At 37.0% G+C, this 72089-nt stretch overlaps 1 protein-coding gene and 1 pseudogene across 2 annotated transcripts; both read right to left on the bottom strand.

The window, feature by feature from the left end:
* Positions 1-4190: 4190 nt before the first annotated feature.
* Positions 4191-39031, bottom strand: LOC149813184 (rRNA-processing protein fcf2-like). The gene is made up of 6 exons (XM_089991255.1): positions 38909-39031; positions 35179-35399; positions 35034-35094; positions 4910-4981; positions 4671-4786; positions 4191-4567 (listed from the first exon to the last, which is right to left on the bottom strand). Exons 2-6 carry the CDS (start codon positions 35397-35399, stop codon positions 4465-4467), a joined length of 573 nt encoding a protein of 190 aa, XP_089847381.1. The 5' UTR covers positions 38909-39031; the 3' UTR covers positions 4191-4464.
* A 24054-nt stretch (positions 39032-63085) lies between these two features.
* On the bottom strand, positions 63086-64296 carry LOC149813185 (F-box protein At5g39250 pseudogene; annotated as a pseudogene). The gene has a single exon (XR_016428217.1). The product of XR_016428217.1 is annotated as an F-box protein At5g39250 pseudogene (transcript).
* Positions 64297-72089: the final 7793 nt, after the last annotated feature.

A 72089-nucleotide genomic window follows, 5' to 3' on the forward strand; every position in this document is an offset into this window, starting at 1 on the left:
ATAGAAATCACTGAAATTTGGTATGAACAAACTAGATTCAATTTAGAAAACAACCATTTTTACGGATCGGAAAGATCATCTCTGGTTAGGGAGAAATCACTTCCGCAAGTTGGTCCTGATTCTGCTAAAATCCTGACGGTGCAAAATAACAGGTTTTGAATCTTGATTTTTAAAGTGGGTCAAACAAATTCAGAATGATCTGATTTTTGGTGGAGAGCATGAAGACATATGCATGAAGTTGCAGTAAAAAATTCAAGTTAAAATGAGCTCTGGTTACATACAAATCGATAGATCTAAAATGCACAAGAATTCAAAGTATAATCTAGAAAGCAACTGAACATGATGAAAGCAAACTGCACATGCGTGGATGTTCAAAAATGAGATCTAATGCCTTAAAATATGAATGGATAAAAACTTTGAATCAGACTCCACAACTCTTCAAGTTGAATGATGCTACCCACGCTGGGAGGAGCCCCCAAACCCCCCTCCTGTAAGGGCAAAAACTCTAAATCAGGTTCCACAACTCATCAAGTTGAACGATGCTACAGTTAGTGTGCAGATCTGTCGGTGTTTGATGGAGAAATGTTGGATCGTTTGTTGGATGTGCACAGAAGTAGAGAGAGAAGGGAGAGAGAGTGAGATGAGGTTTTACCCCTCTCTTGTAAGGGTAAAAACTCTGAATCAGGATCTACAACTCATTTAGTTGAATGATGATACCCACGCTGGGAGGAGCCCCCAAACCCTCCTCCTGTAAGGGTAAAAACTCTGAATCAAGCTTCACAAGAGTCAATGTATAGGTCAGTCGGTGCTTGATGGAGCAATGTATGATCTTCTAATGGATGTGCACAAAAGCAGAAATAGAAGGGAGAGAGAGTGTGAGAGGGTTGATGTTCATGGCCTCCTCCAGGGGAGATTTCTTTCTCGGATAATTCTGCAGTGCAGAGACTGGGTCTTAAATAATCATCTTCGGGGCACTTAAGTCTTTACAACCACTCCTTTTCAAGAACCGTCATTTTTTTTTTGCACCAATGGAGGAGAGGGTACTTAAGTCTTTGCAATCTTATCAAACTCCAACGCTAATTAATGCTGACAAACATGGGGATACGAGAAGCACATGCTTACATACATGGTGCTTTTTGGGACCCCGATCATGAGATGTAGCTAACTGCCCTGTTCGGGGGGGAACATATAACCTGCTTTGATATAAAATATATCTGTAAGTCTCAAATTAAGAAAGCATCGCTCTTATGCTTGTGCAAGATGATTTAGGAGCCACCTGTTAAGAGAGAGAGAAAGAGAGAGAGAGAGAGAGAGAGACCTTTGAATTTTCATTTTATTCATCAACAATAATGCTAAGACAGCATTTTGTTTTCATCATCTTCTGAATGATAAAAACGCTGTCCGCTCTTATTTATGTGCACCCTTCATCATACAGCTACTGCCTATGGGGAGAGGCCCCGAAGTTTACGGTTGCTGCCGTTGCCTGTGCATGGCAAGCATTGTGGAATCCAACAGAGGTCGTAAAGCACAGGTTTGTGCTTTTGCAACACCAACGATCAGGGCCTAGATGAAGGCAGTCTGAAACTCTTGGTGGTTGGTAATCTTCGTAGGTGCCTTCAGGTGCTGAGTCAATTGATCCTTGTGCTGGAAGCCGACATGATCCATCTTGAAAAAGTAAAATCTTAGATCAAGTCAATTTAGTTGTTCATAGCAAGTGTATAGTGCAACTTCATGCAAAACATGAACAAATTGAAGAACTAGATAAATAATTCCAGTTCAATACGTATAGGCGGATTCGGTTAGAAAAACTGGATCCGAGTCAGATTCCAACTCAGATTTGGTTGTAGCTTTCTCACATCCAGAGTCCAAATGCAGATCCAAGTCTGACTTAAAGTTCAACAAAATCGGGCCCGATTATATGTATACTTCAGACCTTTAGGGTATATAATCAGATCAAGGATTGGTGCAGTCTCTACGCATCTGAGCCCCATCTGACTCTAAATCTGATTATCTAACATCCGATAAGATCCAACCCATGCTCGACCGATTTACATCCCTTTTTATGTGATCTAATACAATTGGGTCATGTGGTATCTCATATGGTACGCTCTATTATTTATGTGGAGAGACCAATTTTGTCTATAATTCTATAATGGGTCGAATTGAAGACAAACTCTTAGTTGGATAAATATTAGGTTATGGTTATTGAAACCTTATATAATGGCCATTTCTTTGAGGCTCTTCATAACCATCAAGAGATTAAGTCACTCTTATATGACCACATATACAGGTTTCAGAAGATTATACCCATCAAGGATCTACCGAAGCACCTTATGAATTCAAGTATGCTTCCGCATTAAGTTTTAGTTTTGATTTCAATGATTTAGCAAAAGCATGTTTGGTTGTCCTTTTAGTTTTTGATGAATTTTACAAATCCAACATTTCAAACTGACGAAGCTCAAGATTTTCAACCAACTTTCATTATGAATGAAATTTTGATTAACTTTCTTTTAAAAAAAACTAACGGCAATTGCCACAGGTGTCTATGAGCATGATGAACTAGCCACAACAAGAAACTTTCTTTGTCAAAGGTCAAAAGAAAGGCATTAAAGTTTACAGACTTGCCAATAGATGGCCACTACTGTGTAACATAGTGATGAATTTGGCTGGAATTTCCACATGTTTCAGATATCCACTTTCTCTGGCTAGGTCTAAAGAAGTTGATCATTAACGTGATAAAAGCAAATGCAGATTTGTAGGTGTCAGATTTGAAGCTATTTGGTGGTACATTTTGGCTTGAAAAGATTTCTAGGTGTCATTAAGATATGAACATATCAAAACAATGCACCAATGCTCTCTCAGAAAATGCAATAAGGATGCTTAAGGCTATTGCTCATGTTTGGCTAAACAATGATTTCATAGATAATCATAAATAGATATGGAAGACCAACATTGATAGTAGTTTTATCAGTGTTTATAGACTTCAAGCTAGGCAGAAAATGATTCAATCATAATGTGATGATCCAAGAAGGTAACAGGGAGCAAGTCCCACTAACAACAAAAAAACCGAGGAATGAGAACAGCAGGATGGTGGTTTTCAGCCAATAAGACTGGACTTGGCAGACGTGATTCATGATGTTCATGAACTTAAGATAGAAAACCATGTTTATTTCCATCTTGCCAAATACCAAGGACTCCCCTTACTCGGCCCAGTAAACATGTCCCAGCTGGAAAATTGCCTTCTTCCATTCCATATGAGAATGAAAGAAACTAGCTTCCAATTTTCTTTTGATTGATATACAGATTCTAGAAAATATGAATTTGTATTAGGATAACTCGACAGCACTGTCTTAGCAAGAGTGACTCAGGTTGCTACGGAGACACATCAAGTTCTACAAGCAGTGAAATTTCCCATCAAAAGCTTCCATTGGTGGCTCTAGCATACTCTACAAGTAATGAAAAACCAACAGCCGCCCCATGTGGCAGAGGGATTCGATCCTGGGCCTTCAACTTGACACAGGTCCCCGCTTACCACATGGGATACCACTATTGGTTCTAATGTAAATCCGAATGTAGAAAAATCTAATCATACAATCTGACCCAAATAAGTATTCGGCCTTGTTTTAAGACTGGCGAAGAATAACGTAATCACATTCGTGTCATAACTTCAACCAAATTCGTGTCATAACTTCAACCAAATCCGATCAATTTGCACCACTATTTTAAATGCAGTAGAAATTAGGATCAAAAAGTTTGTCTGAGCATGTCATCACCACCTTTTGGTTAATTCCTTGTCCGCCAGGCTAAATCAAAGTCATTTGTTGCAAATTCAGATCTGGTTCTTGGGAAGGGAAAAAAAATCTCGCAATGAAGTAAAAATTGTGTTTTTCTTGACCAAATATCAGAAAAAACATGTAGACCTTGATAAAAAGTACTAAAAACTGTAAAAAAAAAAAAAAAGAATAACGATACAATCAAAATAATATACGTAGAAAATAAGAGAAATTGTTGTCATTCTTGCAAATACTATCAAGATTTTTTATGGCACGTGAATATCTCCTTTACGATATTCTTATGGTTTTGACACCACAGGCTTCTTGAATCTCCGGGCAGGGAAAGAGCAACAGATACCATGTGTTCATCAGGTAAGTTTAACGAAAGAACTTATGAGACTAGCAACAAATACCATGTCACCTAAAAGCAATCAAATTGTCATTCAAAATTTTTTGATAGCTCTAGAGAGTTTATCAGGTTCATCAATGAGAGCATCTCACCCACTACACACGCACACTTTAGTAGAAGCATGATGGGGAAGAAATTCATTGCATGAGAACATCTTGTTGATGCAAATGCAGGATTTCAAGTGATGCGCACAAATAACACCCAAAAGAAAGATAATAAATAATTGGCCTTTTGTTGGATCATGTGACACTGAACATCATCTTCATCTACCAACTTCATTAATCATTCTTTAGATTTGTGAGATTTGTGCCTCTTCTTCTCCCTCCACTTCGATACCCCACTGGCAGAACGTCGCTCATCCTCAATCTCTGAGACCTTACGTTTTCTGTCAACCAAAGGGATGATGTTTTACAACAGGAGCCTTGTAATAACCTAATATCATTCTGTTGTAGCAATAAAGAAACACGGTTCATGGACAAGGTTGTTACCTATATTGGTGAAGTTTTGGGTTAGATAGTAGCTCATCAGCAAGAGTTGCTCTCCTTTGCCTCCGAGTAAGGCGGCTTGAGAAAAATTCTGATGCGGGCTCGACCACTGTACCCACCTGATCATCAACCAAACTTTTCTTTCAGAAAGATGATACGAGAAAAGGAACATTCGAGTTTGCTATAGAGGGAAAAAATGTGTTGAGGGCAGGGGAAAAGCACTAAGATGGACGATCACTTGCCTGGAAATACTTGGGAAGTGTTTTAGAGTCGCTCTTCTTGTAGTGTCTCTTTGGATCAATAATGCTTCTCAACTGCAAAAAAGATCAAACGATCAGCAGAAAACACCCACAGAAGTTTGATTTGGAAACTTTAAAATAATAACAGATGATAGCCATAACTCCAGATTTAAATATAGCAGTTACAAGCAAATTTTAAACTTTTTTTTCTTTTCTTTTTTTCGACAGAGAAAGCTGGGGTTAGGCAGACCCCTACCAGTTATACAACCATATACCATTGGAGTTCGAACTTGCAACGTCCCAACACAAGGGGACGTGCACTAACTGCTACTGCCAGACAAGCGGAGCCCCCGTTGGTAGCAAATTTTAAACTTGTGCTGCAACCCAACTAGGAAATATTTGCGTAGTTCTTGTTAATACATATCAACCAAACATGCATTGTTCAGCCTTTAATAATATAACAAAAAAAACTATGACATCATAGTACCCTGATTGAATAACCTTTGTTCTAGATTGAAATAAGCATCATAATTCATAAAGCAATAAAAGTTTATCGGTAAATTCCAACACCAACATTTTGACTAAACATATAAGAGTTAATTAAAAATGCTAAGCAACTATGTAACATACATGCTTCTATACCCTCAAAGCACCCGAGTCAATATGGGTGCAGATGCAGGTGCGGCACTTGACATGGCAGAGTGCAGGTCAACAAATGTTGGTTACGGTCAAACCACACCCATTATTTTTGTCCAATTTTCGATTTGGTAAACTTTGACCCAGTCAAAACTTGTCGCGTTAAAAATTCTTAAAAACCATAAAAACTTAAAATAATATAATTGTAAACGCATTATATATATATATATATAGAGAGAGAGAGGGCACTTTTTATAGAACATCGCTGCAGGCCGAGCTTGCAGCTTCACTGTCACCACCCAACTCGTTGCCTTATCAAGACGGTGGAGGTCACAGGAGGCCCGGCAGCTTTTAACCATAAACCAGATTAACAGATAAACAAATTAAAAAGGGGAAATAAGAAAGCTCTCTCTCTCTCTCTCTCTCTCTCTCTCTCTCTCTCTCTCTCTCTCTCTCTCTCTCTCTCTCTCTTTCTCGTGGCAGAACAGCTGGGGAATCATCTTACATCGTTTGGTGGGTTTTGGCAAGCAAGAGAGCCATCCTTGTGAGTGCTGATGATCACATACATGGCAGATTGCTTACTCCCAATCTATTCAAGACCCTGTCCCTGTTTCAAAGATTGAAAAGGTCTTCCCTCAATATGGAGATTAAAGAACACCTCTATTTTGTGCTGTTTATGACTTCTGCCCCACCCTATCACTTGGAGACCTTGGACCACAAAGTCGTCCTCATTTAGAGGACTGAAATCAGTCGGTTAGTTGTATCTAAAACTTGAATACAGATGCCAACAGTTGGATAGTCGACCTGTTTGAGACTTTAACAAAATACAATCAAACAATGCGCAGTTGGGCTTGGATCCAGTTTCAGGTTTATGTTGGGTTAGATATCTATTTAGAAAACAGATACCAGTCAAACAATGTGCAGTTGGGCTTGATCCAGTTTCAGGTTTAAGTTGGGTGAGATATCCATGTAGAAAACAGATCTTAAACCTTTGTTAGAACATTTGCACAAACCTTTTTTAAGAAAATATCATATTCATTCAGATCAAGGAGGAAAGGAAACAAAGAACAGGAAGGGTAACAAGTCATCACACAATAACGAAAAAAAAACATAGCAGAAAGAGTAGGTGAATCCTCAACAAAAAATTGGGGCAAAGCAAGTAAAAGAAAAAGAAAAAAGAGGAAAAAATATGTATACAAGGCCAAAGGGACATCATAGGAATGGAGTCTCAGCTAACCTGGAAAAATGATGTCTTTTGAAAGAGGAAAACCTTGTTAAAAGAAATTCTTCATATGCTGATTAATACGGTGAAGGGGCTGCTGTTAGAATATCAGAAAAAACTGCACCACACCTCCGTAAAATTTTACATATGCATAAACTGATTCCCTTCAATCGATATTGCCAGAGCGTTTTACTCTTTGCAGGAGAAAAAAGAACGTTGTCAGAGAGCCTCATGCCTAAGTGCAAGCACATTTTTCACATTAGGTGCATTGACTAATGTCTTAAGAGTAGTCACATGTATCTTTAAAGGTAATTTCTTGGCGAGGGTATTTCTCAGAGAGATTTTCAGAAGTTGATAAATCTCAAGAATATCTCGGCATTCGGCAATATATAAAAAATAAACAATATTTTAAAAAACAAGTAAAAATACAGAAAATAAAAAAAATAAAAGAAAACTAAGATAAAGACCTTAAAATAGACAAGATAAATTGACAAATGAGCAACTAAGTTAGGTAGTCACCTATATTGTTGCAGGTATTATCTCGGCGAGGATATTTCTCGGAGAGATTTTCAAACGTTGAAAAATCTCGGCAGTTTAAAAATTTGAAAAAATATAAATAACAACAAAAAAGATAAGAAAATAATAAGTTTGCTATTATTTTTCTTCCAAAAATATAATGAATAATGTTTTAAAGGTTTTAAAATATAAAAGAAACAAATAAATAGGAAATGCACACTTAAAAAAAAGTTTTTCCAAAAATATCGAGATATTATAGTGATAATATCGCAATATTTCGTCTTCAGGCGATATTTTGAAAATATTGCAAGATATTCCCTTTAATATCGGCTCCCTTAAAATATCGGTATTTCTCGTGATATTTTCAAAATATCGCCAATATTGGTGACAGTGCTTTAGAGCCACTCAAGTAGAGAAGCCAGAAGGTTAAGCTCAGGGACCATTTCTTGCACTCATCATGGATCTCCTGGACCCCTCCCATCTCACGAATGGCGCCTGGATTGAGTTGTTTGACTGGCAAAAGGATGTAGAGTGCAATAGATTGTCATCACCATCATTGAGGCTTGGAAGCTTCTAGCGGCAAAAAGAGAAACGTCCCAAAGAGAGAGAGAGAGAGAGGCAAGCGACGCTTTTTTATTGGTTACCAGAAAAATCTTCCAAGCCTCCCTGTTCACCTCTGCTTATCTCAAGACGGCATCAGATGGATGGCAATGCCCTATATATATACGCACACACTACGTAACATAAACACGGCAAACGACCCACCATACCTGTGTCGACACGCTTGGGTATAGGTACGTTGTAGGACAGTTTGGGTCAGGTCCAATTATCTTTCTTTAAAAAAAAATCATCCACACCCCAATCTTCCCAAAATATCATCCACACCCCCAACCTCCCCAATATATATATATATATATATATATATATATATATATATATATATATATATACACAAAATGGATCGGGTTCAACCCGATCCAAAGTCCAAACAAATGATATATATAGCTAGTTGTGTCCCCGCACCCTCAATTCTTAAAATCGCAGAGACGTCTTAGTTGTCAAAGGCGCTAGGCGAAAACTAGGCAGTGAGCCCCTAAAAAGACTAGGAGGGAACTAGGCGGTACCCTAAATAAAAGAAATAAAAAAAAAACACAAAATATATAAACAGACATGTATACAACAGAAAATCAATCAACAATAAGCAATAGACAAAACATAACATGCCGCCGAACACTATAAAGCAATTATATTAAATAAATAGACCATACAACTAACAATGTAAATGAACAATATATAAAAAATAAAATCATGTATGCAAACAAATTAACAACAATAGACACAAAATAAGCAGTAGACAAATAAGAAGAAAAAATGAACAATTGAAAAAATAAACCATGCAAGTGATAACCTCCTAAAAAAAAAGAATAAATGAGAAATTGAATAACCAAACCATGCAACTAACAATGTGAATAAACACTATACAAAAAATAAAATCATGTATACAAAAAAATTAACAACAATAGACATAATATAAGCAATAGACAAATAAGAAGAAGAAATGAACAATTGAATAAATAAACCATGCAACTGATAACATACTCAATATAAATAAAGATAAGTAGGCAAGTACATAATTTAAACACAATTAAAGCCTTAACAATATTAAGTTCGCATCCAAGTCATAAAGAACCCCAATAAGTTTATAATAAGTTTACAATAACAACAAAAATTTAATCCTTAGATGATGAATTTCAACGTCCATCATCATCTGAATTATCTTCATCGATATATTGCCCTTCTTCTTTTGTTTCTGCAAAGCTAGCTTCTTCCTATTCTTCTTTCACCCTTGCCACCTTTTTTTTTGTAAGACCTTTTTTTTTCTTAGGTCTTTAGTAGCACGCGTTATTGCCTCCGCCTTGTGCCTCGATGCGTTATTGCCTTGTGCCTCGACACTCCAGATGCCTTATCAACACGATCTCATGTAAATGACATATCATCTTCGAAGACCGCTTCATCTTCACTTGGCCACAAATCCTTGTCATCGATTTCTCTTAAGATGATGGGGTCAGGATCTCCTTTGTTCATTCGCTCATCATACCTTCGCTTCAATCTTCGATTATATTGCACAAAAACCAAATTATTCAACTTCTTGTACAAAAATTTGTTTCTTTTCCTGGTATGAATCTAAAAATATATACATAAAGTTAAAATATATACAAACTAACAAATATTATTTAGTAATTAGTAGTAAGTAATAATTTACCGCTTCAAAAGTAATTTAATTACGTTCGCAATTGGATGCACTGCATGTGAGGTCTAAGATTCGAACAACAAAAGTTTGGAGCTGGGGACAACCAATGGCAAAAGAAATCCACTAAAAAAATCAAATTAGATCTAATTAAAGTAGATAAGTTATAAAAATAATGTAAAGCGAGTTATATGAAATTTAATCATCTTACCTGGCGTTTGCACTTTTCTCTTCTTCTTTGTTAACTCCATCCCGAAAGGCTCACTAGCAGTTTAATTGTGTTGTTTTTCAAAAAATATCTTCAACTCTTTCAATTCTCCTATATCTTCCAACATCAAATATATACAATGTGCAACACAAAGAGTCCCAAATAAATGTTTTCTCTTATCCATCAACAATTTACCCACTTTGACATAGTTGGAGGCATTATCAATAACAACTTGAACCACATTCTCCTCCCCAACTTTTTCAACAATATTATTCAACAATGCAAAAGGCAAATTTGCATCTTTTACTTCATCAGATGCATCAACTGATTTCAAAAACATTGTTCTTAAAGGGTAATTAACCAAAAAATTAATGAGTGTACGTCCTTTCGTATCAGTCAAGCCATATAACATTATACTGCATCCATATTTGGACCAATTTACTTTGTATTGGACCATGAACTCCTTCGTTTTCTCCATTTCAATCTTCAAAAGTGATTTTCGCAGCTTGTGATATGATGGAGGCTTCATTCATGGCCCAAATTGGCCTATAGCTTCAATCATACTGTCAAATGAAGGCAACTTCACTATATTAAAAGGTATTCTAGCATTATAAAACCACCTACTAATGTACTAACACACTATTCCCCTTCCTTTTTGAAGTGATTCTTTAACGTGGTGTGTTTGTTTACTTGCCTTCCTTTCACTGGATCACTTCAAAAGTACAAACCCATAGGCCCTTTTACCTGTGGTGGTCTCAAGCCGAATGTACTACTCGGTTGCCCCTCCATCTGTGAATCTGCAACAGGTCCAACAAAATCAGAAGCTGGGAACGTGTATTCAGATCTTTCATATATATTAATTGTCCATTTATTATTTCTTTCATCTTTCTTCTTCTTCGATTCATCCATGTACTTAGAAAGTACTTGATTTTTGCATTTATTTTATCACAAGCCTTCGTGTTGCTTTCAATCCCAAGAAGATGCTGTTTTATTCTGTATATGCTTCCTTTATAAGTTGATCCATATTTATCGCATGTCACAAAATTCAAATCTTTTTATCCTTACAATAGACCCAATTCCATGCTGGATCATTAGATTTCCATTTCAATTCCCCTTCTAATTCTCGAAATGTCGTACTTGGAGTGGACCTACGAGCACTTGAGGAAGAAGTCCCTTCCATTATTGTTCTAAAGAATCTAAACAGAATAACATGAACATTTGTTAGATTAAAAGGAGTAAGCAACAAATAACATAAGCTCATATATTAATATATATGCTGAAATACAGTAATAGTATATATAATATTATATATATGCTGCAGCAGCACATAATATGCTGAAATACATATATATTCAATTACCCAAAATGTATCATTATAATCAGCAAAATATGAATTCAGCCCTTCACATAAACACACGTTGACACATATATATAAATATATAATATATTACATAATAAGTAATAGTCTAAACATGCTTTGGGCCTTTATAGAAAAATTCACAGAAACAAACAAAAATTCAGACAGTAATAACTATACATATATCAACAAAATTAACATGCTTTCGGGCTGTAAATACAGAAAGAAAATTAACAAAATTAACTATGCATGCTTTCACAGAAAAATAAAAATTCAACTACATATATATTCAATTACTCATTATGTATCAGTATAATCAACAAAATATGAATTCACAGAAACAAATATAATACTAATTCAGCATTTCACAAAAAATATAATACTAAATCAGTATATACATAAAAAATCAGCATTTCACAGAAAAAATCACAGAAGCACAGTAACACACACACACATATATGTAGATAACTGTAAGTGTGCATGTGTATTTGGGTGAGAGCTCATTTATGGATAATTTTCAAATCAAACATGCACAGAAACCAACAACCAACAACAAAAAAGGAAAGAAATCTGGAATCCCACTGATTGTCGCACAAGAATTTACGAAATGAGAGACAGAGAAAGACAGTGAGAGAAAGACAGTGAGACTCATAGAGAGAGCAGAGAAAGAACGAGAGAGAAAGAGAGAGATAAAGAAAGAAAGAGAGGAGGACGTACCTTGGTTGGGTAGCCCTCTTCTTGCAAAAAACAAAAACTGGTATAAAAAATGAGTGAGAGAACGAGAACGAGAGAGAGAGAGAGGGTATACCCTGGTTGGATTGTCCTTTTCTTCTTCTTCTTGCAAAAACCGAGAAAGGAGAGAGGGAGAGAGCGTGAAAAGGGTGCAACTGAGAGAGAAGAGAGGGAGAGTTTGCGAAAAGGGAGAAAAGGGGGCAATTAGGGCCCCCTTTTTTCCTTTTATATGACCCATATGGGTCAATAAAAAAAGGACTGATTTAGGCTTGTGCCTAGTCGGTCCCAGCCTAGGCGGCGTTTAAGCGCAATATTAGCGCCCCATTGTTAAGATAGTGTGTGTATATATACACTATTTATGCCATGTAATTTTCTTTTCAAGTTAGAGGTATTTTGGACTGTTTTCCCTTGTAATAAAATAATATTTAGGGAATGCATGTAGCCCCCTTTTTTGGTCAAAGACCAAAGAGCTGTTGGGAGCTGCCCAACGGTCTTATTTATGAGCTCTCAACAGTTCTTGTGAGCTCCCATGTGGTCTCCCCTAAAAAGGGCATTTTGTGTATAAATAATAGGGGGTCGACTCCTGTTAAAATATATATATATATATATACTTATATATATATACATCCGTATATATATAAGTATATATATACATATATGTATATATATACTATTTCTCATTTAGATTAATACCCGATAGGGGTATTCTTGTAAAACCACATATGTATCTTTTTCTTTTTTTATTTTTCTTTTTTCCCCTTTTTCCTTTTTCTTTATTTTTCCTTTTTTTGTAATGACCACAAGGGGGCCCCACACTTGTAGTCGTTGGGGCTCCAACGGTCAGATTTCTGACCGTTGGGGCTCCAACGGTCAGATTTCTGACCGTTGGGGCTCCCAACGACTACAAGGGAGCCCCCCTTGTGGTTCCTTTTAGTGTTTCCCTCCTCTATAAATAGAGGAGGTCTTCCCCTCTTGTATGTATGGGTTTTTACACCCTTCTCTTCTTTTCTTCAATAAATCCAACTTATGACTTTTAGTCATTTTCTATATTTGAGAGTTTTGTGTGTGCACATTCGGTGTTTGTGTTCTTGGCTCTAGTAGTCACTCTTAAAGAGTGACCCTTTTTGCTCTATTGGTGCTTCCGCCTCTTTTCATTACATGGTATCAGAGCTCGGTTGGTGATTGGGCTATTCTTTTGTCATCTTGAAAAGCGTACCTCTCAAAGTTTTGAAGAAAAGAAGAATATTTGGTGCCGATGGAACGTGACTCTAAAGTGGAGCTTTCTTTCAAGCTAAATGGGTCCAATTATCTCATGTGGGCCTCCGCTATGGAAAATCATCTAAGAGGTAAGAAACTTTGGGGCTTTGTTATGGGAACTACTCCTGAACCCTCTCTTGTTCTTACCAAAATTGAAAATGAAGTTGAAAAGGCTTTAGATGGCGATGAGCGCATCAAAGCCATTAATGAACATCAATCCAAAATCGAGGATTGGGAAAGTAACCATGCCAAAATTTTGGCATGGTTTATGAACAATGTAGATCTCAAAAATTGTGCTAATATTGCCAAGTTTAGAAGGGCCAATGAGGCTTGGTTTTTTCTTAAGGGTATGTATACCCAAAAGGATCTTGCTCGGCAATTCTTTTGTCAAGAAAAAATTTGTTCCACTAAACAAATGGATATGAGTGTTCGAGACTATTTTAGCTCTCTAACCCCTCTTTGGAATGAGCTTGCCCTTCTTGAGCCCAAATGGGTTGCTTCACAAGATATTGAACTAAGAAGGGAACAAATTGAAAAGGAGCACTTTTTTCAATTCCTTCATGGAGTTCGCCCGGAATTTGAACAAGTTAGGGCATCTCTTCTCCATAGAAGCAAAGCCCTACCTATTGAAGATGCTCTTGCCGAAGTATGTCAAGAAGAAACTCGACTTGGCTTGAGCATTAGGAATGATGAGGTTTTGGCCGTTAATAGGCCCGGATCAAATGTTAAAGCATATAGACCTCCCCACTTTAACAAAAATATCAATGGACCTAGAAGGGGAATAATATGCCATTATTGTAATGAACCGGGTCACATTAGACCGGCTTGTCCAAAACTCAAAGGAAAAGTTGCCGTGGTTGGGGAAACTTCTCCAAAGAAGGAAGAAAGTACCAAAGAAGGAGATATCAAAGAAACTCTAAATCACATCTCCGAAGTTCTCCAACATCTTCTCAAGACTTCTCCTTCAACATCCGCCATTGCCTACTCTTCATCTCCTCCAGGTATGTGGATACTAGACTCCGGTGCTTCTTTTCATATGACATCTCATAAAAATTCTCTTTCAAATATTTTTTCCGAACCTATATCTTCTTGTGTTTCAACGGCCGATGGTACATCACTAAAAATTGAAAGCATTGGATCTCCTGATTTCAAAAACTTCTTTGTTCCTAAAGTAAGAATCGTTCCTAAAATAAATTTAAATCTTTTTTCCGTATCTCAAATCACCGATCATGGATGCCAAGTCTCTTTCTCACCTAAGGATTGCACCGTGCAGGATCTCCAGTCAGGGAAGCTGATTGGGCAAGGCCATAGAAGGGGTGACCTCTACTTTATGGATTTTTTTACTCTCCCATCTAAGGCATCATGCAATCTTGTAAAAGACAAAAGTATTGGAATATGGCATGAGAGACTTGGCCATCCAAATTTTGTAAAAATGTCTTTTTTTCCGTTTTTGAACAATACTTGTAAAGACAATCACATGACTTGTAAAGATTGCATTTTTGGGAAATCTAAAGCTATTCCATTTCCACAAAGAAGTTACTTTACCACTCGGCCATTTGAACTTAATCATTCCGATGTGTGGGGACCTTCCCCTATTTTGTCTAAAGGAGGTTTTTCGTATTATGTGGTATTTATTGATGATTTTACTCGATTCACGTGGATTTACTTCCTAAGTCGCAAATCCGAAGTTTTCTCCTTCTTTAAAGAATTTCATGCAATGGTCAAAAACCAATTTTTGGGAAATTTATCTATTCTTAGATCCGATTCGGGAGGCGAATATATGTCCAATGATTTTCAAAACTATTTGAAAGAAAATGGAATTTTCCACCAACGTTCTTGTCCCAACACTCCGCAACAAAATGGACTTGCGGAAAGAAAGCATAGGCACATAATAGAGACTACAAGAACGTTATTAATCTCAAGAAACATTCCAAAATCCTTTTGGGCCGAAGCGGTTCTAACCTCTACATATTTTATCAATAGAACCCCTTCGTCCTCTTTGAAAAATCTTTCTCCATTTGAAAAACTTTATAATATGTCTCCCGATTACAAAAGACTAAGAATTTTTTGATGTAAATGTTTTGTTTTAACTCACAAGAATGATAAACTTTCCCCTAGGGCTATTGAATGTATTTTTTTGGGATATGGCGAAAAACAAAAAGGGTATCGATGTTTTGACATACTTAAAAACAAGCTTTATATCTCTAAAGATGTCACATTCCTTGAAGAGGAAAGTGGTTTTTCGCACCAACCGAATGAAAATATTGATTATTCATTCTTATTTGACTTATTGCCTAAAGAAAACATCATAGATGATCATATTGATCCTAATGAATCTCTTTGTGAAGACCTTGTTGAACATCCAAACGATGATCAAAACTTAGAAGAAAATGTTTCAAGACAAATTCAAGTCTACTCTAGAAGAAATGAAAGGAATCCTCCTTGTGCCCTTGAAAAATTTTCCCAAAATGAGTTCACCGAAGAGACTTCTCAAAGAAGATCAAATCGGATTTCCAAAATACCAAATAGATTTGTTTCTTATGATTCTTTTTCGCCTAACTTTCGAGCATGCCTACTTGCTCTTCACTCTTTTCATGAACCATCTCATTACAATGATGCTAAGCAATATGCTCATTGGAATGAAGCTATGCAACTTGAACTTAATGCTCTTAAAAAGGCACAAACTTGGGAAATCATTGATCCTCCCAATGGCAAGAAACCCATCGGATGTAGATGGGTTTTTAAAGTAAAAACTAAGAGTGATGGTTCATTGGAAAGGTATAAGGCTAGGTTGGTAGCCAAAGGATATGCCCAAGAGTATGGGGTAGATTATGATGAAACCTTTGCCCCCGTTGCTCGAATGACTAGTGTTCGAGCTCTTATTGCTATAGCCGCAGTTAAAAAATGGCCAATCTTTCAACTTGATGTCAAAAATGCCTTTTTGAATGGTAATTTAAATGAGGAAGTGTATATGGAACCACCTCCAGGTATGGATTTAAATGGAAAAATTTTGAAATTAAAAAAGGCTTTATATGGTCTTAAGCAAGCACCTAAAGCTTGGTATGATAGGTTTAGTAACGTATTAATAAATTTAGGATTTTCTTCTTGTTATACTGACACTGCTCTTTTTGTGAAAAGAACAGGTGACTCCATTATCATGCTTCTGTTGTATGTTGATGATATGATCATCACTGGGAATGACAAAAAGGGAGTAAATGATGTTAAGTCTATGCTAAAAGATACCTTTGATATGTCTGACCTTGGTTATTTGCGATATTTTTTAGGAATTGAAGTGGCTTATTCCGAACGTTGATACATCTTATCTCAGATGAAGTTAGCTGCTGAAATTTGTACCAAATCAGGAATATCTGATGAAAAGAAAGTTGAGACTCCTGAAGTTATCAATGCGAAACTTAGACTTGAAGATGGTGTTCTTCTTGAAGATCCAACTCCCTACCGTCAATTAATTGGATCCCTCACTTATCTATCCATCACCCGTCCTGACATAGCCCATGCGGTTCATGCAGCGAGCCAGTTCCAGCACGCACCTACCACGGTTCATATGGCGGCCGTAATGAGAATTGTGCGATATATCAAAAATATCATCTCAAAGGGACTCTTCTTATCCTCTTCCTCATCTCTTGAATTGACTGCTTTTACTGATGCTGACTGGGGAGGCAATCCCAATGATCGTATCTCAATTACGGGTCTTTGTATTTTTTTAGGTGAATTTCTCATCTCGTGGAGATGCAAGAAGCAGCAGAAGGTCTCTTTATCATCTACTGAAGCTGGGTATCGGGCTATGGCGATGACAACTATGGAAATCGTATGGCTCAGAAGTCTCCTTGCTGACATGGGCGTCCTCATTTCCACTCCTACCAAGCTCTACTGTGATAACAAAAGTGCGATATACATTGTCAGCAATCACACCTTTCATGAACGGACAAAGCATATCGAGATGGATTGCCATTATGTTCGAGACGAATATCTCAGAGGGACTATCTCATTACCATATGTTACTTCAGAATATCAGCTAGCTGACTTCTTCACCAAAGCGCTTCCAACTCCACGATTTATGTTCCTCCTTAGCAAACTTTCGGTCTTCTCCCCGTAAAGTTTGAGGGGGCGTGTTAAAATATATATATAAGTATATATATACATATATGTATATATATACTATTTCTCATTTAGATTAATACCTGATAGGGGTATTCTTGTAAAACCACATATGTATCTTTTTTCTTTTTTTCTTTTTTTCTTTTTTTCTTTTTCTTTTTTCCCCTTTTTCCTTTTTCTTTTTTCTTTATTTTTCCTTTTTTGTAATGACCACAAGGGGGGCCCACACTTGTAGTCGTTGGGGCTCCAACGGTCAAATTTCTGACCGTTGGGGCTCCCAACGACTACAAGGGAGCCCCCCTTGTGGTTCCTTTTAGTGCTTCCCTCCTCTATAAATAGAGGAGGTCTTCCCCTCTTGTATGTATAGGTTTTTACACCCTTCTCTTCTTTTCTTCAATAAATCCAACTTATGACTTTTAGTCACTTTCTATATTTGAGAGTTTTGTGTGTGCACATTCGGTGTTTGTGTTCTTGGCTCTAGTAGTCACTCTTAAAGAGTGACCCTTTTTGCTCTATTGGTGCTTCCGCCTCTTTTCATTACACTCTTATTTTAATTAGGCTTGGCAATAAAGGCTTACACTTACATTCTTGTGTTTTTCTTTTTGCCTTATTGATCTTTGTATTGTCCCATAGTGGACTTGTGCATGTGCATTTGTATGATTATGATCTTGTAAGCCCTTAGTGGCTAGTGTTTTTCGTGCTTTCGCATATTTCATTACATGGTATCAGAGCCATAGTATTCTTGGACTTGTGAAAGGTTGCCATCAAGTGATTGTGTTCGTCACAGTCTCCTAAGGGATCGTGCTCTCCTCTTCTCATTTTCACTTTCCTCCTTTCTTGCTCACGCAATGGAGACCAAGATTGATTTATCTTCTATAGTATTCTTAGACTTGTGGAAGGTTGCCATCAAGTGATTGTGATCGTCACAGTCTCCTAAGGGATCGTGCTCTCCTCTTCTCATTTTCACTTTCTTCCTTTCTTGCTCACGCAATGGAGACCAAGATTGATTTCTCCTTCAAGCTCAATGAAAAAAATTACATGATGTAGGCTTCCGCCATGGAAAACAATCTAAAAGGAAAAAAACTTTAGGATTATGTGATGGGCACCATCCCCGAAGTTCAACTCAAGCTCACAAAACTAGAAAGAGGTCAGGAGAAAGCCATAGAGGGAGATGTTTGTACCAAGGCTATTGAAGATCATCATAAACAACTGAAAACTTGGGAGAACAACCATGCAAAAATTCTTTTATGAACAACGTCGAACTTAAGGTATGTGCAAACATTACAAAATTTCGAAAAGCTAATGAGGTTTGGTTTTTTATGAAGGGTATCTATACTCAAAAGTATCTTGCAAGAGCATATTTTTTGCAATAAAAAGTTAGGACCACCAAGAAAGATGAAATGAGTATCCAAGACTATTATAGTGCTTTGAATCCCCTATGGGATGAACTAGCACTTTTAGAGCCTAAGTGGGTTGCTATTGAAGACGTGAAACTTAGGCAAAAACAAATAGAATAAGAGAGATTTTTTCAATTCTTATATGGGCTTCATCCAGAATTTGAACAAGTTAGATCTTCTCTCCTACATAGATCTACTCCTCTACCTCTAGAAGATGCTATTGCCGAAATCATCTAAGAAGAAACTCGTTCTAGTATGAGTAAAAGTTGTGAAGAAGTCTTGGCCGTATCTAAACTAGGCAACCATGTCAAGACCTATAAGTCTTCACACTTTAGGAGGCAAAATAACTATAGTAATAATAATAACTATAGTGGTGGAAGAAAAATGTTTATTTGTCATCATTGTAATTAGCCGAGTCACATTAAACTCGTTTGTCCTAAGTTGAATGAAATATTTAACTATATGGTTGCTTCTGTTGAAGAATCTATTTTTCTTCCACCACTATAACTATAGTGGTGGAAGAAAAATGTTTATTTGTCATCATTGTAATTATCTGTGGCAAAAGTGCACCAGATCTTAAAGACACTCTTGGTCAAATATCTGTGGCACTTCAACAAATTATTAACACATCTTTTACATCGGGTGCTACCATCGCCTCCTCATCTTCACCCGGTACATACTCTTGGATTCTAGATTCGAGAGCATCTTTTCATATGATTTCTCATGAGAATGCCTTATCCAATATATGCACCAATTCAAATTTATCTTGTGTTTCTTCGGCTTATGAAACCATTTTGAAAATTATGAGTATAGGAACATTAGATTCTAAAAAAATTTAAACCTTTCTTGTTCTAAAAGTTTGAGTTGTTACCAAACTAAATTTAAATCTTTTTCGGTTTCTCAAATTGCTGACACATCTTTTTCATCTAAGGGTTGCTTTGTGCAAGATCTCCGGTCAGAAAAGTGGAATGGGAAGGCCATAGTAAGGAAGATATTTACTTTATTGACTCTTTGTCTCTTCCATTAAAATCATTTTGTTCTTATGTCCAAGATAAACTTGGCATAAAAGACTTGGACATCCAAGCTATTCTAAAATGTATCTTTTTCCTTTGGGGGACAAATTTCGTAATGAAAAAGATATGACTTGTAAAGATTGTATTCTTAGAAAAATGAAATTTATCCCATTTCCAAATAGAACATTTGTATCTGCAAGACCTTTTGAATTGGTGCACTCGGATGTACGGGGTCCTTCTCCGGTCATATCTAAAGGTGATTACTCGTATTATGTAACTTTTAATGATGATTTTACTAGACATGTATGGGTTACATAATATTAAGTCAAAAGTTTTTTCCTTTAAAGAGTTTCACATAAAAGTTAAGAATCAATTTCAAAGCAATATATCTATTCTTAGATAGGATTCGGGTGGGGAATATCTATCCAATGAATTTCAAAACTATCTAAAACAAAATGGGGTTTGCCATCAAACATCTTGCCCTGAGGCACCACAACAAAATGGGCTAGCGGAAAGAAAACATAGGCATATAATAGAAATTGCTAGAACTTTCCTTATTTCTAAAAATATTCCCATAAAACCTTTTAGGCCAAAGTCGTTTTAACTTCCACTTATTTGATAAATTGAATGTCATAATCCACTTTAAAAAATGTTTTCCCTTATGAAAAACTTCTAAAACTAACATCAGATTTCAATCGTTTACAAATTTTTTGTTGTAAAAAAGTATATAGCCATTGCGTCAGAAAAATATACTACTATTTTGTGGAACCTCTAAATGAGGCTCTTATTTGATAAATTGAATGTCATAATCCAATTTAAAAAATGTTTTTCCTTATGAAAAACTTCTAAAAATAACACCCGATTTCAATCGTTTACAAATTTTTTGTTGTAAATGTTTTCTGCTTTTGCACAAAAGAGACAAGTTATCACCAAAAGCAATTGAATGTGTTTTCATTGGATATAGTGAAATATAAAAAATGGATATAGATGTTTAATTTTAAAAAGAACAAACTTTATGTTTTCAATGATGTAACATTCTTAGAAGATGAAAATGGTTTTGAAGAGTATGATAAAAGGAAATAGACTATGTTTTTATATGATTTCTTAACAAAAGAAGATATACATGCTAGTCATGACTCTTTAAATTATCATAAAATTATAGATGATATCAATCATGAACACTCTAATATTGGGACATCACCGAGTAGTGATGACATCATTAATAGATCTCCAAAAAATATTCAAGTTTATACCCGACGTAAACAAAATAATACTACTAGCCTTAGAAAAAAATTCTCAATATGGTGAACCTATAGAAGAAACTCCTCTTAAAAGATTTGGTAAAAAATCTATTCCACCAAATAGGTTTGTCTCTTATAAGTCATTATCTCTCAATTATAAGACTTGCCTAATAGCTTTACATTCATAGCATGAGCCTTTACATTATAATGAAGCTAAAAATATTCCTCATTAGATTGAAGTCATGAACATAGAACTAGATGCCCTTAGGAAAGCAGAAACTTAGGAAGTAGTTGAGTTACCTTCAAACAAGAAACCCATTGGATGCAGAAGGGTCTTTAAAGTTAAAACCAAGAGTAATAGAACTTTAGAGAGATATAAAGCAAGGTTAGTCGCTAAAGGGTACTCTCAAGAATATGTAATTGACTATGAGGAGACTTTTGCACCCATAGATAGAATGATTAGTGTTAGGACTCTAGTAGTCATTGCATCAACTAAAAAAATACCCTATATACCAATTGGATGTTAAAAATGTTTTTCTTAATGGAGAACTCAACGAAGAAGTTTATATGGATCCTCCGCCGTGATTTGATATTGAAAAAGAAAAATTTCTTAAACTCTGAAAAGCTTCGTATGGTCTTAAACAGGCCCCCAAGGCCTGGTATGATAGATTCAGTAATGTTATGATTAATTTAGGTTTTCATTCATGTTATACTGACACTGCTCGATTTGTAAAAAGTATAGGTACTCGCATAGTTATCCTTCTACTTTATGTAGATGATATGATTATAACAGGGAACGACAAAAAGGAAGTTAGTAATATTAAAAATGATTTAAAAGATAATTTTGATATGTAAGACTTAAGATTCTTAAGATATTTTTTAGAAATTAAAGTTGCATACTCTCCCAGAGGGTACATACTTTCTCAAATAAAACTTCCAGTAGATATAAGTGCTAAATCTGGTATTTCAGATGATAAGAAAGTGAAAATTCCTGAAGTGGTGAATGCTAAATTAAGACTTGAATATGAGACTCTTATTGAAGACCCCACACCTTACAGACAGCTAATTGGATTTCTCACTTATCTGTCTATCACCAGACCAAATATAGCTCATGCAGTTCACTCTGCTAGTCAGTTTCAACCAGAGTTACCAATCGAGGAAGCGGGAGCGAAAAGCGATACGGGAAGTAGGAGCAGGAAGCGAGGCACTTTCAAAAATTTACGAAGCGGGGAAACGTGGGACCACTTAGAAGAAAATTACGAACCGTCTCGGAAGCGACCTAGGAAGCGAACTGGAAGCGACCTAGGAAGCGAACCGAAAGCGAGGGGGAAGCGAAAAAAATGAAAAAAAAATGGGGAAGCGCACTTCCCAAAAAAGGGGGACGCTTCCCCTCATGCTTTGGAAGCGCGACGTTTCGCGCTAAGGGGAAGCGCGCTTCCCCTTTTACCTAGGCGCTTCCGGTAACTCTGGTTTCAACATGCTTCCACAACGATTCACATGAGTGTTGTATTAAGGATCGTCAGATATATCAAGAATACCATATAACTAAAGGGCTCTTTCTATCTTCATCCTCGTCTTTAGATTTCCTTGCTTATACTGATGCTAATTGAAGAGAAAATCTCAATGATAGAATATTGGTTTTTGTGTCTTTTTAGGAGATTCTTTGATTGCCTGGATATGCAAGAAGCTACAGAATGTCTCATTATCCTCTACTGAAGCAGAATACAGAGATATGGCAACTACAGCTATGGAACTTGTATGGTTAATAAATCTCCTCAGAGATATGGGTGTTGACGTCTCCAAACCTTCGAAGATGAGTTGTGATAATAAAAGAGCAATTTACGTTGCCAGCAACTACACCTTCCATGAGTGCACCAAGCACATTGAGATGGACTGCCATTATGTTCGTGATGAATTCTTGAGAGGAACTATTGAGTTGCCTTTTGTCACTTCAGAATTCCAACTTGCGGACTTCTTTACTAAAGCTCTTGTTGCTCGACGTTTCATGTTCCTTCTCAACAAACTTTCGATGTTTACATTATAAGTTTGAGGAGGGGTGTCATGATAGTGTTAAAATGTATCTCTCTTTATGTAAATATTTACATATATATATAAAGAGAGATACATATACATATATACATCACGTATATATGTATATGTATCTATCTATATATATATGTAAATATATATGTTTTCTTTTTTCTATAAAACCCGAAAGGGTATTTTAGTCATTTCTCTCCATTTTGCGCATATTCATAATTATGAATATGCTGTAATTCTTTTTCCTTTTTTACTTTTCTTCTTTACTTTTTTCTTTTCCCTTTTTTGTCTTTTTCTTCTTTATTTCTTTGTTGACTCAAAGTCAACCTTGGAGGGCTCACCACTAGCTGTTGAGCCTCTCCAACGGTTAGAATTCTAACCGTTGGAGGGGCTCCAACAGCTAGTGGAGCCCCTCCAAGGCTCCTTTTCCCTCTTATAAATAGGGGAGTTCCCCCTTTGTAAACTTCACTTCTTGGAGCTTTTGTTCTTCAATCCTCTCAATAAAATTCTTTATATTTTGTATGCCTTTGTGCATTTGAGTTTCTTTATTGTACCTTTGTGTACATTTGTTCTAAGTGTTCTTGTGCTTTTGTGCACATTGGTGGTGTTGTGCTCATCGCACACTTTATCTCATTTTTTGAGATATTTTCACATGGTATCAGAGCTAGGCTTAAAGGAAAAGAAGATCGTGCTCTTATTTCTCTTCGTTGGAATACCTCGTAAAGCGTGCCATTGAGTTGTGGTGTGGAAGTGAAGACTCGGCTCTTCATTCTATATTTTGCAAGCTTCCTACATCAAGAAGGGACTCACTTCGCATTGTGGTACGCATTTATTCCTCTTTGTATCCTCTCTAATGGGCGAAAAGGATTCGCACTTCTCTCTTGGCTTCAAATTGAATGGAACGAATTATCATGTATGGGCCGGGAATATGGAGGCCCATATAAAAGGAAAGGGACTTTGGGGATATGTTCAAGGAACTATTCCCGAACCCGTACCAAAAATTACTACCCTTGACAAAGGGGAGATCAAGGTTCTTGAGGGTAAAGAAAGAGAAAAGGCTTTTGAAGATTACAATAAGAAGCATGAAGAATGGGAAATGAAAAACTACAAAATTCTCTCATGGTTCTTCTCTTCGGTTGAGACCAAAATTAATGCCAATATTCTAAAGTTCAAAAAGGCATGTCAAGTATGGGAATATCTTGAAAGAATGTATACTTCAAGAGATTTGTCCCATAAGTACTATCTCCAAAAGAAGGCCTTAACCCTTCAACAAGGAGAAATGTCCGTTAGAGAGTATTTTGCCGAGTTATCCACTATTTGGGATGAGCTTGCCCTCCAAGAACCTAAATGGAGCGGTGAGGCTATTGAATTGAGGGCCAAACAACTAGAAGAGGATCATTTCTTTAACTTTTTAAATGGGCTTAGACCCGAGTTTGAACAAACTAGATCATCTCTCTTATCTTCTTTCTCTTCCCCTCCTTTGGAAGATGTGCTTACCAAATTAAGTGGAGAAGAAACTAGATTGGGAATGAATAAAACCAATCTAAGTGTGTTGGCCGTTCCCTCTAAAGATGAGGATGAGGGTGCTTATGCCGTCTCAAGACCGGGGAATAATGTTAAAACCTATAAACCCCCTCATTTTAACAAAAATCAAGGAGGAAGAGAAAATGGTGGGCATTATGGAAGGAGAGATTATAGTAAGATCATATGCCATTTTTGCAAAGAACCGGGTCACATTAAACCGGTATGCCCTAAATGGAAGAAGATGGTGGCAATGTCTACTACTTTCCAATCAACCAAGGAGGAAGGTCCTTCTACTTCCAATCATGCTACTTTGGCTCTCAATCAAATCATGGAAGCTCTTCAACCACTCCTCAAGGGATCCGTTTCCGGAGCCGCCATGACCACCTTCTCTCCTCCCGGTAAGACTCTTTGGCTCTTAGACTCGGGTGCATCCTTTCATATGACTCCAAATGTTTTGTCACTTTCTAAATACTCAAAAAATTTGTCACCCTCTTTTGTCTCCACCGCGGATGGGGCTTCTCTTGAAATAAAAGGAATTGGTGATTTTGAAAGACAAGGTTTTTTTATTCCAAAAGTTAGATTTATACCAAAACTAAATTTAAATTTGCTTTCCGTCTCTCAACTATCGGATCATGGGTGTAATATCAAATTCTCATCAAATAAATGTTGGATACAGGATCGCCGGTCCGGGAAGTTGATTGGGGAAGGCTCTAGGAAGGGAGATCTTTATCTCATGGAATTTCTTCAAATTCCAAAAACCTCTTTTTGTAATGTTGCCCAACATAAGAATATAAATGTTTGGCATAAACGCCTTGGGCATCCAAATATTGTTAAGCTTTCATATTTACATTTTGCTAAAACCTTATGTAAAGACAATTTCAATTGTAATGATTGCATTCTTGGTAAAATGAGAAGCTTACCTTTTGGACAAAGAACTATGTTTTCAACCAAACCTTTCGAAATTGTGCATTCTGATGTATGGGGACCGGCACCCGTTGTGTCTAAGGGAGGTTTTTCATATTATGTTATTTATGTGGATGATTTTTCAAGGTATAGTTGGATATACTTCCTCAAACATAAACATGAGGTTTTCTCTACTTTCAAGATCTTTCACATGTTAATACAAAATCAATTCAATAGTAAATTACAAATTTTTAGAACAGACTCCGAGGGAGAATCTCTCAAATGATTTCAAAAGTTATATTGAAAATAATGGGATTGTTCATCAAAGGTCTTGTCCCAAAACTCCCCAACAAAATGGGTTGGCCGAACGAAAACATAGACACATAATTGAAACTACAAGAACTTTGTTAATTTCTCAAAAAATTCCAAAAAGATTTTGGGCCAAAGCGGCTCTTGCATCGGTTTATCTCATCAACCGACTTCCATCCAAAAACTTGAACCAAATATCTCCATATGAAATCTTGTATAAAAAAGAACCCGACTACAATAGGTTAAGAATTTTTGGTTGTAGATGTTTTGTTCTCACCGATAAGAATGATAAATTATCTCCCAAAGCTATTCCTTGTGCTTTTTTAGGATATTCGGAAACCCAAAAAGGTTTTAGGTGTTATGATATTAAAAATGATAAACTATATGTTTCAAGAAATGTAACCTTTTTAGAAAACATAAGTGGTTTTGAAGAACACAAAACTCATGAAGATAATGCCGATTATTCTTTTTTGTTTGAACTATTATCTAGAAATGAAGATTTTAGCGATGATGAATTAAAAGAGAATGAGGATATAAGTGAATGTATTCCTCAAACCATTCATGATGAAGAAGAAATGATAAATGAACCAATTACCTATACTCATAGAGATAAAAGCACTTTTAGAAGTGCAATAGAGAAATATAGTGATCTTAGTGAATCTTCCAACAACTCTCGAAGAACTGAAAGATCTAGGAAAAATCCTTCTAGATTTATATCCTATGAGTCTTTTTCTCCAAAACATAGGGCATGTCTTAGTGTCATTCACTCATACCAAGAACCTAGAAATTTTAAAGAAGCTACGGAAATGATTGAATGGAGGGATGCCATGGACAACGAACTTAGAGCCCTCAACAAAGCCAAAACGTGGGTTTTTCAATGTCTTCCAGAAGGAAAGAAAACAATAGGATGTAGATGGGTTTTTAAAGTCAAAACCAAGAGTGATGGCACTCTTGAAAGATATAAAGCCCGTCTTGTCGCAAAAGGATATAGTCAAGAATACGGCATCGATTACGAAGAAACCTTTGCTCCTGTTGCACGAATGGTTACTGTAAGGTGTTTGATCACCATTGCATCTATTAAAAAATGGAATATTTACCAAATGGATGTTAAAAATGCATTTCTAAATGGGGACCTTAATGAAGAAGTCTACATGGATGCTCCTCCTGGTATGAACATACCAAAGGGGAAAGTCCTTCGTTTGCAAAAAGCGCTTTATGGTTTAAAACAAGCCCCTAAGGCTTGGTATGATCGATTTAATGACGTAATGGTTCAAAATGGTTTTTCCTCATGCTACACTGACACTGCTCTGTTTGTCAAAAAGTCTGATGCAGGAATTGTGATTTTACTGTTATATGTTGATGATATGTTGATAACAGGTAGTGACATAAAAGGCATCAGAAACATTAAAACCACTTTAAAAGAAAGGTTTAAAATGTCAGACCTGGGGTATCTGACTTACTTTCTTGGTATTGAGGTAGCCTACTCTCATAGAGGCTATTTTTTGTCTCAAACTAAACTTGCCTGTGAGATTCTTGACAGATCAGGTATTACTGATGATAAAATCTGTGAGACCCTTGAAATTGTGGGATCAAAAATGAAGATCGATGATGGGAAACCTTTGGAGGATCCTACCCCCTACCGGCAACTTGTGGGATCTCTAATGTATCTTAGCATCACAAGGCCGGACATCTCTCATGCTGTGCATACTGCAAGCCAATTTCAGCATGCTCCTACATCCGTTCATATGAGTGTCGTTCTCCGAGTTGTCAGATACTTAAAGGGAACTTTAAACAAGGGAGTTTTTCTTTCCTCTTCTTCTGAGTTGAATTTAATTGCATATACTGACTCTGATTGGGGAGGTGACCCAAATAACCGTCACTCCACTACAGGCTTTTGCATTTTTTTAGGTGAATCCCTGATCTCATGGAGATGTAAGAATCAACAGAAGGTGTCTCTATCATCCACCGAAGCAGAATATCGAGCCATAGCATCTACAACTATGGAGATTGTCTGGATTCATCAGTTGCTGCAAGACATGAGGATTTCAATTCAAGAACCCACAAAGTTATGTTGTGATAATAAGAGTGCAATCTATATTGCCAAGAACCACACGTTTCATGAGCGGACAAAGCATATTGAGATGGACTGTCATTATGTCCGTGAGGCATATCTACAAAAAGTCATCGATCTTCCTTATGTGACGTCAGAATATCAGTTGGCAGATTTCTTCACCAAGGCGCTTTGCTCCCCAAGATTCAACTTTCTCCTTAGCAAACTTTCGGTCATTGTGCCCTAAGTTTGAGGGAGGGTGTTAAAATGTATCTCTCTTTATGTAAATATTTACATATATATATAAAGAGAGATACATATACATATATACATCACGTATATATGTATATGTATCTATCTCTATATATATATATATATATATGTAAATATATATGTTTTTTTTTCTATAAAACCCGAAAGGGTATTTTAGTCATTTCTCTCCATTTTGCGCATATTCATAATTATGAATATGCTGTAATTCTTTTTCCTTTTTTACTTTTCTTCTTTACTTTTTTCTTTTCCCTTTTTTGTCTTTTTCTTCTTTATTTCTTTGTTGACTCAAAGTCAACCTTGGAGGGCTCAACACTAGCTGTTGAGCCTCTCCAACGGTTAGAATTCTAACCGTTGGAGGGGCTCCAACAGCTAGTGGAGCCCCTCCAAGGCTCCTTTTCCCTCTTATAAATAGGGGAGTTCCCCCTTTGTAAACTTCACTTCTTGGAGCTTTTTTTCTCCAATCCTCTCAATAAAATTCTTTATATTTTGTATGCCTTTGTGCATTTGAGTTTCTTTATTGTACCTTTGTGTACATTTGTTCTAAGTGTTCTTGTGCTTTTGTGCACATTGGTGGTGTTGTGCTCATCGCACACTTTATCTCATTTTTTGAGATATTTTCACAGATAGTGTGTATATATACACTATTTATGCCATGTAATTTGCTTTTCGAATCAAGGGTATTTTGGTCTTTATTTTGTAATAAAATAATATTTACAGACTGCATGTAGCCCTTTTTCCTTTTCTTATTTTTTATTTTTCTTTTTTTGTCCTTGACTAAAAAGGCCTAGGCTCTTTGGTCTTTGACCAAAGAGCTCTTGGGAGCTGCTCAACGGTCATATTTATGAGCTCCCAACAGCTCTTTGGAGCTCCCATGTGGTCTCCCCTAAAAAGGGCCTTTTGTGTATAAATAGGGTCGACCCCCTCTTATTTTTCTTAGGCTTGTACTAAGCATTTGATCAATAAAGGCTTATATTTTACATTCTTGTGTATTTTTCTTTTTGCCTTATTGATCTTTGTATTGTCCCATAGTGGACCTGCGCATGTGCACTTATGATTATGATCTTGGAAGTCCTTAGTGGCTAGTGTTTTTCGTGCTTCCGCATATTTCATTACACCAATCACCCAAGCCTAGTGGCTCAGGCGGTGGTGGGGCTTCGCCTAGGTGCCTCTTTTAACAACTAAGCATGTTGTACATGTACTTGTACCCATACCCATGTGACATAGTATATATATTGACTACACTTGTGGGTAAGGAACCCCTAGTTTGAAATGGAAAATGAAAAATCCTTTATTTTTCAATGTTGTTTGCATATTTGACCCTCCAAATGTGATCTAGATGGTTGGGTTAGTAGAAATCGATTCTTCAATCATGTTATTCCACCGTGTATGTAAGATTTTGCAAGGGTTGAAAAATCAACAGCCTATAACGTACCAAATTTTCAACCCTCATAAAATTGAGGTGAAAGAGAGAGAGAGAGGCGTCAGAGAGAGAGAGGTTCATGAATTTGGAAAGGGGAATGGAAGGAAGGAATCTCCTTTGGAAACCCAAGAGAGCCAAACTCTTCCAATCAAGGACGGTTCAAGAGAAGTTGAGGCCCTACGCATATTTCATTGGAGGGTCATATTTCTCTATATTTTTTTTATTGGAGGCCCTCAGCATGAGGCACATGCATGTGCCATGTTTCATAGGAGGCCCACAGCATGTGAAATATAAGCGTTATATTTTTTTTCATTTGAAGCCCTAGGTTGTGGCCTCAAATATCAAAGAGGTCAGATAGCCCTGCTTCAAAAAAAGAAGAGTCAATCCTATTATAATATTTAGTAGGCCAATTTGAGAAATTCTCAATTGAAATTGAATTCAGAATGGCATCTTATACATTGCCTTACATAGGTATTTATAGACTTCCCATCCTCCTGAATGTTCCATCTTGGGAGGAACCCTGAGAGAGATTGTCTCCTCAGACACAATGACAACAATGCCCCTAGGGGACGAGCCAAGTAAAATGACCACATTGCCCATGGTAGGACGTCGAGTCTGAAGGAAGAACTTCCTTGTCCCTCACACTTTAAATAATGCCCACGCCGCCCTTATTGACCCTAAAAGACTATTATATCCCTCCTAGTAACCCCTAATCAAGGTTGTATATATCATATAGTAATCTGTGTCGTTCGGGCCCAAAATAAGATATGTAATGTATCATAAAAATTGTAAATTTTGAAAAAAAAAACTTAAAAATTCTAAAAAAATTGTAAAAAGTTAAAAAAATAGCAAAAATTCTAAAAAATCATAACACACAAAACAATGATGAAATGCACAAAATGCAACCATAAAAACACATGTGAAGCATTTGTGTCTCTATGAGCTACATAACACATCATCAATCATCAAATCTTACAAGAACAATGCAAAATAGTAATATCTTCAATTAAGAACATGTCCCAAGATTTATCAAAAAACAAAAAAAACAAATTTATGAATACTTAACAGTTACAAATTAGAATAATAACCAAGTTTTTAAAAGTATACCATCAATAATCATTATCTTCTTCTTGTTCTTCATCTTCATCTTCTTCTACTCCTTGACCCAACCAAGAGTTGTCAGTCAGAGAAGCAAGAGCAGAAAGTGATTCGGGAAGCGGAAGCAAGAACCGAAGCACTTCCAAAATTTTAGGAAGTCGGGAAGTGTGGGACGACCTAGAAAGCGAACCGAAAGCGACCTAAGAAGCGAGGGGGAAGCGAAAAAAGAGAAAAAAAATAAAAATAAATAAAAATAAAAACACAAAAAAAATGAAAAAAGAAGGGGAAGCGAGGGGGAAGCACGCTTCCCAAATCTTTTTGGTGCTTCCCAGCACGTTTCGAAAGCGCCATGTTTCGCACTTCCAAAATGCGCTTCAGGAAAACGTGTTTTCGCATGTCCTATGGCGCTTCAAGTAACCCAGACCCAACCACACATTTCCCCTTTCGCTGCAGAACTTCCTACTTTTGATGCTACGCTAGGGGTTGTAGGATCAGAAGTAGGGAATTCATCTTCGTCCTTCCAGGGCTCCACCTACCCCATTTTTGCCTCACTCATCTCTTTTGCTTGTCTTTTTTCTCTCAAACCATTAAGTAATTGTTAACATTGTCATTTCACGGTATCCAATAATTTTCTTGATGTGAAGGCCACAACATTAAGATGTGTCAGCTAAATGATGCTTCAACCAAGAGATACCACTCGAAATAATAGTACGGCAATAGTTGCAAGCGATTTTCAACCAGTTTTCACTCATTATTCGAGGGCCCCATTGCCATGCCGAATCATTTGATGCCATCTTCCCCAAGAAAAGTTCAATAAAAAGCAAAGAATAGAGTTTGTTTACCTTAACCCACTCCCTTGCACATGGATCGGCCCTCAAATAGCTCTCACGAGTCCTAGGGTGTGTGGATACCTCTCTAATGGCCTTTACACAAATGAGGGAGTCGGCCTTCAAGAGGTCTTTGAAACCCAAAAAAGAAAAAAATAGTATTCGGTCTTTTTAAGTGCGTTGAGCCTGTATCGTACGGTACACCCTATATCATACGATACGCATTCATATCGCGATATGAATGAATATCGTAACATTTTTCTATATAATAATGATACGTAACGGACAACCTTGCCCCTAATACCCCATACACCCACTTGGATCATCATATTCATAAGTTCTTAATGAAAGAGATATCCAAACCTGCCCTAAACAGAAAATACAACAATAAAAGAAAATCACGACGTGGCACCAAGCTGCTATCAATCCCACCCACTTCAAATCAGACTAGCCCTCAAGAATGGAGGGTTGGCCTGAGAGTTTTGTTTTCAGCATTCCAGGGCGGTTGTCCATGATGACATCAAGGTATTTAGTTGATGCAGTATCAGTTGTTGTGCCTTTGATTCTTCTATTGAATCAATTGTTATCACCTTGTTTTGAATTGCTCTCATCTTTAGTTCATAACAATTTTCGGGTTTTCCATGTACACAAGGTGTTGTTTCTAAAAAATCAGTAAGTTGTCATGGTGCTTTTTGCAGTTGCATAATTTGTGCATGTTGTCTGCACACAAGCAAACTTCAAAGGTTGAGCTTCATGATAACTTTAGAAGTTGCCTTAAACGAGTAACGCAAACTGAAATATGAAGGTCTAGGAGTCTATTTCTACTATTTGGACCATGTTGAACACATCCATAGGGTTAGATTTAGACCAGTGTTATCAAAAACGCACCTTGAGGTGCAAAAGGTGCATCTCGCCTTGAGGCACGGCCCTCTGTCCTGAGGCGTGAGGCGCAAAATAAATAAATAAATAAGATTTCTAAGACATAATCAACAAGATTTTTGTAGGTTAATCTCATATATTTTCTTGTTATTTCAGTTATGTAATCAGTTTCTTAGTATATTTTAACTTTTGTTGGTTAATCTCATATTTTTCAGTTATGTAATCAGTTTTTATATGTTACTTAAAGTAACATATAAAAGTAACTTACTTTTATATGTTAATCTCATATTTTTTAGAATATTCTCATATATTTTAACTTTTGTAGGTTAATCTCATATGTTTTTCAGTTATTTCAGTTATGTAATCAGTTTCTTAGTATATTTTAACTTTTATTGGTTAATCTCATATATTTTCCAATTATGTAATCAGTTTTTAGTTACTTTTATATGTTAATGTCATGTTTTTTTAGTACTTATTTGAGATTTTCTATTTCTTATTGGTTGTTATTTCACCAATAAAGCATTTCTTTATTTATTTGTATTTTTAGATATTTTTTCATATTTTTTTTTAAGTTTTCAAAAAAAAATTGAGGCTTACGCTTTACGCCTCGCCTCGATTTTTGGTGGAGTGCCTTTCTACGCCTCAACGCTTTTCACAACACTGAATTGGGCAAAACAACTTGCTACTATGAGTTACAGCTGGGGGTTCCTTAACATGAGTGTAACCAATACATACATACATGTTTTTGAAATTGTGGTGTCGCACTCAAGGTTGCCAGACTAGGAAGCGGAAGCGGGAAACGATACGGGAAGCAGAAGCGAGAAGCGATGCATTTTAAAATGTATAGGAAGCGAGAATCGAGGAATAAAAAAAAGAAATATAAGAATTGAATGGGAATCAAAATGAAACACAAATAAAAACTAATATAAAAGTGACTAATATTAAATTTCATGAATTTTTAGTGTAAAAAATACATTTTTAGAAAAATCTAAAAATGATGACTACTACCAATTTAGAGAAAGCACATGGAAGTGAGTGAGAAGAGTTTGAGAAAACACATAAAAAACATGAAAAGTTGAGTAAGAGAACATATAAGAAGAATAGATGAAGTGTGTGAAAAGCATAGGAGAAGCGTGGGGGAATCGAGGTTCTCATCAAGTTTCGGAAGCGACGAGTATCACGCTTTCGAAGCGAGTTTCCGGGAAGCGAGCTTCCCACCTATCGAAGAAGCTTCCGGTAACTCCGGTCGCACTGCACCTATATAACATAGACATGCAACATTTTCTATCTTTTTATTCCGAAAAATGAAGCATTAAGAAGAGAAATAAAAGAGCAAAAGCAAGTAGTAACCCTGGGATGTAATAACACACACAAGAAAACCACTATGAAAACTATACCCATACATAAATACATCAATAAGATCTTCCTAAAACATCAAGTACTTTCCTAAGATGCTTAGTAAGACATTGGGCAGGCATCTTTAAAGCTTTAAGTATTTGATTGTGTAATGTCCCATAGTACATCAATGTTGATTGGAACATGACAGAAAGAGATTACCACCTTTTGAGATGCAGTTTATTCCATAATCAATGGTAACTTTTGCAAATTTTGTAATATTTAGGTTGATTTTTACTTGATCCCAACAGCCAGAAGCATTTTGTGTTAATCTTGTTTAATTTTGTAAAAAACAACTCTTTTCTCATTAAAGATGGATCCCTCCCCATCAATTTCTGCACTAAGCAGCCTAATCGGACTTTTTCCATGGTTGGGAAATAACTAATGCCTTCTAACTTCTTTGTATGGAAGGGGATAATGGTCCCTTGCATCAGATACCTCAAACTTGATAGTCATATTAACGGAACATCGGCTCCACTAAAATATATACATAAAGAAGAAACGTCAAATACAGTGTTGGTTGCAATTAAACTTAAAAAGGTCATGTGATGCACTCTTAAAGTAGATGCATAATGTTGATGTGTCACTTTGACAGTGTACCTGTTTCCAAAATCAGAACATGTTTGGTTAAATTATGCCCAGATCAAGACAAGTATATGCAAGCTGCACATCTCGTCTAAAGCAAGACTAGATGGCAGAGCCAGCACAATCATGACGCATGTAGGTTCATTACGAGGAACCAATTAAAGTTAAACTTTTAATAGGTTAATTAGCTAAACAAAAGGCCCTAATGATTGCCATATAGCATGCTACAACTTGAGAAAGTAGGACTTGAATGAACAAAAACTCTTGCCTACATGTTGCAGAGAAAGACTTAACTGAACTCCTGAAAGATGACCCAGAATGAGAAAATCCACACTCCACAGTAATGTGTCTCAAGAACTAAATAATATTTGAAGTGAAAGGCACTTGGTGGCAATTTCATCATTCTACAAGTCAGCTTACAAAATTCCATCATCGACAAAGTCAAGAACACATTTATCTCCCAAAATGCAAAATAAAAACCAATCCAACAAAAAGAAAATTCCTAATAGACAATATAGAAAAGGAATAAATATCAGATTACATACAGTTATATGAAACTATGAAAAGGTACCACACTACTCAACTAGCAACTTAAAATCCTCCAAAAAACATAAGCTAAACAACTTAAAACCATTGTTATCCTACTTCAGGTTAGTTACAACAGAAACTGAAATTAATGATACAAATTTGAGACAAGTGTTCAAGAAACCAAAAATTTTCCACTGGATTTTCTTCATAAAAGAATGGAGGGCAAAATTTTTTAGAATTCCCTTTACTATTGACTCAACAAACAGAAATCCACAAACATAAGGACAAGAAAGTAGAAGATAAAAAATAATTGAATAGAAGAAAATAAATAAATGAGAACTGAAAGAACAAACCTTAAGTATTTCAAGATCCTTCTTTAATTCGGGAGTGATGGTTGGGGCAGCTATGTCAAACCTATACAGAAAGGATGCAATTGAATCCAGTATGCCATTGTTGTAAATCATAAAAAAAAATAAAACTAGGGTTAAGACTACATACCACTTCTTACCGGCAGTATCCTTTAGTTGCTTCCTCTGCAATTTATTCATCTTTTTGGGGTCTCTAGGAGGAACAAAGAGTCCATCTAAAAGCATCTTATCAGGCATCCAAAGGGATGATGTATGGCCTACATTGTGATTTTTCTCTTTCGATGTAGAAGATGAGAAATCAGGCAATCTAGGGTTCCACAAAAGGTCAATTTTTTCCATATCTTGAGACATCTAATGATCCAAGAGCAGCATAAATGTGGAAAAAAATCCATTAGGAAATATGTAAAGAATTTCCAAACAAGAAAATGGATATGAATGGATATACAATCATTTTATACTGGAGAAAGGCATATGTTGTTTTAACTGACATGGCCTACAATTTTTAAAAGTATTTTCTGGTCAGTTTAACAGTATCTAGTATCTACATTCAATCAAGTAATGTTGAGTACATGTACAAGATAGTTATTGTCATCCCACTGTGCATATTAGTACAGTATACATTATACAACGCATAGATTCAGAATATTTCTAATTTCACATGGAACTTGGAAAACAGACCAGACCCCAATAGCCTAGGCAAAATCTAATCCAACTTCTGCACCAAAAAAACAAGAGCCATTCACTTGATTTGCTATATGAAAATGATAAAGCTGACCTAGTTTTTGCATCAATTCAAGTGAAAACATGGTGGAAACCTATGTCACATGAACACTCCATTTTGCCCTCCATACCCGTGTCGACACGCGTGTCCCCGTGTCGACACCTGGACACCATTTTACCCTCTGTACATACAAGTTTGTATTCAATTTATAATTATATTTTCAATATATAGCATATACATTTAGATTATATTCAGTTTATTTTGTATTTATGTGATATTTAATATATATATATATAGCTGTGTCCCCGTACCCACATTGTTTGGAATTGTCATGTCGTACCCTCTGTATCCGTACCCACACCCGTACCCAGGTGACATAGGTGGGAACTAAGACGAAGTGACCTCCTAATGAATTACAATGCTTTAATCTAAAACCTTAGTTGTCGCACAACCATTAATGTCATGTTCACCATCTCCCTTTTAGTTTTTATCATGTCACCCTCACATATTGGTGGTAGTGCAAGTTTTAAACATGCCAAAACCTTCTTGAACAGCAGTCTTTTCTAAGCCAGCTCAATACACTTAATCATGACCCCATCCTTATTTGTTGTTTTAGAAATCCACCTTAACATACACATTTGATTGCAGAAACTCATTAATACCTTAGAGTTTGCACCTCCGACATTGTAATTCCTAAGATGGTCTTGCGCATATGTACCTTTAGCTAGATAATTAGCAATAAATCTCTCATTAGACCACTATATGTCTTACTTTTCTTAATCCATCTGTGATCATGTCAGTCATTTCTTTGTCCAAATACACCATTTAGCCACACAATAGAGCCTAATCACCCCATATTATTGCACCTTTGACACCATAATGTGTTCTGTCTTAATTATAGCCTCTTGTCATAGCTCTTCCTTTAAAATTTCACTACACAACACACACATAGTTATATAGTCTTTGCTTCTGAGTGGGCCAGTGCATGAGTCCAGCCAAATAGAACCTAGACTAGCCAATTTGATGTTGACCCAACAAGCATGTATCAAGTTTTAATGTTGATGTTGATGTTCAAGCTCAGCTCATTAAAAGCATGAACTCCAGCTCAGCATGAATCCATGCTTGGGGTTCAAGCCCAAGTATATTGCATGGATTATACATCATGTTGAGTATACATGACATTTCAACAGACAGTTGTTATAGTGGAAACCATGGTTCATCCATGACAACAAAATACAATAACTACAAAAAGATCACATACATGTGAATCACAAGATACAATATTATGCAATAAAGATCCTCCAGAAAAGATGCATATTTGCAGTAATTGATCGGAAATAGCAACTCATTTCAAGCCAAGTCACCATCCTCGCTTGCCTTGGAAAATGCCTGCCACCTAAATGATGGTCCCCTTCATTAGGAAACATTGATACTCTACTTCCACGGAGCAGATCAGATTACTTCTGCATCTAGAAATATCTATGTTGACCCAGTAATATTGCACAACTTGGGTTGCCAAAGGTCCAAAAAGGCACCAGTTCAACTCCTCTAGGATGCCATTATGCAATAACTATAAAGTTTCCTTACACCTCCCTCACCAATTGACAGTAGTTTGAACCACAAACAACCTTCAGATGTCATGTAGCAACAACTTTATCCTCCAAAGGCCTTAAGAGAAGAGCCAACTTAAAAGATCCTTGCAAGCAATCCTCCTTTCTTTCATGCTCAGATTATTTCTTGATAAATCCAACTTCAGCCACTCCTAAACAACATGCATTATGCTAATTGAAAGGCTTCAATAGCTTTAGATTACCCTCACTTGAAAGTATTTCTCATGGACGTTTCCAAAGAGCTTTCATATAGTTTAGGAGAGGAGCAAAGGGGATTTAATTTCCAAGTTAAATATTTCCTCACATAATATATATTGTTAAAGGAAAGTCTTCCAGGAGCTTTCACTATACTTCAGCAGAGGAGCAAAAGGGACTTAATTTCCAAGTAAAATATCCCCTCACATAATACATATTGTTAAAGGAAGTTGAAAGCCAGGCCCATGCACAAGGTTGAAATCCTAGCATAAACATGGGCCTCCATCTAATTGCAAGCCATACACAAACATATATTACAACTTTTGAATGTTTGACAATTTTAAGTTGTTCAAAAATAATCTATATGAGTTCCCACCCAATTGAATCACCTCGGTGAATGACCTATAAAACAAACATAACCAATCATATCGTAAAACATCCGCACAACAAACATTCTTCAACTAAACCACACTACTAGCAAATAATTTTCATTTCATTCCAACCCCTCAAATTCTTCGAAAAACTGCATCAGAACCCCACAAAATATGGAACCGAACATCAACCTATAGGCATCTAATTAGGAATTTGCATATCAATTGAATATGCAGGTAAATGTCAACTTGAATTTCAACTTAATATAAATCCAACTAGATTCTCATTTATACATGTTTCCGGGATTTTTCCCGCAACAGATTACGCATAACAGAAATTTCAAATATATGAGAATATTCACTACGCACGCACACGGATCATAAAGCCTCAACCAGGTATGTACATTCAGAGACATCAATTGTTTCAATCCATTTCCAAATAAATTTAACGATCCCACAAAATAAGCATGGTGACTCCTAATCCCTACACATGCTGTTATGAACCTATAGATTTCATTTATTAAAGATCACTGATATCACATACAGGGCTAATCAAACTAAATTTCATAATCATATGATGAAACAACAACATAGATTAACATTGATGACAAGAAACAAACAACTTTCTGTTCAGTCCCATCAGCGCAAACAGTGATAACATTTGATTGCCAAGTAGATTTTCCATTGATCGATAATCTAACTTATTTACATACTATGAATCACATTCAGTCACTTAGAGAAAACAAATACAGATGATTACGATGTTCAGTCATCAAGAGAAAACAAGTAAAGATGATTCAAATATAGATGTTCATGAAAAAACTAAGGAGCAATTTGTTCGATTCTCATGAACGAATCAAGCCTGAGAAACTCACTACCTATTGATTTGGGGTTTTTCGGACAACCCACACTATAGTCTCAACCCATGACATACCCAACAAGGAGAACACAGAAAATTCCTACCTCTTCCGGCGCTTTTCCGACGATCGGAGACTGCTGTCGCGAGAAGAGGGTCGGCCAATGACGAATGCTCCACTGCCGAGCTCGGGTCGAGAGGGACAGAGAGACCGAGGGAAGAAACAAAGCGATAGGGCATGGGCGACGGAGCGAGAGAGACAACAGGGAAACGGGAGGGAGTTGAGGAAGACCGAGAGAGAGAGAGGGAGAGGAGAGGAGAGTGGGAGGTAGAGACTCAGGGACCCCCTTTTGTAGGAGGGTGCCCGAAAAGAGAGGGTTGTTACCCTCACCAGCGGCGGCGGCACTTCCCTTTCCCCCAGCTCCTTTCGCTTGCTGCGTTAGGGTTCAGAAATGAGCCCTAACGCAGTTTTATCGAGCCACACTGTCGTTCATTTTTTTTTTCTTTGTGCATACCTCTTTACACGGGGCGCGGCCTGGATCCGGGTCCGAGACCCGTGATCCAGTAGCAAGGTGGATCCGCAGTTCTCTTGCAGTGTGGATCCGCATGTTGGATCCATATGGATCCAACTATGGATCCACACATTAAAATCATATATAATATATGATTATTATTATATTACTATTACTATTATTATTATTATTCCTTTTTCAAATATATGTATATGATATTATACATATATATGGACCCTAATTGATATGGATCTGCTATAGCAAATTCTTCACAAAAAGTTTAATTTAAACTTCGTTGGTCCGCTTCATTCATCTTGGATCCAAAATCAAATTTGATCCTCATAATGAGGATCCAATACCAGAGATACAAATCCATTTCACTTAACAACTACTAAATATCCATTTCGATGTTCGTGAATCGATATCTAAGATCCAAGTACGAATAAAAATTAAAACAATAAAATATTCTTATATCACCTTAATGACTTAAAATCTAAGTTTATTTATCTGATAAAAATCACGGGTATTACAGAGAGAGAGAGAGACCATGGGCAAAAGGCCAGCCAATGGGCCCTTTTCTAGCCAAAAGTGGAAACACAAAGGCCCTAGCTGGAAATGGGCCAACAGGGGCACTTTTCCAGCCAAAGAAAAGTAAGGGATCATGACCGAAAAAGGGTTATTTTCCAGTAGGAGACCATAGTTGGCAAACTCGTGACTCGGACCTGACCCCTACTGGGTCACCAAGTCTGTTGGTTGACTCGGTGACTCAGACGAGCAAGGAATATATTTTATAGTGTAAGCACATGAATAAGACATGGAAATAACTAAACTTCAAGCTAACATGTCAATAATTAAGTTACAAAAACATATAATTACGCATGATTATTAACTTTTTCATTGAACAATATTAGATTCTTCATAAGAAGTGACTTTATATAAGAATTATGAATAAAAATAATAAAATATATAACAAAAAAATTTATTTAATGGGTTGGATCGGCAGTCCTGAATCGATCAAGTTGGGGTCCAATCCGGGTCGACACGAGTGATTCCCGAGTCGACTCGTCGGGTTTGCCAACTATGTAAAAGACAAAGAAAGAAAGAGAGGATTTCCGGAATAGGGCCCTATTGACCTTTTTTCGGGCGCACACACACACACACACACACACACACACATAGAGAGAGTAATACTTGTGCTAGCCGAAAAACAATGATAAATGCCAGGAGTAGGCAGAGCAACGGCAAATCCAAGAATCTAAACTAGGGTGGGCACAACTAAACCTATTAGATTATTTCTCTAATCAAATCACCAACCAACCAAAGTTTTTCAAAATACTCCTAAAAAGATCATATACTAATGATTACTAACAAGTATTTAACATAAGAATAAGAACTTGAATCAATTCAAATATTCAAGATATGTAAAATGAAAAAAAATGAAATTTGTAAACACACCAATGAAGTCAATGATGAGCCTGGTTGATATAGTCTCCTCTCATTTTGATAAATGAAGCCCCAAGTATGAAATACTAATCCAATGTCTACATTGCAAAAAAATTTGAATGGTTAAAACATCGAAAAAATATTGTTATATCAAATACTAAAAAAAATAAGGAAAAAAACTAAAATCATAACATAAATGAAAGATGAAATAAGATTATTGCTATTTGAAAAACACAAAGAAACCCCAATCCTAATAGAAATCAAATATAGAATCATGATTATTACTAATTGAAATGATAATTGAAAAGAAAAAATAAAAGCACGAAAAGCCCCTAAATCCCTAATTAAATGTTCATGTCATTTGAAATGATGCAAATCAAAAACCTAAATCCTAACAAAAATCATAGATCTCTCATTTATGCTAATTGATAAAAAAACAAAACAAAAACTAATATTCTAAGTTCTAACCAAAACCAAGTATTGATTCTTCATGGATTCATGTTTAATGCTAATTGAAAAGTAAAAACACATAAAACCCTAAAACCATAATTTAACATTCATGACATTTTAAAAAACACCAAATCAAAAACCTAATTCTTACAAACATCATAAATTATCCATTTATGCTAATTATTAAAAAAAACAATATTTTAACCAAAAATCAAGCATTCATTATTGATTATTCGTGAATGCATGCCTAATAGTAATTGAAAAACAAAAAAAACTAAAATCATAACTAAACATTTATGCCATTTTACAAAAAACCAAATCAGAACCTTAAATCCTAACAAACATCATTTATATATAGGCTAATATAGAAAGCATAAAACCCTTAAAATTCTAACTAAAATCAAACATGCAGAATCCATGTTTAATTTTGATTAAAAGAACACAGAAATACCTAATTAAATATTCATCTCATTTAAAAAACTAAAATAAAAAATTTAAATGCTAATTGGAAGAAAACACAAAAAACCCTAAAACCTAATTAAACATTCATGCTATTTAAAAAAAACTAAATCAAAAACCTAAATCCTAACAAACATCATTAGTATGTAGGCTAAATTAAAAAAAAAAACTAAAATTATAACTAAAATCAAGCATGTGGAACCAATGCTTAATGGCTGGAAAAAAAAACACAGAAATACCTAATTAAATATTTATCTCATTTAAAAAACCCAAATGGTAATTGGAAAAGAACGCAAAAAATCCTAAAACCTAGTTAAATATTCATGCTATTTAAAACATAAATAAATCAAAAACCTAACTCCCAAGTTCTAACAAACATGATTCACATATATGTTAATTGAAAAAAAAACTAAAATTCTAAGTTTTTAACTAAAATGAAATCATGTTTAATGTTGATTGAAAAGAAAAAACTCAGAAATGCCTAATTAAACATTCATCTCATTTGAAAAACCAAAATAAAAAATCTAGATGCTAATTGGAAAAAAGAGAACACAAATAAACCCCAAACCCTTAAAAAAAGCACAAGAAGAAGAAGGATACCAAACCCTGGATGGCGGACGCAATGCGCAGCGGCCCTGATCCGACCTGAACACATAAAGAGAGAGAGAGGACCTGACCCAGGCCAATGGCAAGGGATGCGTTAGAGGCCCTGCCCAGGAGAGGAGCTGCAGAATTGGTGTTTCAGAGAGAAAGAGAGAGAAAGCAGGGCAGAGACCAGGTTGCGCCTAGGGTTTTGGGAGACTGAATAGTGCCGGATATTTCCAAACAACATATTTGATCGGACATCGGTTCGGATCATAGTGACAAAAATTTTAAACGGCAATTTCTCAACTATGAATTTCTCGTGAGATTTAAAAAAATTTATTTTTCTCATGTTTTTATCGGCAAAATCTCGGGAAAATACATAACTTCTAAAAAAAAATCAAAATAAAATGAAAACAAATTGATTACACTATTAAATTTTACATATAAAGAAATATAAATTATATTTTCAATTCCAATATCATATTTAAGTATCAACTATCAACCATCAAACATCAAATAACAACCATCAAAATGGCAGTTGGCAAAGGAAAAACGATGAAAAGAAATGACCAAAATGTTAGAACAAAACCCACACAAATTAGAAGCAAAATAGGAAGCAACCATTCACAATTTTGAAAGCCCCACTCTAGCTAAAGAGAGAGAGAGAGAGATTAACATCCTGTCCCATTCATGCAAGTCTTCCACAAAACTATTGCAAGAGGTTGAGTCTTTTCAAATAACAAACCATGGTTGCAACTAGCAAAGCAAGAGCCACCTACATTTACCCAAAACCTGTCATAACTCTTCTTCATGTTATGTAAATTTTCACAACTCATCTTGTTTTTGTGGACAAGTAGGTGCGTCAAATAACGTTTTTCTACATAATACTATGATCCAAATCATCCCATTTTTTTGGAAAAGAAAATAGCCTTTAACAATAGCAAGAAAATCACCAATGTTTTCGTTCCTATCGTATCCTTCTAGGCAAAACTAAAATTGGTCATGAACTGAAGATCCATAAAGGGCGAAGGCTCCATCATTCTCGTACTAACTAACAACTTAAATGAGACAATGCTTTGATTCTGGTGGTTCTTCACCAAATTAATGACAATAATAACAGAGAGAGAGAGAGAGAGTTGGGACTTACCCGTCAGTTACCGCAGCGCTTCCACCCTCCAACGCCTCACGCAGCCACGCTACACCGGAAAACCGCACCGCCGACCGCTAGGGTTTCGTCGTTGAGAGGCACAGAAAGGAGAAAGGGAAAGGTAAAGTCGGGTAGGGTTGGGGGGGGGGGGAGCAGAGTGTCTTGTTAAAAACCCACAAAAAAAAAGACAAAGCATAAAGCAAAAGTTAATTTCGCGAGAATTTAAAAATACCGCAATTTTTTTCGCGATAAATAGTGGCAAAAATATTTTTGCGAGAAATTTAAATTCTCGCAAAACAATGAAGTTTTTATCGCTTCCTTAATTTCTCACGAATTTTTCACAAAAAAATCATATTTCGCGCATTATTTGTCACAGTGGTTCGGATTCTGGTTTCATATTCACATTGGACTTGGATTCAGTTTACATTATAACCTAATCCAAGTCACGGTCCAAGTCCGAGTCCGCTTCCAACTCCAAATCCAACTTGTTTACATCCCTACTTAACCTGTTTTAATTGGGATCTCATTTTTTTTCGTTTGCAAAGATTATTTTAGTTGATATTGTAGCTCATTGTTGTCAGTATCGTTATGAATCGGCTGATTCAGGTCAACTCATTTCATATCCGCCCAAAATCAATTCTCTATGAGCTGATTCAGCTTATTTTTCAATATTTATAGAAGTGTTTAAAATAGTTATATATATAATTTTATTGACATGTGTCATCTGCTAGTTAAAATTGGTTAATTTAGCTCCATTCGGTCCACAGTCTGAATTGGCCAATTCTCTAAATCGTTTTCAAAATAGATTCAAGCTCAACACCGATTCTGACAACATTGATTTCGATTCAAACTCATAACATGTTTAGAAATATGAAACGGGGGCTTTGAGAGATGCAAGCTGCCATTTTTCAATTTTTCATTACATATGGGTTGAACCTTCTCTAGCCCATTTCTCTCCATCATCTCGAGGCATGAAACTGTGCTGGCCAATGTTATCAGTATCGGTGTTTACGATAGAATTTTGATAAGCTATAGTCCTGAATCGGTTATTTTTTAATAAATATAAAAAATACCAAAATAATTTTTTAATATTATTTTAATGTTTTAACACATATCACGTTATAATTGACACATAATGTTTTTTTATTATTTTTGGGCTGATACAGAACAATTCAGTTGAATATCGGTATCAGCCCATACACTTGAATCTGTGGCCTAACCATTCACGGTCGATACCGATACTGACAACATTGGTGTTGGCTATAGTTTTTTTCTCTTTTCATACCTGGATTACGAATAGGGTTGTCAATTGGTTGTACTCAGACCAGATCTTAGGATCTAGTCTTAGTCCAACTTTGCACAGATAGTCTTCAGTTATTTCATAGGCACCTGTCATGGATAGACATTGTAGATAATATTTTAATATTATTTTAATGTCAGGCATATTACTGTTTTTTATACAGATCATTTCTTCTCTTGAGTAAATGATTGAGAACAGTCTCCTCTACAATCTCTATTTCGTTTTCCATGGTATGAAACTCTTTGAAGTATTCCTTTCATACCTGTAGTTCAATGTTTGGGGTGAACACTTATAAAGTGTTCGCCCCTTAATAGGGTGGGGGGCACCACTATGCGGTGGCCCCTGTCGCTTTTGGCACTGAACATTGGATCTACTCAACACCCCTCCCATTTTGGCCGCATGCCAAGGGATAAACAACTCAAACATTGAATCCATGCCATCCTTGAGCTTGAAGGCCTTAAGGGTATGTTTGATGGCTTGTCCAGGGTTGGACAAAATGAACAAAACAGAACATTAGTTTTGTTTGTTCCGTAATAACTGTTCAAAGTTCAACGTTTGTTTTGACCGTACTCAAATACTATGTTTCAAATGTTCGTTGTTTGATGACGATGTGTGAACAACTTGGACAGTCATAGATAATAGATTGAATTACTTCCATATTGAGCGCCTTTAATTTTACCAGCCTTCTTACACTAGCAATATCCTCCCACCTACTCCTGACAACATAAACATTTGAGAGAATAACATAATTTGCAGCATTTTCTGGGTACATATGAAGGGTGGTCTTGACAGCTTTCTCTGCAAGCTCAACATTGCCATGAATACCGCAAACATTGAGCGATACAGACTACACAACACCATCTGGAGCAATCTACATGCCTCTCACAATTTGTACTGCATCATGCAATTGACCAACTCATCCAAAAAGATCAACTAGACACATATAGTGATCAACTTTAGACTGAATTCCATACTCTTTAGTCATAGAATCAAAATGTGCAAAGCCTCCTTCTACCAAACTTGCATGACTACAAGCACCTAACACACCAATGAAAGTGATTTCATCAGGAGCAACCCCTTTATTTTTCATATGAGAGAAAAGTTCTAAAGAATCTTTACATCTACCATGCATGGCCAAGTGTAACGCCCCAAAAATCCAGGACTTGTAACTTTTAGAATAGTTTAGAAAGCTTTGAAATCATACTATTATCAGAGTTTAAATAGTACTTCAGCGAAAATTAATATTTTTAAAACAACAAATCAATGGACCTTGAGCGCATTACAGTGTAAACTTTTCTTTATCGATTTTCGCACAACTATTGAAATCAAATGGTTTTAAAATGCAATTTCAATGATTGAGAATTTGTTCATGAGATTTTTACAACTCATTATGTTTGTTGAAACAAAAAAGAAGTTTACTAAAATAGTTTTAGTAACTCAAGATTTAATTAAAATTGAAATTTCGAAATACACTTTATACCAAATTTACCAACATATCCTCAGGAGCAAAACATCAAGGAAAGAGCTTCATCTTGATCTCATCACACCATCGTGCCATCGCAGGTTGTATTACCTATACATCACATGCCCATGATATGGGTCAGTTTCACGAAAACTGGTAGGTGCACATACAAGATGATATAAAATAAAATTAAGTAGAATAATTTAGTATGTCCAGTAGACAAGCATTTAAATAATAATTTAATTTCAACAGAGTCATGGAAGAGACTATCATGAGCACAATGCTAAAAATTTTATAAGCATTTCACAGGCACAAGTAGGCTAACTATTACAAGCAAATAACTGCATAAGCAATTTAACTAGCAAAATACAATGTTACATCAACCACACACACAATTCCATAAGTATTGAAACTAGTTGCATGCCATAACTTTCATACGTGCATAACTCAACATATTGTGTGATTAGATTTAAATTATGTTCCGATATTAATTGGCCAAGTGGGTATGCACAAGGCACGACTCTAAAAACAGCCTAGACTGATCCGAGGGTTTATTATGCTATGTATTTTATGATAACTCAGATAGCTGATTGAGTCTGCACCTAAGAGGACGATCGATGACCAAGAGAAAAATCCCCAAAGCAGCATAAACAATGGATGCATCCTGAACATGGAGAGCTACCACCTAGGATAATTATGGTAGTCCTCTTCCTCTAACTCCAATAATTGGGAAAGCCGAGTTTTTTGCTCGTAACTGCCATTAATGGCTTGCCCATCGAAGTTTTTGTACATTTCCATCATCTCTCCTAACACGAGTTAGCGGTTTGAATGAGTACATAAGGGGTAGTTAACTGAAAACCCATTCTGCATACTATGGTCTTTCGACCCAACTCGAGTATCTTGTCGGTGAAGGCGGAATCATCACCTATTTAGGTGATCTCAGCATTTTGTTATTTGCACTCATCGAGGTTGCCACAACCTACTCATCCAATCATCGCAATGTAAGAAGACATATTTGTCAAAAAGTACGATCGTACATGTCATAAGTATGACTACGACGAAGTGGGGATGTTTTCACAAAAGAAACCCCAACAGATATTATCTGCAAAAGAAGCAATACAATAAAGTTTGGCAAGATAAGTCTTGAATTCATTTCAATAATATTTTGCATATTTCATGATACAAGGTCATCTTGGATCTCTCGTCTGATCAACAAAGTACTTAACATGTTGTGCATGTCTAAAAGTACGCTACACCGAAAAAGGGAAGTGTGTAGGCTTCTCAACATTCATAATGATCCAAAGAATATAGGAGTGCTCATTTGGCACGATTCATCCTTAAAAGTCACAATTCCACATTGAGTCATTCACACAAGGCACATCACTATCCATCTTGCATCCAAATTTTATCTTAGTATCGACATGATTTGCACGACATGTGACACTAGGTTTGATAAATGAAGAATGGGTCCTTCAACAGAACCCCACTCACTCATAGGCTCATGCCTCTGATCGGGGTTATTCGAACTGGGTCACAACTCGAATCGGGGTTATAAAATATTCCTCCCAAGTGTGTGGACTTGGAAGGGACCAAATGTGACTTTGCAATCTGGCAAGACTTAAAACTTAACTTTGCAAAAGTTGTATATTTTAAAGAGCACTGGGTTCGCAGAAGGAAACCCTCCTTAAAAGAACTATAGCGCACAAGCACAACTTCCATTATCTTGAAAACAAGCAAAACAAGATATGCATGAGACTGTATTTATGTAGGTACATACTTAAAATGAATAGGAGTTTGTGCACATTATACCAAGATGGCAAAACTCAAAGTAACTCTCGATTTGCGAATCCGCATATCGAACGAAAAGCACATGAGTAGTACACAAAGTAGTAAACCGTACCTTAGACAAGTAAACCGTACCTTGAACAACTACAAATTGTAGGCAATACTCAAAGTACGAGATTACACCATAGCCAAATATACAAGCCAGCAAGTAAGGTCATAGGTAATACACAAGGTACAAAAACGTGCGTCGCCCAAAGGAGCGTACAAGCAAGTATATATATGCAAGCAATTAAGGGCATAAGTATTGCAAAAAGTACAAAACCACACCTCAACCACATAAGCAAATACGCAAATTAATACTCGAAGGGTGAAACTGTACCTCAACTCATAAATATGCAAACAAGTAAATACGCAACGCAGAAGCAATATAAATCTAAGTACATCTAGCATGAACATCTTAATTATTTCAACTTAAATAGATTCATCTATTGCCCCTAGTGCGACTTTACCCTACCTCGAAAAGTTCAGAGGTTGTGATAGTCTTTGAGCATAGGCAAGCACGAGCTCAAACAACGGAGGGCGAGTAAGGTTCACCGTTCAACCTGCGATGCTTAGAACGTTAGCAATATGCCCTAATACAAATGAGAAGTGATCCCGATAAGACCTGTTGTAGTACCAAACCCCAAATACGAGGGTAGGCAAGGAGCTCAGCTCCCTGTAGAAGAGGGACAGAGGCAGCAGTAAAGGGTAGAGGAACAGGGGGGTAGAGCCCTCTGTCAACAAAGCAAATGGCAGGGGGGCGAAGCCCCCTGCCGGCAAAACAAGAGAGATAGGGGGAGCAGTCCCTCTGTCAACAAGGCAAATGACAGAGGCCGCTTGCCGACAAGACAAGAAGGACACAGGGGAACAGAGCCCCCCCCCCTGTCGACAAAACAAACGGCAAGGGGGGGTTGAACCCCCTGCCGGTAAGACAAAAGGGACAGGGGGAACGAAGCCCCCTGTCGACACCACGAACGGCAACGGACTCTGGCCCCCTATCGGCAAGGAAAGAGGGACAGAGGGAGAGGAGCCCTCTGTCGACACAATGAACGGCAGGGGCTCCGCCCCCCTATCGACAAGAAAAGAGGGACAGGGGGAGCAGAGGCCCCTGTCGACACAATGAACGGCAGGGGCTCCGCCCCCTGTCGGCAAGGAAAGAGGGACAGGGGGAGCGGAGCCCTTTGTCGACACAATAAGCAACTGTGTGTGTGTGTGTGTGTGGGGGGGGGGGGTGTACCTGAGTAGAAGAAAGGCGGGTGGCGGCCGTTAGCACGGTAGCTGGAGGTCGCTGCTCGCAACAAAGAGGAGGGAGAAGGTGGTGGACGGCGGGTCGTTGGCGCCTCTGCAGTAGAGGGAAGAAGAAGGTGGAAGGGGGTGAAGATCGACGGCGAGTGGTCGCCGGAGACAGCGATCGCGGGGGACGAGAGGAGGTGACGAGGTTCACGAGAAGGGGCGTCGGTGCAAGGAGAGCGAGGAGCAGGAGACTCGAGAGGGAGGTGCGTCTATCCTCCCCTTCTGCGATGCTTTTAAAGAGCTCGGGGAGGGCCAAAAATCAGAGAAACCCTCAAGGGTTTCCCCTTATCCTGCCGAGCGGGTGGAGCGGCATGGGTGAGCGTGCGACGCACAGAGGAGAGGGTTTGTTTTTAATAAATCCTCCCCCTGCGTCGGGTTTTAAAGCTCTAACGAGAACAGGCCTGGGTCGGGTCCAAACCCGACCCGACCTGACTCCGATTTTAGTTTTTTTTTACATGGGTTTTACACCAAGCCTTCAAGCATTACATCCTAAGAAACAACATCTCTTTGGGGCATCGAATTAAACAAACGAATTGTGTTTTCAATGTCACCACAATCAATTTTCAACCTCCTTTTTTAACTGTTGCAATTAGATTTTCCCAAACAGTTTTCGAATACCCAGCAATCATGGTATTCCAAGAAACCAAACTTCGATGAGGCATTCTATCAAATAGTTGGTGTGCATCGTCCCAACAGCCGCAGGTGCAATACAAATGCAACAAACCATTATTGACGAAGAGATTTTCTAAGAGATCGGTGTTTTTGGTGATGTGGGTATGTATCTATTTTCCTTCCCCGAGGTCAGACATGGAAGAACAAACCTTCAGAACTAGAGGATGATGGGTTGTGTCCTTCTACGGTGCAAGAAACAACAAGCTTGAATGAATGTTGCACTGCTCTATTGTGGACCAACGTGGCCCATGGCTTCAATAGATGGCTTTGTTACATCTGATTTAAAAAACAAAACCCTCTTTTTACTCATCTCTCTCTAAAAAAAAAAACTCATCAAGTTGCTAATCATATCGATGCTCCCTCAACAAGTGCACGCATGACAAGACAAAATGAGGCACACCCATCGAGACGTACGCTCCCTTCATCCCTGTTACTTTTGTAACAAGGGAGAGGGTGAAACTAAAAAGTCATGTGTATAAAAAATATAGCGGACACGCAAAACACCGTCCATCTCGTCCAATGTTTGTTAGAAATCACCATTTTCAGCGAGATTTTCGTCTAACGATGCATCAAACATACCCTAAGCTAACCCACCTAACCAGGTGTGTGGAGCCCTTGTGCACAATCACAAGCTTTTACTGTTAATATATTAGGATTAACAAGTTATGAAGCAAGGGAAATGCAACTTCAAACTGATGGAGGAAATTAGATATATGGATTATTAAGCAACAATAACACAAGATGTGTTATTTTCCAAACTACGAATGCTCTTTTATTTCAATGCTTTTTCCTTTGAAATCAAACCACTCACCGGGCATACAAGGCATAAACAAAAAGAGATGATTATTACTATATTAAGAGCAAGGCATGATTTCTTTCCTATGTAGCACTTTTCTAACCCACTGCCAGCATACTGCAAGCAAACGAGCTTTTTCAGGTTGTTTTTGGCAAATCTAACTCTTCGGATATTTGATATGATCATTTTACTAAAAAACGACACTTAATGATAGCACCCCACTAGAATTCTCACACTTGGCGGCAACCAAAGTCTCAACCATGCCTTGCTCACACTTAGCCAACTTATAAGCACCTTCAAGCCCAAGCTCTTTATTCTTCCTTCGATTTGTGTTCTCCTTAGTGCTCGTAAGCACTAAACAAGCTAGTCAATAATTACAGACCCTCTGATCAAATAGCCACAATTAGTTGAAATACAACGAGGATCAAAAGAGCAAACACCTAGAAAACTCTACACTTGACAGAAATTACAACAGTACAAAAGATTACATATTGTTTCTATATGCAATTTGGAAAGAGGTGCACAAAGGGATGATTCTTGAAGCCTGATATACAGAGTGTACTGTCCAAATTTAAGCTCAAACACATGAGCCAAATGGGAGATATTTGGTCGAAAAACAAGACAGTTCTGCCCCTGAACTGCATAGTTCATTGGAAAATAGCAAAATGAGACCCCAAATTGCAAAATCTCCTCATCACACCCCAGTCAAATCTACTCCCCACACCATAAACTAGCTGTGGTCCAAATCTCAGCACAAATACACACACAGAATTGGAGAATTGCTTTACACAAGTCACTGGAAGCACAATCCCATTTGCACTGCTATTGCACACATGAACACCAGAAAATGGCTCCAGTACACTAAAAATGGCAAGATCACCCGCACACCACCCCAACTACACAAAAATTGGCACAAAACGCACAAGTAGAATTTGAATAATGTGTATCCAAAGAGTGACGACTGTACTAGCACTCTGTAGTAGAATTGAGGGTCACCGGAATCTGATGACAACTTCAGGATACTTAGACCTCCTCACTACGTGTAATGACTCAAATGAGGTTTACAGACCTGAGGAGTGAAATGCACGAGGGAGTGCTGCCAGAATATTTTTCGATGGCCACAATTATGGTCGAAAATCTAGAAATAACAATCTAACACCCTGAACGTGTAGATCAGATGGAGTGCAATAAATGTAATGACCTAAACAGAGGCCTTTCGAGCCCGGGTTCGTGAATGTTAGTTTTTAGAGCAAAATTATTGTAATAACCTAAAAAATCATGCAAATTTTTTTTATTCAATAACCAAAGGTCCATATAACCATTTACAATAATCATAACCCTCCAAATACAACTATCATAAGTAGAATAAACAAAAGAGTGAAAGTGAGTCATATTTCGAACGTGATGAAATATGGTGCCAGATTCAAAATCATCGACTAATTCTTGCGGTTGGTAGCAGTTCCTAAGCCTACAGTTGCAACCAAGAGAGGGGGGGGGTCTACAATCCAGTAAGTTTTCATTTACAAATAGACACATAATAATTGTACTGAACTCTAAGCTCCTAGTCATAGTTTAGTTTGCTAATTATGCACACATGTTTATAAATTTTATCTCTTTTTTTACCGTATCTCAATCATTATACTCAAACTCATACTATACTCTAATTGGCTATTTTAGACAACCTCATCGGGCATAACAACCCATGTAGATAGCTCAAAGTTTATGGTGTTGGCTAGACATATGAACCACTCACAACAATATAGTCCAAATCAACCTAGACTACGGATACAAGTGTTGTAGTTGCTCGTCGGTTGCAAGCTGAGAGCTATAAAGAGCTCAATCGATAGCTAGCCGAAGAGCCAAGGTGACTATACTTTCCTCTAAGGTACTCAATGAGCTATATCCGCCCCCAAGGTGTCTCAAGGAGCTATACCTACCCCAAAAGTGTTGAGAAGCTATGCATGCTCCCAAGGTTTTGTGGTTCATGCTACATTATACATGTTTCTAGTGAGCAATGTTTTGACCCCTAAGAATAACCTAGTAACGTATGAGATATTTCCAAGGTACACACCTCAACAATGCCCTAGACAATGCCTCCTAGTAGAGTTCTTTATTATGCTCTGAATGGTTATCCTATGCATATTATTCTTTCAATATTCATATCTTAAAGTTAGTGCATTATACAATCATAAATGTATGTCCATTAACTACTTTTTAATATGTGTTCATTTGTCAGAACTTTAAGGATAGAAATCCATCACAGACTTATTAAGTCACGACACTTACAATGCCCCTCTCAAGGCATAAGCGTGACATTCTCAAGATAGTTTATATCCCAAGACTCTTGAACTCTACACTTAGTACTCAAAATCATATATCAAACTCTTACATGAAGTAATGTCATGAATTCCATCATACATGATACATTTATAATTAAATCAGACCATGAATCAAGCGACATGCAATAAGTGTCATCATATTTAAGCATCATACTGAACATCGCAATTTATGGATCCTTAAGCATGTTAAACATTGTTTTATTCAAGATAAATAAAACTATCATACTTAAAGCACATAGAATCACATTGAAAGATGCCTAAACCAACTAGCACATATTTTATTCAACTAAGGAGGAATTTGCAAATGTTCACCTACCTGAAACGCTTAAATTTCATTTTTAAGGAATATCCTTAGCCTTCTCACAAATTTTGATATGAAATCAACGAATATTCCATATTATCATTTACAGTCTCGTCTTTATAAAAATTATCAAATACCTCTAAGTTTTAATGCCAAACTCTGGCTCCGTTATTTCAGAGTTTGTTATCACATCCTTTGCTAATGGATCCTACTTGAAGAGAAGAATCTAAAGATCCAAAAATCACTTGAGTTTGACTTTGAGGTACCAAATTATGCCTTGTTACTAATCAGGTATAGTGAGGGCAAAATGGTCTTTTTACTTTTTGACCACCCCGATTTTATGTAATATTTTTTTATCTATGTAGTCTTTACACCACATCTTCACACCATGTCTAATTCTTATTAAATTCCAGATCCACTCTGATTTCAAAATGGATCACTTAGGTTTTCAACTGCAATTATGACTGGATCTTGGATCTGGTATACTCGATCCAATCCTTTTCATGATGGTTTGGCATATGTATGGCGTCTATACTGGAAAGTCTTGGGTTTGGACTAAACTCCACTAAATTCACTTAGTTTCATATCCACTTTGGGTGTTCACAATCCGATTTGAGATTTGGGTCCAAACTTGGATCCGATTTGTATTGAAAAATCGAGGCCTTCGCTATCTCGATTTTCCACTGCACCCATCCAATTCCACTTATGTGCACACATCTCTCTCTCTATATATATATCTCTCTCTCTCTCTCTCTCTCTATATATATATATATATATATCAAAGTCCAGTTGTCTCGGTCTAGACCGAGTCAGTCTGACTCAAATCAGACCCGACTTGGTTTGGACCAAGTCGGTTCGTAAAAATAGACCCGACTCGGTCTGCCCAGACGGAGTCAGTCTGCCTTGAGCATAATCGGGCTTGGTCTATCCAGACTGAGCCAGTTTGTCAAGAAAATAGACCCAACTCGGTTTGTCCAGACCGAGTCGGTCTGCTAAAGCTAATCAGACCTAACTCAGTTTGAATAGTTCGAGTCAGTCTGCCAAATATCATATCTGATTCGGTTCGTTCAAACCAAGTTGATATGTTGCTAATATGTAGACCCGACTCGATCTGTCCATACCGAGTCGATCTGTAAATCTATTGTTTTTATTCTATTGCTTGGCTTGGTCTGGGCACGCCCAGACTGAGTCATCCCGGTTTGCACTTGACTCGGCTCAGTTTGGGTCATGCCCAAACCAAGCAATATGGTTTACTCGGTCTGCCTTTTGTGCAGACCGAGTCTACCATTTCACAGGCTCTGAAGGTTTGTTTTTTTTTTTTCTACTCTGGTCGATACCTGCAGGTAGTGAGGCAGTGGCTGGACCTCCTGCCTCTTTGCGGATGTGGTCTCTCCCCCCCCCCCCGTATGTCACCTCTTATGTGTGGCAATTTCAGCAACAATAATAACTGGACTGATGCATCCCATATAAATGGGGCGACACCATTGTCGATTGCCGACAACTGCTTGTCCCATGTCACCATCCAGGGGTATTATCTAAGGAAAACCCTTATGCTACCCCCCTTCTACGAGAGGCAAGGACATGGTTCTCCTTGTCCCTATACCCCTTCGACTCACCGACAACCATGAGGTTGTCAACGGCCTCTACATAAAAAGAAACGAGAGGGAGAGGGGGACTTACATGTCGGTCGACGAGTTTGTACCTCCTACTCTCCTTCTCCCATTCTCTATGTGTCCCTCTATCTGTTGAATCGAGTGGGAAGAGAGGGGGGCACCCATGGCTTTTATAGTCATGGGTGAGGGTCTGTTAGCCCCTTCACCCGCCTCATTCTATAAATGAGGAGGGGGGGGGGGGGGGGCATTTTTCCCTTCCCTCTCCTACTTTCTATTTTTATGGGAGAGGGAGAGGGGTAACATTTTTCCTTTTTCCCGTAATCGCCCTAGAATGGCGGCATAACCCACCTGGGCAGCGTTACAATTCTACCCCCCTTAAAAAAAGGTTCATCCTGAATCTTACTAAAAAATAACTAGTAGAATTATGCATGGATGTTTGCCTCATTCTCAAATGTAGCTTCATTCTTATTGTGATGCTTCAATCTCACCAGGACCATCAGAACAACCTTATTCCTTAGCTTATGTTTTTTGAATTATAATATCTCGATTGGTTCCTCCCAAATACTTAAGTCTTCTTGTATATCCAATATTAATTCTATTGTATCCAGAATATGTGAAGGATCTGGTACATACTTCCTTAACATAAATACATGAAACACATTTTGCATCTGAGAGACCGATGGGGGTAATGATAACTGATAGGCTGTAGACTCTATCATTTTTAAAATTTAGAAGGGTCTGATATACCTTGAACTTAATTTGGCTTTCTTTCTGAACCTCATTACCTTTTTAAACAGTGATATCTTCAAGAAAATGTGATCACCTTGCTCGAATTATAATTTACGTTGCCTCTTATCTGCATAACTTTTCTGACAACTCTGAGTTGTTTGGAGTCTTTCATAGATGAAACTGATCTACTCCTCCATTTGTCGAATGAATTTAAGCCCTAAGGTTTTTCTTTCACCTACCTGGTCCCAACATAGAGGCGTTTTACAATGTTTCTCGTATAAAGCTTCATAGAGAATCATACCTATGTTGACCTAGAAATTGTTGTTATAAGCAAATTCCATTAATGGTTGAATCTCGTGTCAAGAGTCAGGATACTCCAATGTATAAGCTCACAACATATCCTCCAGCGTTTGGATTGTCATTTTCGACTGCCCATATGTCAGAGGATGAAAAGCTATACTCATCTTCAATTGAGTCACCATGGCTTCTTGAAAGCTTTGCCAAAACTTGGAGGTGAATTTTGAATCTCTGTCAAAAATGATGGAGTCTGACACTCTGTGCAATCTCACTATCTTTCTGATGAAGAGATGAGCCAAATGTTCAAATGAACACATTATCTTGCACGTGAGAAAATACTCAGACTTGGTCAATCTATCGATAATCACCCAGATTGTATTTAATCCTTTTTTGGTCTTAGGGAATCTCGTGACAAAATCCATTATTATATCCGCCCACTTCCATACAGGGATAGGTAGCGGTTGCAATAGTCCACTCGACCTCTGATGTTGAATATTTACTTGCTGACATACCCGGCATCTACTGACAAAATCAGCAACATCCCTCTTCATTTCATTCTATCAAAAGTTGTTCTTTAAGTCTTTATACATCTTTGTACTGCCAGGGTGAATAGAGCACCTAGAATGATGCACTTCAGCAAGAAGTTATTTCCTAAGTTCTTTGTCCTTAGGAATACTTACTCAATCTCAAAATCTTAGAATACCTTGGTTGTCTAATTTAAAATCTAGATTTTCACCTTTAGATATTATTTATCTGATTCCTTCTAATTCTTGATCTAAGGGTTGTTTCTCCTTAATTTTGTCTCAAATTTTAGACCCTAAGGTTGTTTGAACAAACATCAATGGACCTGGAAGACATTGCACTTCTACTTTTTTGCTCCATAATGCTGACAAGCAAGCTTGACATGGATAGTCTTGTTGTTGACTCTATTTTTAGACAACGTGCATCAGCCGCTACATTGGCTTTCCCTCAATGATACTTCAATTCAAAATCATAATCTTTGAGTAGCTCAAGTTATCGCCTCTGTCTCATATTTAATTCCTTCTGAAAGAATAAATATTTTAAACTTTGATGGTCAGTGAATACCTCAAGTTGTTCTCTATATAAGTAGTATCGCCAAATTTTGAATATGAACACTACCGTCACCAACTTCAGTTCATGGGTCGGATAATTCATCTCATGCACTTTAAATTGTTGAGATACGTACGTGAAAACCCTGTCATGTTGCATCAAGACACAACCCAATCCTTTATGCGATGCATCGCTATAGATGGTAAAACTGTCAGTGCTAGAAGGTAGAACTAATATTAGTACAGTGGTTAATCACTTCTCGATTTCTTAAAAATTTTCTCACACTTCTTGTTCTATTCAAACATTACATATTTCTTTGTCAGCTTAATCATTGGGGCTGCCAATATTGAGAATCCTTCAATAAAGCGCCTGTAATATTCTGCTAACCCCATGAAACTCTCATTGTTTTGTGGCCTTCTTAGGTGTAGGTCAATTGGTCACCGCTTCAACTTTTGTTGGGTTCACCATCACTCTTTTATTGATGATATGTCCAAAAAAACGAGACCTAATCTAGCCTGAATGCACACTTAGAGAACTTAACATATAGCTTATGATCTCTATATATTTGCAAAACTGTTCTCAAATATTCTGCATGTTGTTCCTTACTGGTCGAATATATGAGAATGTCATCCACGAATGCCACCACAAACTGACGATTCTCCAACAGCTGGTTTAGGTCGTTACAAGTGGTATCAAAGCCAATTTTTTGAGAAAAGTTGGATTTTGAGAAAGCTGAGAATTATAATGATTAGAAGGTCCTATAAAAAAGATAATTTGAACCATCCAAATGAATAAGTGACAATGAGTCATAGTAAAGTCCACATAGTTGATTAGATCCTAAACTTATTGAGTGTTTCATGTATGCATGAATGAACACTAACATTAGTAATAGCAACGGGAGCGACCGTAGGAGTGATAGGAGTGCAGGGAGGCGAAGGCATCCCGAAGTCATACAAACTGACCAAATGGTTGTCGTCCTTTCTCTTTTTTATGACACTCATAATGGATATGACTAGGGCAATTAGGTATCACCTCCTATTCCTCCCCCCACTCCAGTTATGGTTATAATCAATGACCAAGAGCACAGAGTCGATGCAGAATGGGTAGCACCACCCCAACCAGTTGTTGGGGAATCGTCAGGGTCACAGGGATGTCCTCCTTATAAGCATGTCAGGAGAGGATCATTGGCAAACCATGGAGGTAGAGGAGCAACAACGTGTTGTTCGGGTTGTGGTAGGACTCACTATGACCACTACGGGACAAGATCGAGCAACACTACGCCTACCACTAGTAGGAGAAGAAGTCAGGAGCAACCCAGAACATCCTATCACGAGGGTGTTAAGAGGATAATAGTGCATCAAGATAGAAGCTTTGTCGTCCTAGAAGAAGATCAAGCAAGAGAATTTTTGCAACCTTTTTGAGGTGTGTCCCTACCTAGGAGAAGTAGAGGGCATATGAATAGGCATGCATACCTATATGCCTTTAACAACATGACAGCACTAACACTGGTTAGGGTTCCTTCAAACTCTGAGAATGAAGAGGACGCCACATACAACCCAAGTACCCCTACACCTTAGGGGATTTTATGATGTTAGTCTAGTGTCCTGTTAGTCCTGTAATAAAGGCCAGTGCGACTTGGATGTATTACAAAAGAACCTGTGAAAACATTGTAAATATGTCTTTTTAATCAAATATCAAGTAGACACACCAGTGGGAAAACCATTTGTGTAGATGAAGTCACCAAAGAATGCATAGTACAAGTCAAAAAGTGTCTATTGTTGGTAGACCTCTTGATATTGGACTTTAAGGGAGTGGGCGTTATCTTGGGCATGGATTGGTTATTTAACCATTATGCGATGATCAATTATTAAAAAAAAATGCCAATTTTCAACACTTTGAAACCCTGATTTTCACCTTTCAAGGTGTTAAGAAACTTGCAAACCCAATATTTATTTCATGTCTTCAAGCCAACTGTTACCTATAAAAGAGTTGTATTGGATATTTGGCTTATATGAAGACCGAAGTCGACAATAAACTCTCGGTCACAGAGGCAGAGATTGTGCAAGAATTCATGGATGTTTTTCTTGAAGAACTTTCAAGGCTTCTTCCCGATAGGGAAGTCGAGTTTCAGATAGATATAACTCGTGGCATGACACCCATCTTTATCCCAACATATAGGATGAGACCTGTAGAGCTCAAGGAACTCAAAGATCAACCGCAGGAGTTGTTGGATATTGGATTTATCCGACCATCGGTATCACCTTGGGGGCACACCGATCTTGTTCGTGAAAAAGAAAGATGGGTCATTGTGTATGTGCATCAACTACAGGAAATTGAACACAGTAATAATAAAGAACAAGTATCCACTGTCAAGGATAAATGACTTATTAAATCAACTCCAAGGGGCAGCCTATTTTTCTAAGTTGGATCTATGTTCTGGGTATCACTAGTTGAAAATCCGAGAAGAGGATGTGGCTAAGACAGTTCGTTCAAGATATGGGCATTATGAATTCGTGGTCATACTCTTTGGGCTAATGAATGTCCGAGCGACATTCATGAATCTAATGAATCGAGTGTTCAAACCAGATTTTGGCAGGACCTGAGCATATTTATCCTCTTGTTTCCAAGCTTGATCTGATTAGACCTAAAAATATTTTTTATTTTTTAATCAATAAAGACCATTTTTGAATAATATTGTTATTAAAAGTATTAAAATATTAAAATAATGGTCGTACTTGTTGATGTAAGCTTGTCAGAGTGTGTTCGCTCGTGTCACTAGGGACACATACCCAAAATGGTGTGTCCCGGTGACGTAACCTGTGTGAGATCCTTGTCAAAAAGTTGAAAAAGAAAAGAAAATCCATGTGCAGAGCCTATCCATACTTGCAAGAAGGATGAACTCTTAACTGCTAGTTTCCCCTAGTGCCAAAGGATGTAAACCTTGGTGTGGTCTTTGCTTTCACATGGTCATTGTTTTTTTTTATTAACAACCTGGCGTTAACAGACCCCTACCAACAACATTACAATCATAGACAATTACATATCTGAATTGGAGGAGAACCAATCTAGAGGCTTGTCCTTCCACACTCTAGTGCTGGACAATACCCTCATCGCAGCTAGAGCCTGGGCAACATAATTAGTTGATTTCTCTACAAACACACATCCGATGCGCCGCAGGTCCAATAATCGATTAATGACCATAGATGTTATTAGGGACCACAGACAACGTCCTTCCAGCATCCTATTAAGGGCAGCCACAACATCTCTGCCAGGAGATTCAATAACAACCTGATTGGATACATACAGGAGATTCAATAACAACCTGATTGGATATATATAAGAATATGATGGAGAAAATTCGACCAAGCATCCCTAGGGGTGGGCATTGGCCCGACCTGGCCCGCCGAGCTTTAAGTGCGGTCCGACCCATTTTATAACAGGACAAAACCCGGCCTGGTTCTTAACATGCTTGGGTTTGAAGAGCAGCCCATGGTCTGACCCATTGGCACAACGGGCCAATGTAATGTGGGTCGGATCCGGCCTGGCTCAACCCAAAACTAATAGTAAATAGTAATAATTAACAAGTTCCCAACTTCTCATGTACCCAACTAATTATCTTTCTAGTTTTCATAAAATTAATGCAACTAATTAGGTAAATAGCAATAGTTATCAAGTTACTATGCAACCCAAATCCATTTGTAAATAGTAATAATTAACAAGTTCCCAATTTTTTAGGTACCCAAACTAATTATCTTTCTATTTTTCATAAAATTAATGCAACTAATTAGGTAAATAATAATAATTAACAAGTTAGTCATACCCTATGCATATAAACAAATATGAGAATTTTGTTGGGGCGTTCCCTATTCATGTGGAAGACCCAGAATGATTTTCTTTTTTGGTTCATATCGCCGACCCCAATTGTTTTGGGATGAAGGCGTAGTTGTTGTTGTTGTTGTAGTAGTAGTAATTAACAAGTTACTATGCATTAGTTAATTTTTTAACCAACAGGGGCTCTGCGTGGTTGGTAGGAGTTGTCACCACGTGGTTGGTAGGAGTTGTCAGTGCATGTCTCCTTGTGGTGAGATGTTGCAGGTTCAAACCCCAATGATATGATGAATAATAACTTGTGAGGGTATGTCTAACCCCAGCTTGCCTTTAAAAAAAAGTTAATTTTTTATATTATTAAAAAATTAATAAATAACTCAGGCCTATCGGGCCAGCCTGAGCTCGACCCACATATATAACGAACCGGGTTTCGATCCAATACCTAACAAGCCTCAGTTTAAAATCTCGGTCGAGTACCTAACAGGCCTGAGCCTAAAATCAAATGATTGAAGCTCTAACTTATCTTTTTATTACTTAACTTAATATTATTCATGTTATTCACTCTACTAGTCAATTCTAACATACTCCTACTAAAGTGCATATAAGTATTGTAATAAAGATTATATAAATTAGGAATACTATTAGTTATGGTTTATTTTATTAGTTTTTTTCTTATTAGAAGTTATTACACATTCAAACTCTGATTGGGGTGAAGATGTGAATGATCGATGCTTAACTATAGGTTTTTATATCTTTGTAGGTGATTCCCTGATTTTGTGAAAATGCAATAAACAACAAAAAGGTGTTTATATCTTTCACAAAAGCTGAGTACCAAGCTAATGACAACTACTACTTTGAGCTGGTATAGTTGAAGCAATTGTCAAAAGACTTGGGAGTTGACATAGTAGAACCCTTAATATTATATTGGAACAATAAACGTACAGTTTACACGAGCAATTAGAAATTTCATGAGCGAACCAAAACATCGAAATAAATTGTCATTATATCAAAGAATAATTCTTGAATAAAACTATTACACTGTCATATGTATCATTTGAGCATCAATTGATGGATTTCTTCACCAAAGCGCTTCCATCATCGAGATTTTTATTCCTCCTTGGCAAACTCTCTATTGTGGCACCGTGAGTTTGATGAGGGTGTTACGATATTGTATTTGGTATATATATGGTTATATCATATATATGTATGTATATAATATATATGATTTATATATAATATATATATATATATTGTATTATATAATACAAACTCTTCTAATCGGGCAACACACTCGTGTCGCACCTGCACCCATGCGAGTGCAACACCGAATACGGTTTCCTTTGTGTCAGGTGAAGTCAACCACAGTGAGGTCTACTTTTATCCAAAAGTAGATTCAAACTTTAGTTAACCCTAACTAAGTCCAGTTTTATCTATATTGTATATATAAATACATAAATGTGCATATACACGTAGTGTTAATTTAAAACTATTAAAAATTATATATATATACCATCCGCGCACCCAAGTTTTTTTAAAGTGTTGCATCACTATATCCACACTCACAGCTATGTGACATAGATTACATATACATACTCATTTTTAATTGTAATACATAATACCCTTTAAGGGTATTTTAATCTTTTGTCTTGTAATAGAATATACCCATTAAGGGAAGAACAGTTTTTTGTTTTTCTTTTCTTTTTTATTTTATTTAGGTCTTTTGTATCATAACCAAGGGTTTTTTAGTCCTTGGCTAGGGAGCTCCCCAACGGCTACATTGAACCTCTCTCTCTCTCTCTCTCTCTCTCTTGTTGCGTATAAATATGAGACCCCTTGTTCCTTATTTTCTTAGCCTTTAGTAGCTTTTTGTGTTTAAACCATACTTACAGATATCGGACATATTTTGAAAATATCTTCAGCAATATCATGATATTTTAAAAATATTGTCAATTTGATAATATCACGATATTATCAATTATTGTTATCATATTTATTTATTTTCTATAACTTAAAATTATTTTTCTTCTTTATTTTGCATTTTTTACTTATTTATTTCATTATATACTTATTTTATTATCTAAAAATGATATTTTACTTATTTTTGTTATTTTTCTATATATATATATTTTTAAGCCTCAAGAATTTCCCGATATTTTTTCAAGATTTATTACCAAACTTATCATATTGCAAGAAATAGCCTCGCCAAAATATAGCCTATACCGATATTTGTGACTGGTTTAAACCCATATTTGGGTTGTGTGAAGTGACTCTTGTACATGAACCCTTGGGTTGTGTCTGTGAAGAACATCTTTGTTTCATTACACGAAGTTGGTACCAGCCATAGCTTTTGCTCATGCTTTGGCCAATACTACGTCCAATAAGCCACGATCAGACTAAAACACGATTCGGTCTATTCCAGAACAGATAATTATCATGAGCCATTTGTATGGATCCAGAAGATGCCACTTAACAACCTAGGCACAGACCAGGTCTGAATTCACCAATTTCAACTGGACAGACCATTTCAACTGAGCTTTGCTATTTTATGGTCATTCTTGAGTTTACTGATTCCTCACAAGAGCTGTCTAAACTTGATGATCTGAGACATCAACACCATCATTTCCAATCCAGCATGTCTAAAAGCCACAAAACCTCATCCTCAGAGTTGGCAGCATCAAAGAAATCCATTTCAATGCCAAAGACAAGGTTACCACCATCACCATCTTCCATCAATAGCAGAGAGAGCCAAGCCCTGATACCTGATATAAACGGATGCAAGGGTGAGAACTCCAGATAGTCGTAGACAAATGCCCTCCCCATCCCGTCCACATAATCAAAACTTGACTTGTTGATTATACGAGCAAGCTTGTTTGTATCTTTGCGAGAAACAAGAACAGAGACGTGGATGCTCTCGCTTTGAACCATGGGGAACACCATGGGTTAATGGCCATCATCATCTTGTATCCTGGGCCTTCCAAACGGAGCCTAAGGACGTCGGAAATGCCAGGAGGTGGATTCTTGATGCCAGCTTGCAGGATGGGGCCAGGGACCACATCCAAGAATACGACCTTCTCATCAGACCAGACATCAATATAGAATTCCAGGTCAGCAAAGGAGAGCCTCGGCGGTAGGAGCGGTCGCCGCTGCTGACGTTTGCAGAAAGTGAGATAGAGTTTATGGTAACCGAAGGGTGGAGGTGAGGACTTCTTGCAGATGGATGGCCATCTTTCTGCACACAGACCCTTCCAAAAGTACTCATCTTTGCCTATGTCTCGCCATTGGCAGCAGACACACATACATGCTGCAAGGTCTGAACCACTCAGCAAAGGGAAGACGGCCTTCAAGATCACCTCATAGGGCCAATCCTTGCTCATTCTGTTTCAGAGCTCTGTGATGCTGTTTAACTACAAGTGAAGAGATGTCTAATAAAGCAATCTGAAAAGAAATAGATAAAGCTGAATTCAGTTTAAGAAATGACACGAGACTTCACAGTTATCACCAGCGAAAAGAGGGCACAACATTCAGAATGGATACAAGTTAAACTTCTCTAGAACAGAACAAGTCATCCTTTTAAAATCTAATAAGTAAAAGGAAATGCAAGATCTGAAGAAAAGTAACTTGCAGTGAAATTTTATAATAGAGCAAAGAAAAAAAATCAAAATTCAATTTGTCATAATGAAGTGGACAGCGACAAACTTGGCATTCATAAAGCCCAGAATGAAAAAACAATTTGTCGTTGCTAAGTGAAGGAGAAGGGCAAACTTTAAAGGTGTGATTTTCTCTTTATCTGGAAAAAGTACAAGTTCATGTAAATAACACTTGATTATATGTTGGTCCTGCCAGATCATTAAATTACATCTTTCTATTAAGCATGTAGCCCAATCAGTGAATAAGCATGGACCATAATTCTTGTTTTATTAACAATTTTGGTTCCTTGTACAAAGTCTGGAAGGAATGATATAGTGGTGACACTTCTAAGTTACTGCATTATAACAAGAATGTTTGGGTCTTGCTTGTAACCTAAACTTGCAATATAGAATCCTATAATTTTGTAAGATCATAGAATTCTCTTTGTGTTGTAGGGTGAGACCAATATAAAATCAATTCCAATTATTGTGTAATCGGAGCAGCTATAGTCATTATTTACATTGTGCGATAAGTACCATTAACTAAATATTTTAGCTGAACAAACTTAAGTTGCTAATATCATTGGATCTTATAAAATGTATCACCATGAGATACAAATATATCATTTTATATTTTTATTTGGTCCACACCAATGGGGGTTGTTGCTCAACAGATTGGTACCCATCATGCATAACTTTAGGCCAGTGAAGAAGGAAAGTAATGTAAATTTCAGATAAACTAGATGCAGTTATGATAATAAGCAGGCTGATTATTATGAGATGAAAAACACTAATGATTTCATAGGCTTGCAAAAAGAGATCCACTATAGAACATCACATGTCTAAAAGTTAAGTCAAATCTCAAAATATTTAATACATGCAAAAATGAACCAGATTTTAGGTTTAAAATATTGTGTTGCAAATAGAGAAAACAGTGTTAATTAAAGCAAAAGAAAAGGCATAAGATGATAGATGACGAGGAGAAAATATACAAGGAAGATGATGCAAAATCCTATGCAAGGATGATTTGGTTGGCATTCACGCATAATAGGGTCAAAAACTGCAGGGGACTAATGAGGTTTGCTTATACCAGATATTAATCTCAAATTTTGAAGGTCATGAATGCAGTTTGCTGTATGAAATTTATAAATAACTGCAACAAAATTAGGGAGCAAATCAGGGCAAGCATTTGGCAGATCCAGGTGTGACGGTGGACCCAACAATTCATTAAAGCTCTACTTAGGATGGTTCCAAATCAGAGCAAGGAACATATGATCATAAGAAACTTCTAAAAGCATAATTATTGGTTGAACCTAATTAAATTTGGCTATCTAATCTAAGAAGGCCAGATGACCAGAGCATTTCTGGCTAAAAACAGAAAAATGTTAAATGAAATTCAGGTGACATACGACCTGATTGACAATCCAAATCGAAGTTAATGTCATGCAATCAATTTTGCCAGTGAATACATTCATTCCGTAGATTGTTTTCATTGAGTAGCATGCCATAAACAATTATGATTCTTTTGCAATGAAATGTGAAACTTGCATTCCAAATGTTGAATCAGTGCATTTGACTGAAATGATTTTTTTTTTTGTTTCAGAATATAGTTAACCAACATGTCAACTAATTGATTAAGTTAAATTGGACAAGTAAACATATATGCTTATTCTTATGATTCCTGGTTTTTCCTACTGATACATTAAGAAACAAATCTGGAAATGTTTGCTTGTTTGACTATTTGCTGCTGCTGATTATTTACATACCAACATGCATTCAGTCATTTACCATCGATTTCATCATGGAATATTGCAGCAATGGGCATGCACTATACACACCACTTATAAACTGTAATACATGAAAAAATAACCAGTTTCACTTTCGCAAAATTCTTTCCAAGTTATACTGTATCAAAGCTCAAGCTTGTGAAACTCCAGTTCTTCAAATCCAATGTTAGTCACCAGGTTCATCATCAGCATACAATTATAGGTGATCCTACCACCATGTCTCATTCCCCAGTGTATGATAATTACATCATGTCATTTTAAGTATGCTATTATTTTAAAGGAAGATGTAATCATCTTGTATTCTTTTTTTTTCGAACATTCACTTACATATTTCATGTCACTATGGAAAAACAGGTAATAATTGGAAAAATTAAGTATTCCTCAATCTTTCCAGGTGGTTTATAGGATTCTCAGTATTTTGTAACGATCTTCGTAAAAAATTATGAAACTCAATGCAGCCATTGTAATAAAAACGCATTCAACAAGCCAAACATGAAGAGAAGATCATGAATTTCATTTTGGCTTTCATAGTCCTTTCTCCCCAATCTTTCATGAACTATCTTAACCATATCTGTGATGCCATTTAATGTGATGCATGTATGTGTCTTCATGTGCAAATGCATATATGGCAGCAATATTACTTATCATGTCATTCAACTACTATTGCCCTACATGTTTCTTCATTTCACTTGAGACAGTTTCTAAAGGCAAGATGGATGAAGCAATGGTTCAATCTATCCAAAGCAGTCTCCTGCGAAACCCTTAAATTCTTGATTCCATTAGAATTTGACACGGCCAGTTAACAATGTTGAGTTTCTGGTTAACCTCTTATCCAATATTAAATGAAATAACGCCCTTCGTAGCACAACTAATCTCTTTTTACCAAAAGCTGTTCAGCGCATGAATTTGCCTAGTATTCACAAACGTTCAGCTTTCTAATAAGTAACGCTCTCGACAAGACCAAGGGCCACGATAAGTACATCCATGAAGCTGCATCAATTTAAGAACATGATCATTTCAACTAAACATATGGAAAATTATCTGCACAACAACTTCTGACTTAAGGTAACTGATCGTCAACCACCCAACTCTTGTCAAGCCTGTCAAACTCGATATGGGCACAATGTGCTTCTGCGAATGAACAAGCATGAACGCACATTGCAAAACATTTTCTTTACAAATTATCAAAATTCACTACTTGATAATGTAAACTGAATTACTGAAAACTCTAATCAAACATTCTCTCTTGGGCATTGACCTTCAATGTGCATCCGCCAATCAGAGAACATGTGCAAGACATGCAACTAGAGCCAACTAAAAACCAATACAAGTTTTGCAGTTGTGATTGAGACCACTCCAGCCGAGTTCTCTGTCATCGGATTTACCTAACCTGAGAAACATGCCAAGATCCCACTCCCCAGTTGGATTCCCCCTTTAAAATTTTCCCACATACTAATCCTAGAGCCTATAACTTTCTCACTTTGCATCCCCCGAGGTCTGGATTCTAAATGGGTTGCCAAGATAACCACCCAATTCGATATATTCTTTCAATTTTCTCAATAGAATACCATTCAATGCAATATCACATACACAATCATTAGTTAAAAAACACCAAAAGTACAAAACAGTAAATATGGTATACTTCTAATAGCAAAAACACAAATCGGATGAAACTCTGAATCTAATTCAGTGCACTTCGTCCTGCCCAACTGAAAAAATAATAAGAGAAACCCACCTGCCCGTTTCAGAAATCAATGAAAATAAGGAGATTCATGAGTACCAGTGAGCGATCATTCACACAACCACGCCCAAAAAAAGACATTTTACAAATAGGAGAAAAACCACATCATTAAATCAGAGAGAAGAGAGAGAGAGAGAGACCTGACGATTTTGGTGGAGATGGAAACCCTAGAGAGAGAGAGACCTGAATCTGATGGCATCGTTTCTTATGCGATTAAATTACAAAACTGTCCTTCTCTCTGTCGGTCAAGGACAGCATGAACTGCCAGATTTTAGGGAGGAAGAAGGGCGGTTTCGCTTTATGTTTTTTTACATTGAATCTGATCCGAACTCTTAAAAAGGACCTCCTTATGGTCGTTCACGGTCTAGTTTGAAATCCCATAAGCCATACCCGATTCCATATAACTAATCTGATCCGAACTCTTAAAAAGGACCTCCTTCGTTGTTACCAAACAAGATCATATTGGATCCAGCATGGGTTGGAAAGAGGAGTCCTAAATGGCCCGGTCTCTAGTTCCATTTTTGTTTGATTGGGATGGTATGAATTACAACAACAACAACTACGCCTTCATTCCAAAACAATTGGGGTCTGCGATATGAACCAAAAAACAAAATCATTCTGGGTCTTCCACATGAATCCTTCTCCTCCAATCATTTATATCCAATGCCATGTCCTCGGTGAGGTTCAAAGCATTCATATCCTTTTCTATCATCTCCATCCATATCTTCCTAGGCCTACCCGAACTCTTTTAACTAATATATTTTCCCATTTCTCCATCCTTCTAACTGGAGCACCATTAGGCCTTCGCTGAATATGTCCAAACCACCGTAAATGATTCTCTCTCATCTTATTTTCAAAGGGTGCAACCCCTACCTTCTTACGTATCTCCTCGTTCCGAATCTTATCTTTTATTGTATTTCCACACATCCATCTAAGCATACGCATCTCAGCTACACTCATTTTTTTAATATGATGTCTCTTGGCAGCCCAGCATTCCGTACCATATAATAAAGTGGGCCTAATAGTCGTCCTATAAAACTTTCCCTTCAACCGCAATGGCATTCTACGATCGCACAACACTCCAGTTGCACTTTTCCATTTCATCCACCCAACCTTTATCCTATGATTTACATCTCCATCAATTTCTCCATACTTTTGAATGATAGATCTCAAATATTTGAAACAATCATCCACCAGTATTTCTTGCTCACCAAGCTTCACTACACTCCCATCACTATTTTGTTGCTTACTAAACCGACATTTCATATATTCTATCTTACTCTTACTCAACTTAAAACCTTTTGCTTCCAATGTCTGTCTCCATAATTTTAACTTAGCATTAACCCCAGCTCTAGACTCATCAATCAAAACAATATCATCAGCAAACAACATACACCACAACACATTTTCTTGAATTGATCTCGTAAGCTCATCCCTCACTATAGCAAATAGGGCCAATCAACTTCCTTAACTACCTGCTCTACAAACATTCCTTGTTTAGCTTCTTTCAGTGCCCACCACTTAATTCTAGGATCTATCATATGTCTATCCCTTTTGCGGTATTGTCTAATTCTAAGATCTAAAATTAAGACTCTATGTTGTGTAGCTACACTTTCTCCCGGTATAACCTTACAATCGATGCAACAACCCCTATCTCTCTTTCTAAGTAGGAAAAAATTTATCTGACTCGTATTAACCCCACTTTTAAATGTTACTAGGTGAGACTCCCTCTTCCTAAACCAAGTGTTTGCTAAGATCATATCATAGGACAAACCAAAATCTAAAATCCTTTCTCCACTTTCGTTTCTTTCTCCTATACCATAGCTTCCATGGATACTCTTAAATCTATCCCTGCTAATGCCTACATGTCTATTAAGGTCACCGTCGATGAAAAGCTTTTTTCCATAAGATATCCCTTGTACTACTCCATCTAAATCTTCCCAAAATTGACGCTTAATGGAATCATCTAAACCTACTTGAAGTGCATAAACACTAATAATATTAATAATATTTGTTCCTAATACTAATTTAATGAGTAAAATCCTATCACCCTTCCTATGGACCTCAACTACATTATCTATAAACTCATGACTCATAACAATCCCTACTCCATTTCTATTCCTATTTATGCCTGTATACCAAATCTTATATCCCCAAGGTTCTATCACTTTTGCTTTTTCACCTACCCATTTGGTCTCTTGTATATATAAAATGTCAATCTTTCTCCTACACATAACATCTACTAACTCTACCAACTTATCAGTTAAAGACCCTATGTTCCAAGTGGCTAACCTAATTTTATGGTCTTGGACTAACTTCTTTACCCCCACTAGTCCAACAAAGTGAGGGAACCCTTGCCTATTTGACACCACACCTGGGCGTCGATGTGACGCGTCGCTTCCGGGCGACGACCTAGCAACCCTTGCCCATTTATCACTGCCTTCGAGCCTATAGAGTACAACACGTCGCTCAGTAGGGAACGCCCCAACGAAATTCTCATATTGGTTCATATTCATAAGGTATGACTAAGTTTTTATGTTGGCTATCACTGGCCTACCACAACCCTCCTCCTTTATTCGGGCTTGGGACCGACAGTGTATAACTAAACAGTTATACACAAGCGGAGTTGGGATGGTAAGAATTAAGGGAAAAAAAAAGAGGCAGATAAAATCCAGAATTTCTTATCTTCGATTGGGTATTCCAGTATAATCTCTTTGAAAACATTATGGTTTTTATCAGTTTTTAATTGGTCAAATATACTTGGATCGGAACAAGTTGTGAAGCTTCTCATTTTGCTAGGTAATGGATCTCCTAATGGACATAACGTAAGTGGATCAGGTGTAATTACATAATCTACATCTTGATCCATATGGGTATGGGTTTGATTAGTTTTGTAAGATTCATATTGCAATAAGAGAGATGCAAGAAAGCAACAAATAAGGTTTTTTCTATCTCTAAACTATTCTCCCATCTCAAAAGAACAAATAAATAGTTCTTCTATGTAGTAGAACTAGATCTGGATCGAAAGAACGTATGAAAATCTGGATCACTTGATGGATACTTTGCATGAGCCCATTTAACCATGCTAGGTTTAGATCCAACTAGAGAGGTGAAAGACTAAATGCTCTCTTTCTTTGCCCTTTTGTCGACCTATTGGATCTACACACAAAACACTCACCATCACTAGGCTCTACATCCATAGAAGGATCCACTTTGGGGATCAAATCAATAAACTTATAGTTCGAACCCAAAACTATAGAATCAGGGTCACCAATATCGCAGGTCCGCTTTGCGTCATTCTCCCCTTGCTAGAAGGAATTCAGCTTCGATAGATCAATTGGATCATGGTAGGAATACATATCAGAAACATTAAATATTGGCGAGATATACCAATCATCAGGCAACTCAAGTACATATGCATTGTTCTCTAATTTTTGGAGGATTTTAAAAGAACAATACTTACATGGACTCAATTTTCTTTATGTTCTTACAAGAAACTGTTCTGCTCGTAAGTCTAAGACTAAATCATCAACTTCAAAACTAACATGTCATTGACCCTTATCCACATGGGATTTGTGCTGAGCATAACTCTTCTCGTCACTTTGCGTTGGGAGTGAATCTCCTGCAAGTAACCCACAATGTCTAAAGCCACAAGTACATGATTGCACAACCTAGGCAAAGGAGCCAGATCCAAAATATGGGTGGGGAAACACTCAAACAATTTAGAAGGGTGACCTTCTAATGGACCGGTTCACAGCATTATTATAAGCATATTCAGATTGCAGTAAAAAAAAAGTTCCCATAGTCCTCTACTAAACTCCAAAGCAAATTACCTAATGTGTGATTAACAACCTCAGTTTGTTTATCCATTGAGCAAGGATCAACTACACTAAGGATGTGAAATCCTTGATAGTTGGGCCATGTCTTGCAAGGTGGCCCTTACCTCGTACTTGAATTCTATGAAAATATAAGGTTGATGGTGTGGGTCACCGCTAACACTAAAAAAAACATGA

Source organism: Nuphar pumila, chromosome 16, assembly GCF_984573655.1.
Source record: "Nuphar pumila chromosome 16, dmNupPumi1.hap1.1, whole genome shotgun sequence".
Classification (NCBI taxonomy): Eukaryota; Viridiplantae; Streptophyta; class Magnoliopsida; order Nymphaeales; family Nymphaeaceae; genus Nuphar; species Nuphar pumila.

Coding starts and splice junctions, on each gene's coding strand:
- LOC149813184 (XM_089991255.1), bottom strand. CDS start 35,399: ATGTCTCAAGATATGGAAAAAATTGACCTTTTGTGGAACCCTAGATTG. Junction 4,982..35,033: donor AGGATCTTGAAATACTTAAG/GTTTGTTCTTTC, acceptor TCTTTTTTGCAG/TTGAGAAGCATTATTGATCC. Junction 4,787..4,909: donor CACTTCCCAAGTATTTCCAG/GCAAGTGATCGT, acceptor GTTGATGATCAG/GTGGGTACAGTGGTCGAGCC.